Source organism: Lactuca saligna, chromosome 8, assembly GCF_052625555.1.
Source record: "Lactuca saligna cultivar CGN05327 chromosome 8, ASM5262555v1, whole genome shotgun sequence".
NCBI lineage: Eukaryota > Viridiplantae > Streptophyta > Magnoliopsida > Asterales > Asteraceae > Lactuca > Lactuca saligna.
In genome coordinates, this window is record NC_136424.1 from 105,651,996 (window position 1) to 105,724,084 (window position 72,089).

The 72,089-nt window shown below is 39.1% G+C and overlaps 1 protein-coding gene and 1 non-coding gene across 2 annotated transcripts; one reads left to right on the plus strand and one right to left on the minus strand.

Annotated features, from left to right (window-relative positions):
* The first annotated feature begins 38,938 nt into the window (after window positions 1-38,938).
* Window positions 38,939-40,938, plus strand: LOC145012701 (Acyl-CoA N-acyltransferases (NAT) superfamily protein). The gene is made up of 5 exons (XM_078971494.1): window positions 38,939-39,254; window positions 39,759-39,911; window positions 39,986-40,081; window positions 40,174-40,294; window positions 40,651-40,938. Exons 1-5 carry the CDS (start codon window positions 38,988-38,990, stop codon window positions 40,818-40,820), a joined length of 807 nt encoding a protein of 268 aa, XP_078827620.1. The 5' UTR covers window positions 38,939-38,987; the 3' UTR covers window positions 40,821-40,938.
* Window positions 40,939-45,495: 4,557 nt separating this feature from the next.
* LOC145013399 (U6 spliceosomal RNA) lies at window positions 45,496-45,598 on the minus strand. The gene has a single exon (XR_013664963.1). It is a non-coding gene; the product is annotated as a U6 spliceosomal RNA (small nuclear RNA).
* Between the last annotated feature and the right edge of the window lie 26,491 nt (window positions 45,599-72,089).

Here is a 72,089-nt window from a genome sequence, read left to right on the forward strand (position 1 = left end):
ACTAAGTCTTCACAGTACATGAGAATGGAAGGATTCCCAATCCTTCTCACTTTCAAATATCCCACTGATGACAACCTGTGCCTGCGAATGCTAGCGTTTAATCACCGATTAAACCTTGAGATCTCCTATCCTCATAAATCTTGATGAGTACTCTTGAAATCTGATCCATTCTGACACCCCAATCCATCTCACATGCTGTCAATTGAAGGCCTCAATCTTCATTCTGACTGATGAGTCCTCGTTCCCACTTACAATCTCGCAGCACAACCGAACTAACCGAACACAGCCCATGCGAAAATACAATTTTGTTGAACATCTAATGATCAACCACTTATACACCTAACACCCACAACTGAAAATTCCCTCTTCATGTTACCAGTCTTGTCCTAGCAACAATAGTTCCTTGAACTCCAAAGTTCATCCATAGACAACTGCCGACCATTCCTAAACCAAGATAGAAGCACTGAACAATGACTTTACTGAAGAACCATCACTCTAACCCTGACTGAGTATCCTCTAAATAATACTCCCGCACAGATCCTGAAAAATATTCAGAATGATAACAATACATGCGGAACCCACTCCGTCAGATGCGTCCCTCTGTAGGTTCAGTAAGGACCTTTCAGGATGCAGGATGGCATATATGTTCCTTGAAAACCCAAACACTAGCAGAAAAACCGACCCAAGGTCAGACTTATCCAAACTCACTCATAATTCCAAAGCGATACATATTCCAAACATCCACCTAATAGCAATAGAAGATGACATACCTGCAACATCTAGAGGAATACTGATCCCCTTCTACTGACATGACCAACCTCGCTACCCTATCGTAGCCTAAACCCTTGGAGCCACATACTCCCTTGTGCACTGTCCTGTTCATGCTGCACTGACTCAGGCCCTGCTGGCCTTTCACTTGATGATCAAAAGTCATGGGTCTCTTCCCAGGACCCTCTACTATATGCACCTAGCACAAACCTCTCTTTTCAAAGTGATCCAAATCGATCTCGTATCTACAAACTCTTAGAAGTTATATTCTTCAGGGTTTGACACCCTGTCACGCTCACTAGCTCACTTGTCAATGGCTAAGTTGCAATAACTTGAACATCCTCTGTCCCCAAACCGGGTCATAAACCTCTTCCCGAAGCTACTCAGATTCTCCAAAACTCTCACCGTTTAGAGTATGGATCATGTGCTTTCAGTAGTACAGGCCTAATACGGCCTTCCATACCTATCCATACTTTCCTCAGCAATCCTCTCGGATCCTCCAAGTCACTTCCTCAACTGGTACACCCAAGTCTCACTGAACCTCACTACTAACCCATTGAAACATATACTAGGCTTTCCTAGGTTCCCGAACTCACCTAGTCCTCAGCTGCTGAAAGATTCCCAGTAATGTCAACTAGCTACCTCATGAATAGAGCTAGCTCACATTACTAAGAGTACCATAAAGCACAAAGCAAGCAACATTCAGACAATGGAGAATCTAATCGTTCTATCCTCTACTCAGGGATCTGTACATGCAATTCAAAGGCTCATACAATCAGGCATAACGTAAATAGGCTATCCTATTACTGAATGATCAGTACTAGCATACAAGTCTACGAGCACATACGATAGGCATATAAGGCATCCTATTAGATCATCATCCATAATCTAGCATGCAGTTCTCATAATCATCTCATAACAAAACATATCATAACATGTATGGGCATCTTGGGGAAAACTTACTTGAGCTCGACTGATTGCACACATCACACACCTCGTTCTTTTCAAAGTTCTTTCCTCTTTCCAAGTTCTTTTCAAACTTATTTTATAAAATGATTTACTTTTGAAAATTTTCATACCAAGTCCTTAGTTTGAGTCCAGACACACCCGGGAGTGTGCCCGAATCCCTCAAACCAAGACTCTAATACCAACTTGTAACATCCCAAAATTCAAGACCAAAAATTTCATTTTTAGATAAGTTATTATAGGCCAATAGTATAACAAAACATCCATAATATCATGTCGTGTCAAAAGCCAAAGTAGAAATAATCAAAATATGTTATCATAAAACAATATCAGAGTGTAATCCCCAATGATCTCATGTGCGAAAAACCATAGTGTGATGCGTTGCGATCAAGCCGACTCCTTTCCTTTGAAAATGAGTACCTGAAACCAAAACTGTAAACCGTAAGCACGAAGCTTAGTGAGTTCCCCCATCATACCACATACCACATAATGCCTATCCCTCGGTATCTTTCAACCGGTATCTGTCTGGCATAACTGGGAGTTGGGCTCCCCTTCGGTATCTTTCAACCGGTACTCAGGAACTAACCTCCCCTTCGGTATCTTTCAACCGGTAACCGAGAGCTAACCTCCCCCTCGGTATCTTTCAATCGGTATATATTGGGACTATTTCACCCCTATCAGTATCACATAATAACATGTCATAAACATATTGGTTCCATGATAACATAACATAAACATACTGAATCACATAATGGCATATCATAATCATACTGGTCACACAATAACATATCATAAACATACTGTTAGGCACTAGTCATGTTGCTAAGGGATGATGTAACACATCTTAAGAAAGAGAATCTCTTTCTCCATGATAAATTATCTCATAAGGAAAGAGAGATGAAAAAGGGGAGAAAATCTACGGGTCCCATGCCTTGTTAGACGACCTGTGCCTTCATCCAAACAGGTGCCTCCTAGGCGGAGAGGAGGGCTTAGGATCGCCTTTACCAGGGGGATGAGGATGAGACAAAGTTGAATCCCGCGGCCTCCCGGTAGAAGAGGGAGAAAGCCCGGTCTTCTATCTCAGTCTCAACAGAAGGAAAGAGGAATGCATGGGTTCTATCCACCCCTTCAGTATCTTTCAACCGGTAACCATCTTCGGTATCTTTCAACCGGTAACTGGGGACTATTGCACCCCTACTACTACTAACACATATCTCATGGCATCCCAGCAAAATAAGCATATCAAATAATGGCAACTAGATTATTATCACAAAGACAATCATCTCAAACATAATCACCTACTGGTGGGCCGACATTGGTGCCTTAGACCCACCCCTATTGGAGGGTAACTCACCTCACATTGCTAAAGTCCCGTAGACGCAAGCCCACACTGCTGAAATCCCATAAACACAACCCCAGCTATTGGATGACAGATTCCCGAACTGTCAACACCAAAATAATAGCCAAGTAATAATTGGCTTCCAATACATAACCATAAGTCCATGCTTGGGGGTAAAAGGCTACTCTACCCCTAACCTGGCTTGATTCAATCCCAAGGCCCAATCCAAAGGCCCAAAAGTCCAACTATGGCTCAAAGCCCAACATACGGCCCAATTTTCCAAATTGGGCCCAAACCTTTACCTGGTCTCACTCTAAGCCGCAACCATTTATTTCAGTCCAACATTTGACTTTCTTATGGCCCAATATCATATAATCATTAAGGCCTAAACCGTGGCCCCTCTATGGCCCAATTTCAAAATTGGGCCCAAACCCCTTACATGGGCCTCACCCTAGGCCCATTAAATTATTCTAGTCTAATTGCTTGACTTTGGATAGCCCATTAATAACCCAATCATCAAGGCCCAATAGAGATCCCAACAATAAACCCAAGAGAAATTACGGTTTCACATAAAATGATGATTAGGGTTAAGTTTCCTACTTAACCCATTAAGGACTTAATCCTCTAAGGACTTAATCCATTAAGTCCAATATCGCTTATATTAATCTTTGCCAATGATTATTATTTAATATTTCAAGTTATTAAATAATTCCCGCATGTCCCTATTGATTTCCCAAATTAGGGTTTTATTGGCATTAGGGTTTTCCAAACCAAATATTAGCTCATTTATGAATTGTTGGGCTTTTAGGTCAATTAAGGCTTTATTGGGTCTATCAAGCCCACTAGAATATCATTAAGCTCATTAGGGTTTTATTTGGGTTAATCAGGGTCCATTAGGGATTACAAGGCCCCTTAGGGTTTCAAGCACCCTAAGCGAATTGAACTCAACGAGGCAAGCGCACTGCCACCCGACACAGCGGCAGGAGGTGGCAGCCACCACCCTAAGGTGGGGGTTTGATTTTCCTTTCATTATTCCAATTTTACAATTTACAATGAACTTAAAAAAAACACACACACTATACTAAATGAACACACACCCGCAACCACCCTTGTGGTGGTCGGTGGTGGTACACGGTGGTGGTGGTGGACTCTCCGACCATACAAACACACATACCTCATCGAAACCGGTAACAGCAATTACACACGAACGTACACCCATAAACACACCCACAACCACCTTTTACGGTGGCTAGTGGTGGCAGAAGAGTTTTTCCAGCGACAACCACCATGGTTGGCTGCCATGGTGGTCTTCTAGCGTTTTCCAACCAACCTCTCGCCCACGCACGCTTGTGGTGACAACTCAAACACGCACAACATCGGATGAGATACGAAAACACACACGAACCACACAAAGCAGCCCCTTCGGGGTGGTAACTGGCGGAACAATAGTGGTTCACGATGATAGTGGAACAGCTGTGGGAGTGGTGGTAGGGATAAAACGGTCGAGAGCGACATCGGAAAGGAGTAGTCGCGATGTCCGTTGACTGCGACGTCTTCAACAGGAGTGGTAACGACCTACGATCCCATCCCCGGTCTTCAACGATCTCCTTCGACTGCCCATAACGTCACCGGCAGCGGCTGTGGCTTTTGGATAGCGAAGCAGCGACGACAGTCGGTTGGAACTCGCCGGTATCGCCTTATCGGAATAACGAAGGATGGTGACGGCTGGAGGGCTCCGGCGATGGCGGCTACCAGAATGAAGAAGGAGATGGCGGCTGCAATTGTTTGTGTTAGGGTTAGGGTTACGAGACCTTAAATACCCGACTCTTTTAAAAGTTTTCCAAAATGGCAACAATAGTCCCTCCCTCCCGCTTTTCTCTCAAATCAAGTCAATAATTTTCGCTTTCTACCCTAACCTCAAAAATGGTTTTCAAATCCGACCCATGAATTACTAAACAACCCCTACTATCGTAATAATGACATATTCAGCCCCTCCACCTCTTTTCCTTTTTAAATTAAATGCAATTAATTACCACGGGTCCCTGTCTTCATATATCTTTACAAACTGAGTTCAGAACTTACACTTTTAATCCCCGACTTCTAAAATATTTACAATTAGCTCCTCGAAATCACACCTTGCTAAATAATTATTGATTTTAGGGCTATAATACAATCATTAATCAATTTATTATTTATTAAATAAACGGGTGTTACAACTCTCTCCCACTTAAATTATATTTAATTCTCAAAATCATTCCTTACACGCCCAATCACTCTAGTAACATGGTCATCCTTCTGGGCACATTCTAGCCTTCCCAAGGTAGCCGTGACCAATCTTCGCAACGACCTAAAATCCGCAGGTAAACGAACTCCTCGCAACAAGATCACATCTACTCCATCTGAAATCTGTTGTCTTGAGATGGTCTGCTTCCCTGACATGTAACGCCCCGATTCTCATGTATCGTTTAAATAAGATTTATTGGGTTAATCCCTACTCGACGAGTTGGTTGCCCTACTCGTTGAGTAGCAGTGGAGTGGGATCCCGTGTTAAGTGACCTACTCGACGAGTCCATATTGGGACTCGGCGAGTAGGAGTTGGCAGATAAAACCCTAAATTATGGGGTTTGCACCCCTATTTAAAGGAGCCTCAGCCTCCTTTGGCCTCTTTGTAGTCTTTGAGAGCTCCTTAAAACCCTAATTCATTTGGTATTCCATTTTTGTGTGTCTTAAGCTTGGAAAGAAGGTTGGCTAGAAGAGAAAAGCTAGAAGTGCAAAGGAATTGAAGCAAGGAAGGTGTGGGAAGCATAATTTACCTCAGCTAACATCCCTTATAGGTATCAAGTTGCCATCCTTACTTCCCTTTTTCCTTTTGTTGAGTTTTTGGGGAGTTTTTATGGATTTTGAGGTTGATAAGGTGGGCTATGGATAGATCCGAAGTTGTAACTTTAGATCTGGACCCTCCTTAAGTTTTAGAATCATAAAGTTTCTATATTGGTCGTGAATGAGGCCCTCCTTGGGCATGAGACCCCATTAAGAGCTTAGATTTGGCATTTAGAACCTTTGTAGCTATGCATGCACGTAAAGTTTGCAACTTTACGTGAAAAGCATGCCCTAGAAGCTTGGATTTGTGATTTGGAGCCGCTGCATGGCTCAAAATAGGTCTGTATGGAAAAGGACTAAATGAACTCGTTGAGTCACAAGGTTGACTCGAAGAGTCACATGAAGATGTCCGTGAACTCGACGAGTTTGAGGAACAACTCGACGACTCCGATGATGATTGCCATAGACTCGACGAGTTGAAGAACAACTCGGCGAGTCGGATGAGTTTTCTCTAGGATATGTATGTGTGTGTATCTGTCGAGTTGCAATGAGGAAACTCAACGGGTGGCCTTAAAGTTTGATCAAGAATCGAAGGAACTCGACGAGTCACCCCGATGACTCGGCAAGTAGCCAAGGGTACTCCGCGAGTTGAGGTCAACATGGATTGTTGACATTGACTGAGGACTATGACTTTGATCAGGGGTTGACTAGTGGGTTATGGAGTACCTTATAATGTTAAGGACTTACGAGTATATTGTACTATGATAATAGGTGGTGGAGCCTGTGTCAAGTAATCCGAGGGTTGGAGTTTACGTTCAGAGTCGACATCTGCGAGGTGATTTGTGCTCACTATATCGATAGGGTCTACGGCACCAAGTTCGGCCCTTTTAGTTGTTATTGTTATGGTATGCTACATGTGGTTATGATATGTTAGATCGGAATTAGGGAGACAGTATGTTATGTTCTTATGATCCGTAGGGATTGGTATGTTAGTGACCTGCTAGGTCGGTACTCTAGTTACAGGAGAATTCTATGATTGATGATCAGTGAGATAGATATGTTTGATGTTTGTATATGCCAGTATATGATAGTTATGCGCACATGGTTATTTGCTTGTTGGTTGGGTTGACGCGGTCCTGTTTTGTGCTGAAGGCCAACATACCCTATGAGCGGTTCGAGGAGACTATAGGCCCACATGGCGGACCAGTCATACCGAATGCTTGGGATAGATCCAGACAGACTGTAGGCCCGGTAGGGCGGGCCAGTTAGGCCGATGGACCAGTATGCATGTTGATTGATTAATTATTACCGATATGGTATTGCCATTGTGGTATTGGTATTTTTGGGGTAGCTCACTAAGCCCTCAGGCTTACAGTTTTCAGTTTATTGTTTCAGGTACTTCAGGAGATCATGGCAAGGCGAAGGCGTGACCGTACCGCTCTTCATCCTTATGTTATGATTTTGGGACACTCTAATGGATATTGATTTGAAAACATTTTTGTAAACAAACGTTGTTTAATTTATTTATGATTGAAAAAGTTTTAATTTGGCGTAAAACTTATGGATGTTGCATGAAAGACCACTCATACTTAATCATTGTTGTTGAAACCAGTCTGTTATCCCTTAGCTGACTACTCAACTTTTACTAGCTTGAGGTTCCCACTATAAAAAAGGTTCACAGACCTAATTATCCCTGCAAATCACTTACACTTGGCCAAGGCTCGGCTAATCCTACCGTGAGTGACTTGTCACTCCCCAATAAACCAGCTATCCGTGTGTACTTGCAACCTAAAACACGAATACTAACACTGCCCAAACGTAAAAACTGTCCAAAGCATTGCACTGCCTGAAGCGGTATGCTGCTACATATCTGCTTCCTAAAATCTATCGAGACCTTCTTGGTCTCACTTCATCCGTTAGTCATCTAAATTACTGGGTTCCTACCCGGCTGCGGAGCCAATGGACTCCCACTAAGTCGCCTCACACGAATTCTGAACGAAATCCTTCTCTGGAACTAGTTGCCACTAGTTATCATGTCACCGTGGCTGTAACAACCTCTTGACCTAACCGATCGGGTCCATGCATTGAACCCTATCGTCATCCAATCCAAGACTAAAAGTGTTTGCTACCTAGCCAATGGTAGCCTTACATCACAAATGACCTTAAGAAATCCATTGCTTCCCTGATCTCATAACTGTAGTGACGTCCCTACAGTCTCATTAATGGCATAACCAGATCTAAACCATCTGGGTAACACTGAAATCCAATATGTGGATTTCCATATCCTCACTGCTACACCCGAACTAGTGGGTACTACTATTCCTTCCGTGTTCTAACAACACGCTCATGCCATCTACCAACCTAGTGAATGCTACGGCTACACCTGCCTCTAACCATATACCATCCTAACTATAAGGATGAAAATCTAACAGATCACTAAGCATATCAAACAAAACCAATATACAATCCGAGAAAGGGCCGACCTTGGTGCCTTAGAACCTGTTGATATAGTGAGAATAACTCACCTTGAAATGCCGATCTGAACTGAAGAAACCGACTCCTGAACCACCGTATCACCGACAATCCCGAACTATCCAAATTAGCAAATAATGAGTCAACACATGGAGTATAAATCTTGACCAAGAATCACTCATACAATAATAGCCAATTTGTTTTCCACTAATTTGAGCCCAAATCCCAAAACCAAACCCATGATCCAAGTCCAGTTAACAAGGCCCAACATTGGCCAAAATTTTCAAACTGGGCCCAACTACCTAATTGGGCCTACATTGAAGATCCAAAACCAAGACTTGGCCCAAAACACCTTACCCATAATATCCAGCAAAGGTCCAAGTCCAACTAGTCCATATACAGCCCAAACTCGAATCCCAATATCAAAACCCCCCAACAGAGGACGTAAGCTGCGCGTACCCCTCTGGTACGCAGGGCATACTTCGACTCCTGTTGACTGGAAAACGGGCCATTGACCCGGTACGTGGGGCGTACTTCTACCTACGTGGGGGGTATGCAAGCTGAACAAAAACTCTTATAAGTGCTTAATGACTTAAGCACTGAAGCCCAAACTTAAGATGCATCGACCAAATATGTCTAGGACTCATAAAGTCTCGAACTTTATCACTTTGGACATCCAGAAAGCTCTTAATCTAAGGTCGTAATTCATTAAGACCTTCCTAATGCATTCATGGGGCACGTAAGTCATTGGGACCTCATTTTTAACACTCATAACCCCTTCAAGAGCCTGAAAGGACAACTCGTCTCGTCCAAATCATGAAATGCACCATTTTGGGACTTTTTGGGACAAAAATGCTTTCATGAAACTAAAATAACTATATCTAACTCATACAAGAATAAATTTCCAAGTTTTTTTTACCTCCTGGAGCTTCTAGAACACACACCAACTTCATATCTTCAATCCAATCTTCTTCTCCAACTTCTTGGTGCAATGCCTTTACCTCCAAGTGCTCGAAATACCCACCAACTCACACTCTCACACAAAACCTAGGGTTTGGGGATGTTTCTAGAATATGGAGGCTGAGAAGGAAGAGATAAATGAGTCTTAAGGATGTGTATATAGCCCCCAAGCCAAGACATTAGGGTTTCCTTCATTTATAAGTACGTGCAGCGTACACAAGTGTACGCCCAACATACCAGGGGGTGCCCTAGTACGCTCAGTGTACCCTTATGTACGCACAATGTACTCTTCCTGATCCCAAACTTACAATTTAGACCTAAGGCTCTTCATGACTTTACCCTTCCATTCCCATGGACAAAACTTGGGATGTTACTGTTGGATTAGTGTCTAAGTCCATAACTATTTTGGTATGTACTTGACCCGATTATGAGCATGGTCCTTTTGGGTTGCCTTCACCATAGCAATATGTAGGATGATTTAAGGAGAGAAAGGTTTAAATATGATTTATTAATATATTATGAGAATAATATATTAAAGGAGAAATCATATTGTTTAATTAATATTAGTCAAGAATTAATTGATAATTAATTTTTGTGGCTAAAAGAGATTAATTAAATTCAGGGGACTGGACTGCAATTATTGGATAATTGAGTTATTGGGCTAAGGAATACTAAAGGAATAAGGGGTGAACGAAATTATGATGGAAGCCCATCATATTTTCGTCCATAGCCTTATCCAGAAGGTTCCATGGGCTGCTTAGAGTTTAAGCTGTCCATTAGGGTTTTGACTGAAACCCTAGCAGCCCACACAAGTATATAAAGGACCCCTTAGGCTCCAAAAACGTGGACAACTAATTCTCTAGGGTTTCTAGTCGTTTTTGGGCAGCCTCTCTTCTTCTCCTCTTCATCCAAGTTGCATATGGTGTTTGTGACTCCATTAGAGGTGCAACACTTGAGGCACTAAGCTTTTGAAGCCAATCCAAGCAAGGAATTGATTGTTATTGCTATATAACAATCAAAGGTAATTATATAAACCCTAATTCAGTTCATAATATGTTAGATCTAAGTTTATTAGTCTTGGATTCAAAGCATGTACAATAGAGAAACCTAGATCCAAGCATTAGGATTTGTATGAGCACATAGGATTGTTCTTATGCATAAAAACCCATCAGTGGTATCAGAGTCTTGATTGGTTTCTGTTGTATGTGATGCTATGTTGAATTATTTACTGAAAATCGAGTTTCTTGCCTCTGCTCGACTCAACTCGGCGAGTCAGTATCTGGACTCGGCGAGTTGGCCCTACTCGGCGAGTCCAGGTCTGACTCGGCGAGTCAGTGCATCAGGTAGAGGGTATTTCGGGATTTAGCTGCTGTTTTGACTTGGATTTGATGCTTCAATTGTTTTATGAAGTTAAAATCCGAATTTTATCTTAATTATATGTTTATCCTTGCCAAAACAATAGATAATTTCAAATATTTTAAATATTGGTTGTTTATGTGATAAATATGGATTATTTAAAGTTATTTGGTAATTATCTAATGACTAAAATAAGATTAGGTCAAATATAGATAATTATGAAATTAATTGTTTAATTTGAATTATTTGTTGTTTGATCCCTAATGTTTTGAAATGTTTCAAAACTTGCCCTCAAGTTTAGGAATTTAAAATTTTGATAAAAAGTTTAATTTTGAAATGTTAAATTCTAAAACCCTAGTAATTTGAAAAGTTCAAATCACACCCTTATGGTTTTATTAATTAATTAAAGTGTATAATTAAAAATGATTTAATAAACCCATAAAGTTTTGGTTCACATTTAATTAAATTAAAAGCATAATTTACTAAGTTAAACCACCTAGTATTTTAAAAGTGTTAAATACACCCTATACTATATATAACATTAAAAGTCTAATATTATATATATGTATGAGTAAACAGTCAGTCTTACCGTTAGTAGGCCTCATTCACGAAGCTGGTCTATAAGGGGTGTTTAAGGAAATTGCCTATAAAATGGCGATTGAATGGGTATCCACTCTTACCCATCGCACTCTTGACTAGTGGAGGGTCGTTAGCCGAACAGGTAATGAAGTACAAAGTAACTAAATGCTTTTACAAATTCCCAAATCATAGTTACTTTAGGAAAAATGTGAAATTGTATGCTAACCCATGGAATTACACTTCGTACCCTTGTCAAACGTTAGTGGAGCGTGTGTGGTTAACCGGCACACTAATTTGGGGATGACATTGGTGGCGAAGGGTGGCTCGATGCTTATCATAGATCAATGGAGCGTGTGTGGCTAACCGGCATTGATTAGGTGATAGTAGCATTGGGCGCACCACGTGATTCGTATGGTTATTCACACCTTGTTTGTGATCCTCGGCATCCCATTCACAAATAGTAGGGCATAATCGAGATTAAACATGCCATTGAAAAGTTCAATGAATCTCAAAAGATCTAGGAGTTTCATTCATTTAAAACTTAAACTTCTTTTTCGTTTTTCATGGTGGAAATTGGTAAATCGTCATTTACCTACCTTCAGATATTCTGCAACTAGATTACGGCATCCCTCTTCTAGGTTGTAGAGTATTGTAGATGTCTGAATTTTCTCCCGTTTTGTAGATGTCTGAATCTTACAATGGTCTTCCCAAATCAAGAATTCTAATCAACATAACTTGAATTTTCTAATCAACATAACTTGAATTTTCTCCCGTTTTGTAGATGTCTGAATCTTACAATGGTCTTCCCAAATCCTTTGGAATAAGCTTTCCAAATGAAGATGATGTTCCGAGATAAGATCAAGGAAATGAGAGTCACGCTTTACTTCCTCCACCTCCTCCAATTATTCTCCCTGACCCACAAGTTCAAAGGCTTGAAAAGTTCAAGCTCACTCAATACCTTTTGGCGAGTAAACACAAAGATGGGAAACCTGTGTGTGCACACGTCTTAGAGATGAAGTCACACATTGATAGGTTAAGCATGTTGGGTGTCGAGATTTCAAGCGAGTTGGTTGTTGACTGGGTTCTTCAGTCACTTCCTAAATCATATAGTGAGTTCGTTAGAGAGTACTATATGATGGACCACGACGTGACCCTAATTGATCTCACCTATTTGCTTATAGTTGCTGAATCAGCAATGATTTGGCGTGCTGGTCAAGCAAATTTGTCTAGTGAATCAAACTCCCAAACTTTAATGGACACTGGCAACATTGGAAGTCCAGAAAGAACTAAGTCTGTGATTGTCCGATGTGCTGTGCCAAAGGAGTCCATTTGCTTTTATTGCCAAGAGAAGGGGCATTGGAGACGGAGCTGCCCTAACTACCTGAAAGATCTAAGAGATGGGAGAGTCAAGACGTATGGCTCTACTACAGGTAAGATCCATTATCTAAATCTTTTGAGTTCCTATTCTAGATTCTTAATACATGATGTGATAAGATTACATTTTGATGTTTTGTAGGATCGAAGAAAAGAGAGGAAGCTTGAGAAAAGAAGTGAGTTGAATCTAATCATGAAGAAATGGATTTCGATCGCATTACTTGAAGAATGGATTCTTGAGCTACTACTTGGAGTTAGAATAGATTGTTAAGAAATATGTAATAACATAGTTTTTTCAATTGAATTGCATTGTAAGGACAAATTTTTTTCCGCAATAAAATGAATTTTGATTTTATCTTATTTATTTATCCTTGCAATGGCATGTATGAAAAATTGATGTTTGAAGGTTTCTATTATTAGCAATAATGGATTTGATTCTTAATTATATTATTTGTGGAAATATCAAAAGTTTACCATATAGGGAGAGTTTCTCATCACCCAAGTTTCAATTGGCAGAAACTTGGAATCATGCAATGTGTATTGTATGATGAATGAAAAACTTTCACGTTTGGGACACTTAGATTAATTTTTCGACAAAGTGTCAATTGAAGGACTAGGAGATCAAGTACACTAGGTTGTGTGTTGATCAAGTCCACCACAAAAGTGACAAAGATATTCGTCATGATTTACTAAAGCTTAGTAAATATGATTATACTTATAAGATTAAGTATAATTCTGAGTTGATTGAAAAAGTTTCAATGAATAGTAGAACGAATAAAGAAGAATCAAGTAGGCAGAAAGATAAAAGTCTCTATTCTAAGAAGAAGGGAGAGTACCTTTTATTTTATGATAAGTCTTAAAGATTAAGAACCGTGTCTCAATAGATCCTCTAAGTGAGTCTTAGTGCAATTGCATGTCTAAAAAGAGGTATCAAGTATTGTAGAAATGGTTAAATCAATAAGTCAATCATACTTCGTTCCAATATCAAGGCTTAGAGTCAAGACTGTGACTTGAGTGAAAAAATCTTTAGTAGGTTTATAACACTTAACAAATGTGGAATTTGAAAAAGTTTTCTTATTCTTGCACATTAGAAATTGGTAAGTTGTGATGTCTTGGATAAGACAAAGACCAACTAGGACCAATTTGTTAAGTGTTTTGTCTTGATAAATGCTTCACTAACTCTTGAATATTTGTTTTTCAAGAAATGTTTCTTGACAAGAGAATCTTATATGTCAAGAAGTCAGTGGGAGTCTTAATGGTCTTGAAAAGTTTCAAGAACAAATCAAGAACAAACCTTATCGATCATCACTAGCACACGACTTGAGGTTTACAACCTATCGTGCTGACATTATTTTGTTTCTGTGCCATTCCAATTGAGTTAATTGTGTATATGAGTTCTATGAGTTCTCATTTGAATACACACTAAAGCCTTAGTCGATGGAAAGTACATTGATATGTAAGGACAAGTTACTAAACTACTTGGAAGACATGGTGGGCACTCGTGTTACCATGGGGCAAGAAATCAAGATTAAGAAAGTTCAGTCCATATGAGTTTGGATTTGTCGCAGACCTTGGTTTTGGCAAATCCACATGGATAGGAACTCATACACCATAAAATCTAAGTATCATAAGATTCCCACCTTCATGAAAATGACTGTGAGGAAATGCTTTCACTAAGAGAGATTTTAAGAAGATAGCGATTGTGAAAATTGTATTCTCAAAATTCGATTATGGTTACGGCATCCCTTTCCATAGTTCGAATTATGAGATTTGGCAATTTAGTTTGAACATTTGGAACTTAGTAACATAAGTTCTAAATTGTTTAAACACACATATGAGCTATCTAAGGCAAAGGTGTATAAGTTTAAGAAGCTTAGATAAAGGCTTATCGAAGCATTTGGTGTTAGAAATATGAATTTCAGAAATTCAATAGGCATTGTTTTTTGGAAGTTCATTTGTTTTCTGAATACATGTCAAAGCTAGTGGGAGCATAAGTGTTATGCTTATATGATAATAATCATCATGATAGTGGGAGCATAAGTGTTATGATTGTATGATTATTATGGCGAGTATTGCAAGTTAGCAATATTAATTATAGAAAAACAAAGATTCAATTTGCAAAGTTGCATGGGTTGAAAAGTTGTTTTAATATAATTAAGGGAGAGAATATTATACTTCGTTTCAAAATCTAAAGCTTAGATTGAGAAATTTTAATATTTTTTCAGTCAAAGGATACATTGTGTGTTCTTAAAATTCGATTATGATTACGGCATCCCTCTTCATAGTTCGAATTGTGAGAACATGACACATAAAATATTATGGTTAAAGATTTGTAAAGTATCATATCTTTATGTAAGACATTATGCATCGTGTCCCATACGCTTCGGGTATAGGATCGATTGTAAATGCTATAGTATTTTACCATTCTAAAATTTTCCAAATGTCTAGCGCATTAAGAGGGAAAAAGGACTAGAATTGGTTTTGACTAAAATAATTAAACAACTATCAAAGTTCACTGAGGAATGGTCGCTTGTTAGTAGTTGGAAGTATGGTATTGGATGGACCATATCGACATTATTATGAATAGATAAGATTCTATTAAGAATGAGTTGCCATATGGCAAATGTGGAAATGTTTCCATATTGGGAGTTGGATATTAAGAATCTATGTCTAGATTAGAAACTTTTATGCAAGAAGGATGTTCAAAGGAATGTACTTTGAATGTGAGACTTCACGTCTATAGAATTGTCTTGTAACAATTTCTAAGTAAGTACTTTGTAATCTCCTTAGCCAAGTCTTGGTGACTTTTGTGCTATGACTTTACGAAAGGATCGTTGCGTAAAATATTAGAATCTAGAATATTCTAGTAGTGGAAGAACCTTGTGTTCTTACACTAATAATGGGGATTGAGGAATTGTGAAATGAGAATCATTGGAAAAGTTTTCAATTGTTCTATTTCACAAAGCATGGACCATAGGAAACAAAGTGTGCATGCTTAGAGCAGGGGACAGTTGTCGTTGTAATCCAAGTAATAAGTTGATTATCCGAAACATTAAATGATAAATAATAAGTAATCAATATGGTGGATAAATAGAAGTGTTTTATTTACTCTCACAAGTTTGGAGCCATATAGGATTAAGTATTATTGTTATGTTTCAGTTTGCATGTTTTGACTTCCAGAATAACTAGGTTATTCAAACATCCACAGTCGGTCATACGTTGGGAGTAGGTATGAATAAAGACTGTCATGAATCTGTCTGTAGATTGTCTGAAGTGTTTAGACATGGCACAAGTTTGCTGCAGAGTTCATGAGTGCTTTGATAAGATTAGAGTATTGGATTAAACCCACACTCACTTGGATCACTTCATGGTTTTATCACGAGTGATTAGTGAGACGATAATATTGTATATTCTTGAAACCGAGACATGTGAGTTGTTATTTGTTGGTCGGTTGCACATTGATAATAAGTAAATGCACCAGTAACCTGGTGTTATAAAACTTATTGTTGTGTGTGATTCGATCAGTAAATGCAAGCGAGCATTTGAGTCAAAGTTTATCCATTCCTTTTACCCAAAGTGGGATAAAAGCGATATATGTGGGCCTCTCGATGATTTAGTGATGACACCTAAGCGCTTGGCCAAGCCGGGACTAAGTTGATGTGTTCAATTGTAGTCTGTTGTCAGTCGTCATAAATCGGAAGTCGGGAAACAGTATAGAGAGAATGATTGAAATTCATGTCTTATGTCTATACGATATCTTGAGAATGGAGGAATATATAATCCCTTATCTAGAGGACACACTATCTGATAAGATCAGAGTTGGCAGAGGCTTTTGAAAGCTACGATTGCTGATCAGGTTATGAAGTCATACGGAAAATAGTTATTAGACTTATCCAAGTGGGAGACTGTTGGATTAGTGTCTAAGTCCATAACTATTTTGGTATGTACTTGACCCGATTATGAGCATGGTCCTTTTGGGTTGCCTTCACCACAGCAATATGTAGGATGATTTAAGGAGAGAAAGGTTTAAATATGATTTATTAATATATTATGAGAATAATATATTAAAGGAGAAATCATATTGTTTAATTAATATTAGTCAAGAATTAATTGATAATTAATTTTTGTGGCTAAAAGAGATTAATTAAATTCAGGGGACTGGACTGCAATTATTGGATAATTGAGTTATTGGGCTAAGGAATACTAAAGGAATAAGGGGTGAACGAAATTATGATGGAAGCCCATCATATTTTCGTCCATAGCCTTATCCAGAAGGTTCCATGGGCTGCTTAGAGTTTAAGCTGTCCATTAGGGTTTTGACTGAAACCCTAGCAGCCCACACAAGTATATAAAGGACCCCTTAGGCTCCAAAAACGTGGACAACTAATTCTCTAGGGTTTCTAGTCGTTTTTGGGCAGCCTCTCTTCTTCTCCTCTTCATCCAAGTTGCATATGGTGTTTGTGACTCCATTAGAGGTGCAACACTTGAGGCACTAAGCTTTTGAAGCCAATCCAAGCAAGGAATTGATTGTTATTTCTATATAACAATGAAAGGTAATTATATAAACCCTAATTCAGTTCATAATATGTTAGATCTAAGTTTATTAGTCTTGGATTCAAAGCATGTACAATAGAGAAACCTAGATCCAAGCATTAGGGTTTGTATGAGCACATAGGATTGTTCTTATGCATAAAAACCCATCAGTTACAACTCTCCCCCACTTAAATTCGATTTCGTCCTCGAAATCATTCCTTACCGTCCTTGACAACCCGACATACTGAGGGGCACCTCCACCACTCAAATGCATAATGGTTCCCAAGGCGAGCAACCCGACATAATTCACTACTTTGCAGATTCTCAATTCACAACTTCACGTACAACTAATCCCACCTCTCTTGATCCCTAAAACCTGAAATCCCGAAACCGGTCTGTCTTCTAGACAGGCCTTATCTACTGATTCATTGATACTTTCATTCCACTGATCCCTTAGACCGATTAACCAACTCCTGATAATTAAAGGTTTCCCATCAAAATTAGACCCACAGATTACTCGCTGCTATGACAATTAATGTTTCCATAGACTACCAAACTAGGGTACACCGAGCCTTCGGCATGACTTTATCGCCTTGTAGGGCCTACAGCCTTCCCGGACCGCTCGTCAGACGCTGAAATGACTGGACCACCTTACCAGGCCTTCAATCTAATCGGACCATCGTGGTCCACCGACCCTCTATCCCAAATCTAGTTTTCTCTTGAACCTTTCGTGCCTATGACTCAATGTCAGTCTGCACTGGGTATCTTGGCCTACTGCATAGATCAGGACCGCCTTAACCCTACCCACAAATGATGCGCACCATAGACGATCATAGGAAAGATCTACCCTGAACACGCCCCTTCACATAACAAAATTACAAAATCTTAGTGCCTAAGACCTTATGGCTGGAAAGCTTCTGACAACTTATTGACATTGTCGTCGTCACTCCAAATTCCCAACTCTCCATCTTGGAGGTACTCACCTCCTTCATTTCCTAAAAATCCCAATCAAAGTCCTTCACAACACCAACAAGCGTCATAGTACTGAAACCTCACTCCACAATATCCACTTGCAGGGCATGTTTAAATCTCGATATGCCCCTCTCGTTTGTGACTGGGATGCCTAGGTTCTAAGTGTTTTTGAGAATTCCTAGGTTCGGATGAGATTCATTGAACTATTCAATGGCATGTTTAAATCTCGATATGCCCCTCTCGTTTGTGACTGGGATGCCGAGGATCACAAAGCGGGTGTGAATTACCATGCAAATTCACATGGTGCCTTCATTGTAATGATCACCTATTCGATGTGCCGGTAAACCACACACGCTCCATCGAACTATGATAAACAATGAATCACCCTTTGCCACCTTCGCTTAGAACCAATTAGTGTGCCGGTAAACCACACACGCTCCACTAACTTCTTAGCAAGGTGCAAAGTGTAATTTCATGGGATTGCATCAATTCACTTTTCCTAAAGTAACTAAGATTGGGAAATTTTTTAAAACGTGTAGTTACTTTGTATTTCTTATTATACTTTTAATGAGAGGATGAGATTGCCCTATCCTACCCGTTCGGCTAACGACCCTCCACCAATCAAGCAAGCGGTGGGTGTGAGTGTACACCCATTAAGCGCCATTTTATAGGCCGCAACCTTAAACCCACCTTATAGATCGGCTTCGTGAATGAGGCCTACTAACGGTAAGACTAGCATTTAGTTATACATATATATTATTCTAGTAATATCATATTAGTATAGGGTTGTATTTTAAAACCTTTTAAAATCTAGGGTTTGAAATTTAAGTTGTCTAAATTAAAACGTTTTAATCACAAATATAAATTTCAAAACTTTAGGGTAGGTTTTAAACATTTAAAACATGAAGGATCAAATAACAAATAATTCCAATTAACAATTAATATCCTAATTATCTTTATTTGATTTATTCATGATTTCTTTTAAGATAATTATCAACATAATTAATCATTTATCACATAAGGAAATTAAATATTTTATTAGATGATAAATATCTTTAATTTGATCAAGATAATAGTCATATATATCAAAAATCGGATTAGGGTTGATCTAATATGATTAAGGTAAGTTTCCATAAGATAAACATGGAAAAATCCCGGTTTTGCCTAATCCAGACGCTCGGACTCGCCGAGTACAGGCCTACTCGCCGAGTCCACTTTGGAACTCGCCGAGTACATGACTCATAAACCCAAAATCGAATTTTGCAGGTTTGTTTCAGTTAATCAAGCAACAATTTAAAGAAAACCAAGCTAGGCTCTGATACCACTGATGGGTTTTAGCCATAAGAACTTTCCTATGTGCGCATGCAAAACCCTAATGCTTGGATCTAGGCTTTCTAATTAAACATGCTTTGAATCCAAGACTTCAAATGACTAATTAGGTTTAAATAACAACATTGAAATAGATCTAGAATCATACCTTTGGATTCCTTGTTGATCTTATTGTCTTGGAGCTTCTAGAGTCACAAATGTCACTCCTCTAATGGCTTACAAACACCAATAGCAAGCAAGATGATTTAGGAGAGAGGAGAAGGGAGGAATTCGGCCAGAGTATCTCTACTTTAGATGGTGTGTCGAATTCCCTCACCCCTAGGGTCTATTTATACTTGTAGACTCCTTAAGGGTTACAACCTAAACCCTAATTGGATAACTTAGACTTTAAGTTGATCCATATCCTTTCCTTGATAACCCTATGGACGATTTTGGCTTATCCAAGCCCTAGAAATCGTCCATCCTATCTAGGATAAGGATTTATAGTCTAAAGTGTAACTATCAAACAATTGACAGTTTATACCCTCTTATTTAATTAATCTCTTTAAGTCACCAAATTAATTCCAATTAATCTATGACTTATATTAATCAAATAACCATATATTATTCCTTATAATATTTACTCTCTCTTAACAAATCATCCATCAAGTTGCTATGGTGAAGGCAACCCAAAAGGACCATGCACAACCGGATCAAATACTTGCCTAATATAGTTGCAGCCTTAGACACTATTCCAACAGTCTCCCACTTGGATAAGTCTAGTAACTATACAAGTACAATTCGGTTTACAATCGTAGCTCTCAAAGACGCTGTCAACTCTGATCTAATCAATCTTGTCCTTTAGATAAGGGATCGTACAGTCCTCTGTTAGATATCATGCCGACAATCCTATGGAATGGTTAGTCAAGCACTTAATTTCTCGATCTCCGATTTATTTGACATAGAACTTAATCAAACACATCAATTCAGTTCTGACCGGGCCCGACACATAAGTCAAATCAAATCATCGAGCGGCCAAGATATCTCTTCTACCCTCTCAGGATAAAATTTACAGATAAACTTCGACTTATATGCATTTACTTATTCATTAACTAACTATACACAACAATGCGTTTTATAACACCAAGTTACTGATGCGTTTTCGCATTATCAATGTACAATCAATTAACAAATAATAAACCATATATCTAGGTTTTAAGACTATATGATATTATCGTCTTGCGATCACCTTTTATATCGTATTCCATAAAGTGATTCCAGCAAGCGCGGGTTTATTCCAATGCTCAAAACCAGTTCATAAGCACTCATGAACGTTGCAGCAACCCTTGCTATGTCTAACACCATTTAGACATTCTACATACCAATTCATGACAATCTTCATTCATATCTACTCCCAACATATGAACGATTGTGGATCATTTGAATAATTCGATTATTCCTAATAAACTCAATTATTCTGGAAGTCAAAACATGCAAAGTGAAACAATAGTTAAACAATTAACATGTGACAGTAACTTTACTCATAAATAAAACTCCTTTATTTAATCATCAAATGTTAATTACATTTATCTATTATACGTTTCTAATACTATCTAATCTATACTAATATCATCCTTCAGCCCAATACTCCTAGAATGCTGCAAGTGCTTAACCCTACTCAGTCCCTTCGTAAGCGGATCTGCTGGGTTATCTTCTGATGATATCCTCTTCACTACGAGTTGTCCTTCTTCTACACGATGTCTAATGAAGTGATATTTTCTGTCGATATGTCGAGATCTACCATGATCCCTCGGTTCCTTGGTCAAGGCAACCGCACCTTCGTTATCACAGAAAATCTCCATGGGCTCCTTTATGGCCGGCACAACTCCAAGATCACCAATGAAGTTCTTTAGCCATATTGCCTCCTTCGACGCTTCGCTCGCTGCGATGTACTCTGATTCGCACGTTGATTCAGCTACGGTTTCCTGCTTGGAACTTTTCCATGTCACTGCTCCTCCATTTAGGGTAAAGACCCAGCCCGAATGTGAACGGTAGTTGTCCCTGTCGGTCTGAAAGCTGGCGTCACTATACCCTCGCACCTTCAAGTCATCACTCCCTCCAAGGACTAAGAACCATTCTTTCGTCCTCCGAAGGTACTTAAGGATGTTCTTCACCGCAATCCAATGTGCTTTGCCAGGGTTCCCTTGATATCTGCTAACCATGCTCAAAGCGAAGGCTACATCAGGGCGAGTACAAGTCATAGCGTACATGATTGAGCCAACTGCGGAAGCGTATGGTACTCGGCTCATTTCTGCTATCTCAGCTTCGGTACTCGGACTTTGAGTCTTACTCAGCTTGGCATTTCCTTGTATCGGTAATTCTCCCTTCATTGAGTTTTCCATACTAAAACGTTTTAGTACCTTCTCTAAGTAAGTATTCTGACTAAGTCCAGTTAGTCTCTTACTTCTTTCTCTTACTATCCTTATTCCCAAAATGTAAGAAGCCTCTCCGAGGTCCTTCATAGCGAAACACTTCCCGAGCCAGGACTTGACTTCCTGCAAAGTCGGGATGTTGTTTCCTATGAGTAATATGTCATCGACATATAGAACGAGAAAGCTTACTATACTCCCACTGGCTTTGACATATACACAAGATTCATCTTCGCTTCGTACAAATCCAAACTCTTTGACTTTCTCATCGAAGCAAAGATTCCATCTACGAGACGCTTGCTTAAGTCCATAAATGGACTTCTCAAGCTTACACACTCTATTCGGATGCTTCGGATCCACAAACCCCTCTGGCTGAGCCATGTAAACATCCTCAGCCAACTTTCCGTTAAGGAAAGCGGTCTTGACATCCATTTGCCAAATCTCATAATCATGAAATGCGGCAATTGCTAGCATCACTCTAATAGATTTAATCTTCGCAACTGGTGAGAAGGTCTCATCATAGTCAACTCCGGGAGTTTGAGTAAAGCCCTTCGCGACCAATCGCGCCTTATATGTGTGTACGTTCCCATCCACGTCGGTCTTCTTTTTGAAGATCCATTTGCACCCAATGGTCTTACGTTCGGGCACATAATCAACCAAATTCCAAACATGGTTATCGTACATGGATTGGATCTCGCTATCCATTGCCTCTTTCCATTTCGCAGACTCCGGGCCTGCCATGGCTTCCTTATAGCTATTAGGTTCATCAAGATTTACTAGTGTACCATCACTAATATACGTGTCCCCTTCGGTAGTAATATGAAAACCATAAAACTGGGGATGAACTCTAACTCTATCGGAACGTCTGAGAGGTAAGGATTCGTCAATCGGTTCAACCGGAGTTTCCTCCTCGGGTTGAATGCCAGCGGTAGAGGTTCCTTCATCTATCGACTCTTGAATCTCTTCAAGTTCGATTTGCCTCCCACTGTCTCCTTGGCTTATGAGTTCTCGCTCTCGGAAAACTCCTCTCCTCGCAACAAAGACAACATTGTCTTTCGGTCTATAGAAGAGATATCCAAAGGATGTTTGCGGGTAGCCGACGAAAATACATCGCTCACTTCGAGGTTCAAGCTTGTCGTGAGTATCTCGTCTTACGAAAGCCACGCAACCCCAAACCTTGATATGTGCCAACGAGGGAGCTTTCCCTGTCCACATCTCGTGAGGTGTTTTGGCAACCTTCTTAGTAGGGACTCGGTTAAGGATATGGGCGGCAGTCTCTAAGGAATACCCCTAAAAGAAGATAGGTAGTGAAGCACGACTTATCATAGAGCGAACCATATCCAATAAGGTCCGATTACGCCTTTCTGCCACACCATTCAACTGCGGTGTCCTAGGAGGCGTCAATTGCGAAACTATTCCACACTCCTTGAGATAATCGTGGAATTCAAGACTTAGGTACTCTCCTCCTCGATTAGATCGAAGCATCTTGATTTTCCTGCCCAATTGATTCTCCACTTCATTCTTGAACTCTTTGAACTTTTCAAAGGTGTCTGACTTTTGCTTGATTAAGTAGATATACCCATATCTACTATAGTCATCGGTAAAAGTCACATAGAAGCGGTTCCCATCCTTCGTGGTTGATCTAAAGGGTCCACATACATCGGTATGTATTAGGTCCAATAGCCCCTCACCCCTTTCACAAGTACTCGTGAAGGGTGACTTAGTCATCTTTCCAAGTAAACAAGACTCGCATGTGTCATCTTCCCTAAGGTCGAATGACTCCAACACTCCATCCTTTTGGAGTTGGGCTATGCGTTTCTTGTTGACATGTCCAAGACGGCAATGCCACAAGGATGATTTATCCATACTAGTGGAAGAATCAATATTCAAAACATCATTTCCTAAGTTATCAACAATCATAACAGTTTCATATATTCCATTACATGGTATAGCTTCAAAGTAAAAGACACCATTTAGATAAGTCAAAATAGAACCATTCTCATTATTAAAAGAAAATCTAAATCCTTGTCTATATAAACCATGAAATGAAATGATGTTTCTAGCCATTTCTGGCGAATAGCAACAATTGTTCAAATCTAAAACCAAACTATTCCTAAGCACTAAAGAATACACTCCAATCTTGGTCACAGGCGACGATCTTCTGTTCCCCATGATTAGATTGATCCTTCCTTGCTCTACATCCCTACTTCTTCTTAGTCCATGCACATTAGAACAAATGTGATAACCATAACCGGTATCAAGAACCCAAGAAATAGCATGATTAGAATCGTTAGATTTGATTGTGTATATACCTGCGAAAGATGGCTTGATCTTTCCTTCCTTGATCGCTTGCAGGTAATCCGGGAAGCTTCTCTTCCAATGTCCTATCTTGTGGCAGTGGTGGCACTCTGCCTCCTTTGGGTTGGAGCAGGGCTTAGCGGGATCAACTTTGGTCCCACTAGAAGAGGCACCATCTCGGGCTTTCACCTTGCGATAGTTATTCGATGAAGCTTTCCTCTTCTTTCCCTTCCCTTGACCAATAGCCAAGACAGGAGCAGCGGACGGATTGGGAGTTGGTGCAACAGACTTGTCCTTGAAGTTGCTCTCAGCGACCCTCAAGAGACCTTGGAGTTTGCTTAGGGTGACCTCTTCTTTATTCATGTGGTAGGTCATCCTAAATTGGTTGTACATTGGAGGCAAAGAGTGAAGCACCATGTCGATCGCCAAGTCTTCACCGAAGTCAACATTTAACTTGCGAAGGCGGTCGACATACCTTTGCATCTTTTGCAGGTGCACGGTAAGAGATTCTCCATGACCCATCTTAGCGGAGATCATGTTAGTGAAAATCTCATAACGCTCTTGTCTCGCGTTTTGGTGGTATCTCTACAACAAGTCTTGATGCATCTCGTATGGATACATGTCCTCGTAGGACTTTTGGAATTCGGAGTTCATGGTGGCGATCATGATGCAATGTACCTTCGTTGCATCTCGCTCATGAGTTTCAAAGGCGGTGATTTCTTCGGGAGTAGCAACTTCGGGGTTGATTTTCTCGAGCTTTTCATCGAGGACATACTCTTTATCCTCATAGCGAGCAATGGTGCGAATGTATCTTATCCATTCGCTAAAGTTCGTTCCATCGAAGGTGACCTTTTGGCAAAGGCTCATCAACGTGAAAGAACTAGCAGCAACGTTGTTTGCGTTCGACATCTTCAATTAGAAAAGGACAAATATAGATTAGAATAAGAATCCCTAATTATCACCCAATAAGAAAAATTAGGGCTAGGATCCAACAATAACATTTACATACTAGAAAAGAGATGTCGTAATCTAACATGCAAATAAATTGAAGGTAAGTGAATGACGATTCACTAATTCTCCATTACAAAACTTAAACTATTAGTCCTAAGTGTTTTTGAGAATTCCTAGGTTCGGATGAGATTCATTGAACTATTCAATGGCATGTTTAAATCTCGATATGCCCCTCTCGTTTGTGACTGGGATGCCGAGGATCACAAAGCGGGTGTGAATTACCATGCAAATTCACATGGTGCCTTCATTGTAATGATCACCTATTCGATGTGCCGGTAAACCACACACGCTCCATCGAACTATGATAAACAATGAATCACCCTTTGCCACCTTCGCTTAGAACCAATTAGTGTGCCGGTAAACCACACACGCTCCACTAACTTCTTAGCAAGGTGCAAAGTGTAATTTCATGGGATTGCATCAATTCACTTTTCCTAAAGTAACTAAGATTGGGAAATTTTTTAAAACGTGTAGTTACTTTGTATTTCTTATTATACTTTTAATGAGAGGATGAGATTGCCCTATCCTACCCGTTCGGCTAACGACCCTCCACCAATCAAGCAAGCGGTGGGTGTGAGTGTACACCCATTAAGCGCCATTTTATAGGCCGCAACCTTATACCCACCTTATAGATCGGCTTCGTGAATGAGGCCTACTAACGGTAAGACTAGCATTTAGTTATACATATATATTATTCTAGTAATATCATATTAGTATAGGGTTGTATTTTAAAACCTTTTAAAATCTAGGGTTTGAAATTTAAGTTGTCTAAATTAAAACGTTTTAATCACAAATATAAATTTCAAAACTTTAGGGTAGGTTTTAAACATTTAAAACATGAAGGATCAAATAACAAATAATTCCAATTAACAATTAATATCCTAATTATCTTTATTTGATTTATTCATGATTTCTTTTAAGATAATTATCAACATAATTAATCATTTATCACATAAGGAAATTAAATATTTTATTAGATGATAAATATCTTTAATTTGATCAAGATAATAGTCATATATATCAAAAATCGGATTAGGGTTGATCTAATATGATTAAGGTAAGTTTCCATAAGATAAACATGGAAAAATCCCGGTTTTGCCTAATCCAGACGCTCGGACTCGCCGAGTACAGGCCTACTCGCCGAGTCCACTTTGGAACTCGCCGAGTACATGACTCATAAACCCAAAATCGAATTTTGCAGGTTTGTTTCAGTTAATCAAGCAACAATTTAAAGAAAACCAAGCTAGGCTCTGATACCACTGATGGGTTTTAGCCATAAGAACTTTCCTATGTGCGCATGCAAAACCCTAATGCTTGGATCTAGGCTTTCTAATTAAACATGCTTTGAATCCAAGACTTCAAATGACTAATTAGGTTTAAATAACAACATTGAAATAGATCTAGAATCATACCTTTGGATTCCTTGTTGATCTTGTTGTCTTGGAGCTTCTAGAGTCACAAATGTCACTCCTCTAATGGCTTACAAACACCAATAGCAAGCAAGATGATTTAGGAGAGAGGAGAAGGGAGGAATTCGGCCAGAGTATCTCTACTTTAGATGGTGTGTCGAATTCCCTCACCCCTAGGGTCTATTTATACTTGTAGACTCCTTAAGGGTTACAACCTAAACCCTAATTGGATAACTTAGACTTTAAGTTGATCCATATCCTTTCCTTGATAACCCTATGGACGATTTTGGCTTATCCAAGCCCTAGAAATCGTCCATCCTATCTAGGATAAGGATTTATAGTCTAAAGTGTAACTATCAAACAATTGACAGTTTATACCCTCTTATTTAATTAATCTCTTTAAGTCACCAAATTAATTCCAATTAATCTATGACTTATATTAATCAAATAACCATATATTATTCCTTATAATATTTACTCTCTCTTAACAAATCATCCATCAAGTTGCTATGGTGAAGGCAACCCAAAAGGACCATGCACAACCGGATCAAATACTTGCCTAATATAGTTGCAGCCTTAGACACTATTCCAACAGTCTCCCACTTGGATAAGTCTAGTAACTATACAAGTACAATTCGGTTTGCAATCGTAGCTCTCAAAGACGCTGTCAACTCTGATCTAATCAATCTTGTCCTTTAGATAAGGGATCGTACAGTCCTCTGTTAGATATCATGCCGACAATCCTATGGAATGGTTAGTCAAGCACTTAATTTCTCGATCTCCGATTTATTTGACATAGAACTTAATCAAACACATCAATTCAGTTCTGACCGGGCCCGACACATAAGTCAAATCAAATCATCGAGCGGCCAAGATATCTCTTCTACCCTCTCAGGATAAAATTTACAGATAAACTTCGACTTATATGCATTTACTTATTCATTAACTAACTATACACAACAATGCGTTTTATAACACCAAGTTACTGATGCGTTTTCGCATTATCAATGTACAATCAATTAACAAATAATAAACCATATATCTAGGTTTTAAGACTATATGATATTATCATCTTGCGATCACCTTTTATATCGTATTCCATAAAGTGATTCCAGCAAGCGCGGGTTTATTCCAATGCTCAAAACCAGTTCATAAGCACTCATGAACGTTGCAGCAACCCTTGCTATGTCTAACACCATTTAGACATTCTACATACCAATTCATGACAATCTTCATTCATATCTACTCCCAACATATGAACGATTGTGGATCATTTGAATAATTCGATTATTCCTAATAAACTCAATTATTCTGGAAGTCAAAACATGCAAAGTGAAACAATAGTTAAACAATTAACATGTGACAGTAACTTTACTCATAAATAAAACTCCTTTATTTAATCATCAAATGTTAATTACATTTATCTATTATACGTTTCTAATACTATCTAATCTATACTAATATCATCCTTCAGCCCAATACTCCTAGCATGCTGCAAGTGCTTAACCCTACTCAGTCCCTTCGTAAGCGGATCTGCTGGGTTATCTTCTGATGATATCCTCTTCACTACGAGTTGTCCTTCTTCTACACGATGTCTAATGAAGTGATATTTTCTGTCGATATGTCGAGATCTACCATGATCCCTCGGTTCCTTGGTCAAGGCAACCGCACCTTCGTTATCACAGAAAATCTCCATGGGCTCCTTTATGGCCGGCACAACTCCAAGATCACCAATGAAGTTCTTTAGCCATATTGCCTCCTTCGACGCTTCGCTCGCTGCGATGTACTCTGATTCGCACGTTGAATCAGCTACGGTTTCCTGCTTGGAACTTTTCCATGTCACTGCTCCTCCATTTAGGGTAAAGACCCAGCCCGAATGTGAACGGTAGTTGTCCCTGTCGGTCTGAAAGCTGGCGTCACTATACCCTCGCACCTTCAAGTCATCACTCCCTCCAAGGACTAAGAACCATTCTTTCGTCCTCCGAAGGTACTTAAGGATGTTCTTCACCGCAATCCAATGTGCTTTGCCAGGGTTCCCTTGATATCTGCTAACCATGCTCAAAGCGAAGGCTACATCAGGGCGAGTACAAGTCATAGCGTACATGATTGAGCCAACTGCGGAAGCGTATGGTACTCGGCTCATTTCTGCTATCTCAGCTTCGGTACTCGGACTTTGAGTCTTACTCAGCTTGGCATTTCCTTGTATCGGTAATTCTCCCTTCATTGAGTTTTCCATACTAAAACGTTTTAGTACCTTCTCTAAGTAAGTATTCTGACTAAGTCCAGTTAGTCTCTTACTTCTTTCTCTTACTATCCTTATTCCCAAAATGTAAGAAGCCTCTCCGAGGTCCTTCATAGCGAAACACTTCCCGAGCCAGGACTTGACTTCCTGCAAAGTCGGGATGTTGTTTCCTATGAGTAATATGTCATCGACATATAGAACGAGAAAGCTTACTATACTCCCACTGGCTTTGACATATACACAAGATTCGTCTTCGCTTCGTACAAATCCAAACTCTTTGACTTTCTCATCGAAGCAAAGATTCCATCTACGAGACGCTTGCTTAAGTCCATAAATGGACTTCTCAAGCTTACACACTCTATTCGGATGCTTCGGATCCACAAACCCCTCTGGCTGAGCCATGTAAACATCCTCAGCCAACTTTCCGTTAAGGAAAGCGGTCTTGACATCCATTTGCCAAATCTCATAATCATGAAATACGGCAATTGCTAGCATCACTCTAATAGATTTAATCTTCGCAACTGGTGAGAAGGTCTCATCATAGTCAACTCCGGGAGTTTGAGTAAAGCCCTTCGCGACCAATCGCGCCTTATATGTGTGTACGTTCCCATCCACGTCGGTCTTCTTTTTGAAGATCCATTTGCACCCAATGGTCTTACGTTCGGGCACATAATCAACCAAATTCCAAACATGGTTATCGTACATGGATTGGATCTCGCTATCCATTGCCTCTTTCCATTTCGCAGACTCCGGGCCTGCCATGGCTTCCTTATAGCTATTAGGTTCATCAAGATTTACTAGTGTACCATCACTAATATACGTGTCCCCTTCGGTAGTAATATGAAAACCATAAAACTGGGGATGAACTCTAACTCTATCGGAACGTCTGAGAGGTAAGGATTCGTCAATCGGTTCAACCGGAGTTTCCTCCTCGGGTTGAATGCCAGCGGTAGAGGTTCCTTCATCTATCGACTCTTGAATCTCTTCAAGTTCGATTTGCCTCCCACTGTCTCCTTGGCTTATGAGTTCTCGCTCTCGGAAAACTCCTCTCCTCGCAACAAAGACAACATTGTCTTTCGGTCTATAGAAGAGATATCCAAAGGATGTTTGCGGGTAGCCGACGAAAATACATCGCTCACTTCGAGGTTCAAGCTTGTCGTGAGTATCTCGTCTTACGAAAGCCACGCAACCCCAAACCTTGATATGTGCCAACGAGGGAGCTTTCCCTGTCCACATCTCGTGAGGTGTTTTGGCAACCTTCTTAGTAGGGACTCGGTTAAGGATATGGGCGGCAGTCTCTAAGGAATACCCCTAAAAGAAGATAGGTAGTGAAGCACGACTTATCATAGAGCGAACCATATCCAATAAGGTCCGATTACGCCTTTCTGCCACACCATTCAACTGCGGTGTCCTAGGAGGCGTCAATTGCGAAACTATTCCACACTCCTTGAGATAATCGTGGAATTCAAGACTTAGGTACTCTCCTCCTCGATTAGATCGAAGCATCTTGATTTTCCTGCCCAATTGATTCTCCACTTCATTCTTGAACTCTTTGAACTTTTCAAAGGTGTCTGACTTTTGCTTGATTAAGTAGATATACCCATATCTACTATAGTCATCGGTAAAAGTCACATAGAAGCGGTTCCCATCCTTCGTGGTTGATCTAAAGGGTCCACATACATCGGTATGTATTAGGTCCAATAGCCCCTCACCCCTTTCACAAGTACTCGTGAAGGGTGACTTAGTCATCTTTCCAAGTAAACAAGACTCGCATGTGTCATCTTCCCTAAGGTCGAATGACTCCAACACTCCATCCTTTTGGAGTTGGGCTATGCGTTTCTTGTTGACATGTCCAAGACGGCAATGCCACAAGGATGATTTATCCATACTAGTGGAAGAATCAATATTCAAAACATCATTTCCTAAGTTATCAACAATCATAACAGTTTCATATATTCCATTACATGGTATAGCTTCAAAGTAAAAGACACCATTTAGATAAGTCAAAATAGAACCATTCTCATTATTAAAAGAAAATCTAAATCCTTGTCTATATAAACCATGAAATGAAATGATGTTTCTAGCCATTTCTGGCGAATAGCAACAATTGTTCAAATCTAAAACCAAACTATTCCTAAGCACTAAAGAATACACTCCAATCTTGGTCACAGGCGACGATCTTCTGTTCCCCATGATTAGATTGATCCTTCCTTGCTCTACATCCCTACTTCTTCTTAGTCCATGCACATTAGAACAAATGTGATAACCATAACCGGTATCAAGAACCCAAGAAATAGCATGATTAGAATCGTTAGATTTGATTGTGTATATACCTGCGAAAGATGGCTTGATCTTTCCTTCCTTGATCGCTTGCAGGTAATCCGGGAAGCTTCTCTTCCAATGTCCTATCTTGTGGCAGTGGTGGCACTCTGCCTCCTTTGGGTTGGAGCAGGGCTTAGCGGGATCAACTTTGGTCCCACTAGAAGAGGCACCATCTCGGGCTTTCACCTTGCGATAGTTATTCGATGAAGCTTTCCTCTTCTTTCCCTTCCCTTGACCAATAGCCAAGACAGGAGCAGCGGACGGATTGGGAGTTGGTGCAACAGACTTGTCCTTGAAGTTGCTCTCAGCGACCCTCAAGAGACCTTGGAGTTTGCTTAGGGTGACCTCTTCTTTATTCATGTGGTAGGTCATCCTAAATTGGTTGTACATTGGAGGCAAAGAGTGAAGCACCATGTCGATCGCCAAGTCTTCACCGAAGTCAACATTTAACTTGCGAAGGCGGTCGACATACCTTTGCATCTTTTGCAGGTGCACGGTAAGAGATTCTCCATGACCCATCTTAGCGGAGATCATGTTAGTGAAAATCTCATAACGCTCTTGTCTCGCGTTTTGGTGGTATCTCTACAACAAGTCTTGATGCATCTCGTATGGATACATGTCCTCGTAGGACTTTTGGAATTCGGAGTTCATGGTGGCGATCATGATGCAATGTACCTTCGTTGCATCTCGCTCATGAGTTTCAAAGGCGGTGATTTCTTCGGGAGTAGCAACTTCGGGGTTGATTTTCTCGAGCTTTTCATCGAGGACATACTCTTTATCCTCATAGCGAGCAATGGTGCGAATGTATCTTATCCATTCGCTAAAGTTCGTTCCATCGAAGGTGACCTTTTGGCAAAGGCTCATCAACGTGAAAGAACTAGCAGCAACGTTGTTTGCGTTCGACATCTTCAATTAGAAAAGGACAAATATAGATTAGAATAAGAATCCCTAATTATCACCCAATAAGAAAAATTAGGGCTAGGATCCAACAATAACATTTACATACTAGAAAAGAGATGTCGTAATCTAACATGCAAATAAATTGAAGGTAAGTGAATGACGATTCACTAATTCTCCATTACAAAACTTAAACTATTAGTCCTAAGTGTTTTTGAGAATTCCTAGGTTCGGATGAGATTCATTGAACTATTCAATGGCATGTTTAAATCTCGATATGCCCCTCTCGTTTGTGACTGGGATGCCGAGGATCACAAAGCGGGTGTGAATTACCATGCAAATTCACATGGTGCCTTCATTGTAATGATCACCTATTCGATGTGCCGGTAAACCACACACGCTCCATCGAACTATGATAAACAATGAATCACCCTTTGCCACCTTCGCTTAGAACCAATTAGTGTGCCGGTAAACCACACACGCTCCACTAACTTCTTAGCAAGGTGCAAAGTGTAATTTCATGGGATTGCATCAATTCACTTTTCCTAAAGTAACTAAGATTGGGAAATTTTTTAAAACGTGTAGTTACTTTGTATTTCTTATTATACTTTTAATGAGAGGATGAGATTGCCCTATCCTACCCGTTCGGCTAACGACCCTCCACCAATCAAGCAAGCGGTGGGTGTGAGTGTACACCCATTAAGCGCCATTTTATAGGCCGCAACCTTATACCCACCTTATAGATCGGCTTCGTGAATGAGGCCTACTAACGGTAAGACTAGCATTTAGTTATACATATATATTATTCTAGTAATATCATATTAGTATAGGGTTGTATTTTAAAACCTTTTAAAATCTAGGGTTTGAAATTTAAGTTGTCTAAATTAAAACGTTTTAATCACAAATATAAATTTCAAAACTTTAGGGTAGGTTTTAAACATTTAAAACATGAAGGATCAAATAACAAATAATTCCAATTAACAATTAATATCCTAATTATCTTTATTTGATTTATTCATGATTTCTTTTAAGATAATTATCAACATAACTAATCATTTATCACATAAGGAAATTAAATATTTTATTAGATGATAAATATCTTTAATTTGATCAAGATAATAGTCATATATATCAAAAATCGGATTAGGGTTGATCTAATATGATTAAGGTAAGTTTCCATAAGATAAACATGGAAAAATCCCGGTTTTGCCTAATCCAGACGCTCGGACTCGCCGAGTACAGGCCTACTCGCCGAGTCCACTTTGGAACTCGCCGAGTACATGACTCATAAACCCAAAATCGAATTTTGCAGGTTTGTTTCAGTTAATCAAGCAACAATTTAAAGAAAACCAAGCTAGGCTCTGATACCACTGATGGGTTTTAGCCATAAGAACTTTCCTATGTGCGCATGCAAAACCCTAATGCTTGGATCTAGGCTTTCTAATTAAACATGCTTTGAATCCAAGACTTCAAATGACTAATTAGGTTTAAATAACAACATTGAAATAGATCTAGAATCATACCTTTGGATTCCTTGTTGATCTTGTTGTCTTGGAGCTTCTAGAGTCACAAATGTCACTCCTCTAATGGCTTACAAACACCAATAGCAAGCAAGATGATTTAGGAGAGAGGAGAAGGGAGGAATTCGGCCAGAGTATCTCTACTTTAGATGGTGTGTCGAATTCCCTCACCCCTAGGGTCTATTTATACTTGTAGACTCCTTAAGGGTTACAACCTAAACCCTAATTGGATAACTTAGACTTTAAGTTGATCCATATCCTTTCCTTGATAACCCTATGGACGATTTTGGCTTATCCAAGCCCTAGAAATCGTCCATCCTATCTAGGATAAGGATTTATAGTCTAAAGTGTAACTATCAAACAATTGACAGTTTATACCCTCTTATTTAATTAATCTCTTTAAGTCACCAAATTAATTCCAATTAATCTATGACTTATATTAATCAAATAACCATATATTATTCCTTATAATATTTACTCTCTCTTAACAAATCATCCATCAAGTTGCTATGGTGAAGGCAACCCAAAAGGACCATGCACAACCGGATCAAATACTTGCCTAATATAGTTGCAGCCTTAGACACTATTCTAACAACTGGTTCTTATCATTCTTATCTATGGATCGCTTAACCCTGGAGTGAACAACCTCCACAAAACAACCTTTCCATCATGGTGCAACCAAGCTTCAAAAGAAACCCAAATTTCATCTAAACACTTCTGTATCTCCGGTTTACAACAACTAGCCCTGGAACAGAGATCCTAACTTTTGATCACCAACACCCTTGGATACTAACTATCTACAACCCCTCGATACTAATTTCCTCAAAGTATCCTATGTTGCTATGACAAATTCATAAAGGGATGGAATAGAATTCACAATATCATCATAATTAATAAGATACAAGATAGAAAGATACCAGCAGCCGCATTTGGTGCTGTCCTGGTCTCCACTGCTGTAAGCTGGAAGGCACGTCCCTGAGCCCTCGAAGGCTCTGCTCCACCCTGACCCCCGCCAGTAATCCTCAATGAGAAGATTAAAGAAGATTAGAGTATTAGATGTGACAGTTAGGTCTAGATGAGAAAAGAATGTTGAGGCATTAGAGTTGAGAATAGAGAGAGATGAATAATAAGCATAGCATATGAAGGCATGCTAATAGTTAGAGCATATAGAAGAGGTGAGAAGAGATAAATATAGAAGGGACAATGTTAGAGATGAAGATAGATTATGACTAGAATATGAGAAGATCCTAAGAAAAGGCTAAGAGAAGAGTATGAGAAACAAAGTAGGTGACAGAGAAAGATATAGATGAGATAAGAAAGAGTAGAAAAAGAAAGATAGAAGAGATAGATGGATGATAAGAATAACAATATAGTTATATGTCAGAGTATAAGATAGAGAAGGAAGATAAAAGATAAAAAAAGACAGAAGAATAACTCACCAGACACATTGTGTTTGATATTACATAGATATTATGTTTTGCAGATTCATATTTGTATGCATTGATCAAGCTAATTATATTTACACAAACATTGCACCTCAAGGTGATAATACTGAAAATACTTACTACATTAGCGTAACACCCATAGATTTGATCTAAACATTCAAGATATAGTAAATAACCATAGCTAAAGATGTAGTAGTCATAAAGACCGTCTTATGGATATAAGGAGCTCTTAAATCCAACTTCTTATCAAGAAGTTATGCTTCTTCGAAGCTTCGTGATCAACCCGACACAACTATGCACGTCATAAAAAGTAAATCAAAGATAGGTTGCTTATTAGCCTTAGTAACCGAATCAAAAGTCGTAATAATCGTAAAAGCGATACCATACATATAAAATGCCTAAATCTAACTTCATATGAGGAAGTTATAATTTTTCAAAGTTTTCGCATAGTAGTATGGACATAAAAATTGAAATTAAAATCGGTTGAGTTATAGGCAAAACAATGTACAAAGAATTGAAGATCTTGTAAATATTAACTCGTCGATATAAAGACAATCGAGAACGAAGTTCGTATGAAAGAGTTATGACTTTCGGACGGACTTTAACAATCTAATCTCTATAAAAATATGAATTTTTAATGGAGAAAGAATTAGCTATTAGGATCTAAATGAAAGTTGTAGAGCTCGTTGAGAGAATTTCGAAGTTATAAAGAACATCGAAAATGGAGCTCGTATGCTAAAGTTATGACCATCCGAAGATCTACGAGAATTTACCTGGCCTGATGATGCGGCAACATTAGGAGGTGCCACGTGGTGATGTCAGGCGGTTGGTTCTTCCTTGATACAAGGTGATGTTGCACCATGATATTTGGACACGTAGCACCATAAAATGATGATACATGGTAGCTTTTAGAAGAGGCGGATGTAGACGAACCAACATCTAACATGTAGCGAAAAGCGGATGGAACTGCGTCACCTATAGGTGCGACATGCCTTAGAAGTATGTGTGGCGCGCACCATGTACGCCTATACATAGAATTCATTTTTCAACCATTACTCATACCTTTCACATCTTTTCTCTTTGAATCATTTTTCTTCTTTAGAATCTGATTTTTCTTAGCTTTTGGAGTACTTTAGTGACTCTCTGAGATATCTAGGAGCCCAAAGAAAAGAAGCTTTCGGGTCGGAGTACTGCCCGCGTAATTTCCCGGTTTTCGCTAAAATTTATGTAAGTTAAGTTGAACTTACTATGCTTCAAGTGTAATTTATATTTATATTCATAGTCATTATTATGAATCTATAAATCAAATTTATTAGTGATTCCAAGTCATAATGCTGACTGATCTACTTAGGGAATGATGTCTATGCTAGATTAAGTGAGGTTTTTAAAATGTGATTTCCAAATAGTATACTTTGTATACTAAATGGACCCTATCTCCAGTATGATCTTACCTAATTATTCCTTAGTAGATAGATCTTGATGTAGACACTGTAATTATTGAGGAATCTAGACTATCATTAGTCACCATAAATATAAAACTAAGACTTAGTGATGTATATATCTAGGTTATATCAAAGGAAAAACTAAGATGCTAGGCGAAGCGTTGCCCAAATCACAAGGCATCCACTTTAACAAATGAGTGCATAGTTACTTTCATCTTACGCATAAATATGAAGTATTTAGATAATTAAATGCTATATGTTCTTATTATTTGCGTTTAAGATATTTTCTATTAGATGAATCAATATGGTATGATTTTTTTTATTTAGCCTTATACGCATTTTCATACTTATAATATATTGGGTAGTGAAGGCTGATGAGGGATGAAAATAACAACGAGAGTCCATGACTTTTATAATACTGTCATCTAGTAGGGTATTGAGGACGACCACAAACTATTCTAGACAAGTATGGTGAAACATGGACATGATTGCAACCAATAAGTGTTTATAAGTCATACACAGACATGTTTACTACCTGTAGGTGTTAATAAGCCAAACATGGGCAGGTCTACAACTTGTAAATGTTAGACGGACCACCACAAGCAGGTCTTCGATCTGTAGGTGATAAATGAACCATACATGGGCAAGTCTATAACCTGTAGATGTTAATGAACTATACATTCATGCGGGTATGGAATCCCCTAAGTGGTATGGTCTACTCAGTGATCCTTAAGATAGGTCCCACGAGATCACCACTTTTGGATCATAGAGTGAGAATAACGAGAATAAGTAATCAGATTATTTGTTTGATGCGAAATATATAATTAATAAAAATTAATTATAATATTGTGGTTTGAAAACCCTATGTTCTCACCAGGGTCCCAAGCCTGATCCACTCAGTTTCTTTGTATCATAGGTAACAATATGAATGTTCATAGATATATTGATGTTTGGATATGCGGAGGGATTTAAGGAGATTTAGGTCATCAAATAATCTGATGTAAGGTCTGTAAAGACTAGTTTATGCTTATGTTTTTGTATTGGTTATGACATCTCAAACTTTTGAATACTAGTGAAAAACGTTTATTCAGAAATGCTTTTTATATTGATATCGTTTCACATTAATAATGTTTTAAAGAAAAAGTTTTTAATTAGCGGTAAAGTTGAGAATGTCACAATCAGTGACACATCAGAACTTGAAACTAACATGGTGTAAAGTTTTAGATTTATTAGTATGGTTAATTAATAAGTTTACTATATGATAATATATATATATATATATATATATATATATATATATATATATATAGGACATAGAAAATGCATAAAGGTTTGAAAATCCTAAAACCTAAAAAATCAATAGAAATATGTAGGAAACAAATACTTTAAGATATCTAATCTTTTGTTTTTTTACAGGGCTAAAAATCGAAAGTTTGGAACATAATTGCTAAAAAAGTAACCAAAAAAAAAATTTTTTTTTAGTGATTTTATATAAAAAAATAGCTGACTTTTAACTTGATAAAGTCGAAAAAAGATTAGATATATCAATCTATTTTTTAATATATTCTTAGGGTTTTTATTTTAGTTTTATGTATTTTCTATTGTTATTATATATATATATATATTGTTAACAGTTAATAGATTGGATGCAAAATACGTGACACAAACTTAGTTATGTTATTGTAATAAAAAGATCAATTGCTAAGTTAAATATTTTTTTTAGTGCGATCGTGGTGGTACATATAAAAATAAAAAAAAATATATCCAAAAAAAATTACTGGCATCAAAAAATAAGTTGTTGATTTGAACTGAAAGACAATTATTTTTCAAGAGATAATTGTTGGTCATTAAAAACCATTTGTAAAATACATAATCACAAGCACACTGTATATTTAAAAGATAATCAATATCAAAAATGTCTTTCTGAAAATGAAACCTGATTAGTGAACGATTTGATAAGAAAAATAAAATATGAAACCATGATATATATGATCTATATTTAAGAAGAAAAATATAAAAAATTTATCTATTCTCTCAACTATATATAAATATATAATGCATGCGAAAAATTTAGGAGGAAGAAAAATAACATGAAAAATCAAATGTAAGTTTGTTAAAATTTTGTTGGATAAAAATAATTATATCTACTACAGTGGTCCAGATATAGATATATCAACGAACGAAACTTCAAAATTTGTTTTTTCTCACAAGATTATTGGAGATGTGGCATACATATATTTCTACATACTATTTTGATAGATGCCACATACAAAGCTAATTGGTACAAAATTCTCCTCCTTGAAATAGGTTGTGCAAGACCGGTCCAGCCTGGGCCTATATGGAGCTCGAACCGGTTTCTATGATTAAGCTTAATTCCAATGTTACATTTCTCGGTCCATCCATCAATATAACGGGCCTTGGCCCATATGAAGGCCCATCTCTCTAGGCGCTCCTCTGAAGATAACTTCAACGTTCCAACTACCAATGGCGCGCTCTGTCAGTGAAGAGAGAGATAGGATAGAAAAATGGCGGTTCTAACATTGCCAACCTGTTTTCCATTACAATCGGTCAACGGTCGACGTAATGGACATCGGAAACGGTGTAATAGCGGTAGTCTACGGTGGTGCACGGTTGCCTCACAGCAGCAAGAGCTGTGCTCGGAAGTCGAGAGAATAAGGATCGATAAATCTGCTTTGAAGATAGAGGAAGCATGTTCAGATGACGAGCTTTGGGCCACGTCGCTTCTTCGAGTGAGATCCTTCTACGATTTCAAGTCATCTTTTGGCATCGAAGTGAGTTGAAGTTGACCTCAGTTTTTTCCGTAGTAATTCTCCTTTTTTCCCCTTTAGGTTTATCTAGTTCTTACACTGCACATGATACTTGATGATATTATGAGTAAAGTAGTATATAGTTATCGAATTCTATGCGAAATTGATCATTCTCTTCGTTAACCATTTGTGTGGTGTTTGATTTCAAGAAGAAAGAAGCTTGAGCATATAGTCAATCATCTGAAATCGTAAAATTTAAATTCAATATTGATAGATTTGAGATTCGAGTCATTTGACTTTATAGAACAAATCCTTTTGTTAGTTGTCTTCTAACTTTCAAATCGTTAGGTTCGAATCAAGTGTATGAGCATCAGAATTATGGATCTACCCCTATAAAACATCTGTAATTCTTGTTATTTTCTTGCGTTTCTGGAATCCATTTCCAATTTCAATGTGGATAATCCCCCCCTTTTTTCGCATTTGATGTAACAATCCTGATGCTTTTTTCTCCATTTTAAGTTCTATTAGGATCATAAAAAGTACTTAGCAGAACGTGAGTTTGAAGCTTTAAAAGAACGTCTTTCTGGCACTAAAGAAGGTGAAAAGGTCTGCTGCATCAATGCCACACTGCCCTTATCACAAACAAGCAGTTTCCCAGAAGAACTACGCTCTTCATGTAAGGTAAAAGATCATTCTATTTAATCATTCTTATCCCAAATCTGTTTATATAACTTTTGGAAACATATTTTGTGTAGTTTTCAGCCAATGGAGAGGGTCGAATAGTTGTTGGTAGTCTGGATGTTAATCAGTGTATGAGCCTTCCTAATGAGATAACAGGAATGAAGCCAAAAGTACCTTTTTTTCACCCAATTAGTAGCTCTAATTTTTATATGTTCTAAAATTATTATGGTAAATTTTTGCTCCAAACTCTTGATCTAAACAGGGAATCGGAGGCGATTTTGCTAGAGCCTATTTAAGTACCGTATGTGTCGCCAAAGAATGCCAAAGGAATGGGATTGCTTTCATCCTCATTGAGAAATCAAAATTAGTCGCTAAAGATTTGGGTAAAAAATCTCTTAAAACATTTTGCTTTCGCACTTTCCTTATTTGGTCTGTCCAGTACACGACATAACATCAAAATTAATTGGTAATTAGTTGGTAGTACTGGTTTGGGATGCGGTACATGACATATTGATTTAATATGTGTTAAAGGACATAACATAATAGTTCGTTGGTAGTACTGGTTTGCAGTACATGACATGACATACCAGTTGGTTGGTGGTTTGGTATGCGGTACATGACATGACATACCAGTACAGTAAATGATATAATAGTTGGTTGGTAGTACTGGTTTGGTGTGGTAGTACATAACATGACAAGTTGTAGTTGTACTTATACTGGTATTTTGGGAAAATTATAGGGATTAGTGATTTGTATGTGCATGTTGCTGTTGACAATGAGGCGGCCAAGAATCTGTATATGAAATGTGGTTTTGTTTATGAGAGTGAAGAACCTGCGTGGCAAGCAAGATTTCTTGATCGACCACGGAGGCTTCTTCTATGGAGTGGTCTCCCCCACACTTATGATTGAGAATAATATTTGTATTGTTAATAATAATAGTAATAAATAAATTAATAATAACAATTTCAAACCAAAACACCATTGTTGTAACCATAATATTCAAGCAAAAATGTTTTTATTTGTTTTATTCGGTAATTATCTACTAAATTTGGTTGTAGTTTGTGTGTAAAGTTGGGCTTATTGTATATGTTTGTTTTCTATGATTATATCGGGTATTGTATTTTGAAAATTTTATCAAATATAAAGATGATAATTGGGTTTTATTTGGATGATATTGCTATAGTTGGATAGATTGTTTTATTTGGATGATATTGCTATAGTTGGATAGATTTACAAAATATAATGTTGTAATAAGAAGATATAGATATCATATTAGGATGGAAGTATTTTGTGATTTTTTGCATTTAACAATATTAATATATAAAAGTTCGTTGTTTTTGTATTTTAGTTAAACCACAATGTCATCAAATGATAATCGACTTTTACAATTATTATGTTTGTTATGAAGTTCTATTTCATTTTTGTGAAACTTAATGGCATTATCTTCTATATTTACATATAAATTCTTCACTTTTCTTTGTTTTCTCGTTTTTGAATCGTTACCCCTACCATTTATATGAATGAATACAATTTTATCATTTATATGAATGAATACAATTTTATCATGAATAAATGTTAGAGAAATCTCTAGAAAAGTTATAATATTTTATCATAATTTAAGAAAAAATCACAAATTAATTTTTTTTTTACGAAAAAGTATGAATTATGGGTAAAAATGATGATTTGATCATATTTTTGGTTTATTGGTTTCATTAGTTACTTGGTTTATTAAAATCTTATTATTTTATCTTAATTTATGAGTAAGTCACAAACTAAAATTTAGTGATGATTTAACCATTTTTTTCTATGTAATATGTATTTTATAGGTTGATTTGGACACTGGTCATTAAATAAGATGGATAGGATGAGTTGTATAATGCTATATTTACTGTAAATAATGATATCAATCTCATCGGCTCATTTATGATTATATATCTAAATCAGTAATGAAACCGATAAAATATGTGTTTCCAGGAAGAAAGAATAGGAAATGAGTTGATGTCCGATGAGATGAATATATTGAGTTACATAAGATTAGATAGATAATTTGAGATTTTTTATAAATGTAAAAAATAACGAAGTTGTTTATACTTTTGTAGTCTTCGTAGAATTCATTTTATATTCCAAAAATATACAACACATTTAGATATCAAGTTTAATGGTAAACATAAAATTATATAATCTAAAACATCTTATCAGCTCATTTATTGACTAGATGTTCAGGTTAGCAATCAAACAAGTAAAACGTATGTTATAGGGAAAAAAGTCAAATCATCACTAAATCATAGTTTGAGATTTATTCGTAAATTAGTATAAAATAATAAAATTTTAATGAAACCATGTAAGTAATGAAAATGGTAAACTGGAAAAAATGGGTTAAATCATTATTTTCGTAAATAAATTTTAATTTGATAATTTTTTCGTAAATTATGATAAAATATTAGGATTTTTTTAAAGATTTCCTAAATGTTATACTCAAATTCGTTTGGTAAACAACTACTACAAATTGGCGAAGGTTTTAAAAACGGGATAAAAAAATTTCTATCACATTAGCCAAGATAATGTTAAGACTTATTTTTAAAATAAAATATATGTTTAGATTATCAAATATTAGAGAGATATCACATATTTGGCTTTCCTTTTTTTTACGGATTAATTTCACATCATTCTCTTATAAATATTGTATTTTTTTTGAGGTTTAATATATGAAATTGTACACTTTTATGTTGTCACTAATATTATATTTAATTATATAGATCAGCATTTAGTTTGTGAAAATGAATATGTAGTCAAACATTATTTTATATGTTTTTACAATTCAACATATGAATACGAATATGCAAAAAGGTGGAAAACAAAATTTTTAAAATTTTAATTATTATTATTCTTATTATTATAATTATTATTATTATTATTATTATTATTATTATTATTATTATTATTATTATTGTAAAAACATGCATAAAAATTGTTTTAGTAAAGAAACTAAGGTTTAAAATAACAAAAGATAAATAAATTAAAGCAATAGTTCTATAAAAAAACGAATAAAAATATTAAAAACATGTAGTAAAACAACAGCTATAAAAAATAAGTTTATAAAAACAAACCCATGAAAAACAAAGTTTTAATAAATTAAAAAGTTTTCTTGTTTTAAGAAAGTATGTTTTTTTTTAAGAAAATGAAATTAATGTTACAAAACATATAAAAAAGAGTTGAGTAAAATTTCTAAATAGATTTTAGACTAAGTTTGTATAAAATCATTATAAGTTGTGGAAAAACTATAGCAAAATAGAATTTGTGGGACTAAATTTGTAAAAGTAAAATAAAATATTTATAGAATTTTATAACACATAAAATTGTGGGACTCTCATTTGAATCTGGACACGAAATTCGTAAAACAAAAACGTTTAAGGTTGTACGAAAACCATTTAAAAAAAAAAAAAAACTAATATGCAACCCTTCCACACCAAGGGATAATAGAGTGTATGTAGATTTAGATTTAGATTGGCTTAATGGCCTAGAGGAGTAATAAGATCTTAAATTTGTTCATATTAGTTTTTTTTTTTTTTTTTTTTTTTTTTTTTTTTTTTTTTCATATTACACAAATATGGTTGTTATAACTGTTTAAATACGGCGTAATAAAATTTTAAGTTTGTTCACATTTAGTGGCGAATCTAGAACAAAAAATCATGTGGTTTCTAAATTAAGTGAATCTAATAAAAAAAATCAACAACCTTTTTGGAGGTCGGGTTGGTTTGGGTCATGTACCTTAAAATAACTGAAGCGGTTCAATCAGTTAAAAATGATCAAGCACCACCGATTAAAAATTTTAAAAACCGATTGAAATATAACTGAAAAACTCGTACGGTTTAACGAAAGTAGTTGATTATTAGTCTATTGATAAAACGGCGAACGGAGAGTGAGAGTCTTTGGCATGTGAACTTCTTTTTATTAGAGCAACTTATTTATTTATTAATATTTTGAGAGTGCCGATTAAAAGTGATTAACTTTTTGTTATCAATCCCATAATTTAAAATAACAAATTGTCCCTAATAACTTACATTTTTCTCTTTTTAAAATGACTTTTTAAGAATTAAAAAACAAACAAACTCAAGGTAGATCTTTTATTTTTTCTAAGATAGTTCATAGTTTTTCTATTATATACATTGTAAATGGAATTGAGAACTTAGGTAGGTCCTAGGACCTACCTAAGCCCTTGGCGGATACGCCACGGTCCACAGTAGGTCCTTATTTTTAATATTTTTTATCATTTCATCTAACTTATTAATATCTAGTTAGATGGCTTCATCATTTCATCTAACTCTTTTACAATTTATATTAGTATCTAGTTTATTTTTCGATCTTTTTTTTAAGTTGTCATGCTTTGCATTAAAAAAAGTAGCATATAAGCAAACGTTTTAAAAAACGATTTAGATTAGTTGTTAAAAGTAGCTTATAAGCTAGCTTTTAATGTCTTTTTATGTTATTATATAAAATTCAGATAACTTATAAGCTAGTGGAAGAGCCAGGGTCAAAGTAAAAGAATATCTCCAAAAAGTAATGGAGTATCCCCGATAAGTAATAGCTTTGCCAATGGGGTATCTCGAATACACCATTACTTGTCGGGGATATCCCATTATTTGTCAGAGATACCCTTTTACTTTGACCCTGGTTCCGTTATTAGCTTATAAGCTATCTGAAATTTATATAATAACATAAAAGGACATTTAAAAAAATATGTTTTCTTAATTAATTAAGGGATATATTTGGAAATTAAAAAAAACTTTTAAAAAACTGGTCTAAGTAACTTTTTAAAACGCTAGCTTATAAGCTACTTTTTAATTTGCCAAATATGACAACTTAAAAAAGATCGAAAAATAAGCTAGCTTATCAGCTAGTTGTGGTGCGCCAAACATAGCTTTAATCGTTAAGACTTTGATTATTACTAGGTTCTTTTTTTTTCGTAAAAATGAAAAAAAATTGTTATGTAACCTTTCAATTGAAACCGTGGTTGTGGTGAATGACGACTAAAATGTAAAGATGAAATGATGAAACCATCTAACTAGAAACTAATATAAATTGTAAAAGAGTTAGATGAAATGATAAAAATATAAACATAAGGACCTAATATGGACAAAATTAAAACCTTATTACTCCATCTTTAATTGGTTATAACAACCATGTTGATGTAATATGTACAAAAAAACCTTATGAACCTAATGTGGATAAAATTAAAACCTTATTACATTTTTAAATGATTATAACAACCATGTTGGTGTAATATATATACAAAAAAAAACCCTTAAGGACCTAATATGGACAAAGTTAAAACTTTATTGCTCTCCTAAGTCATTAACCCGATTTTGATTTGATATGTATCTTGTGCAATATTAAGTATTAGTAAAAAAGGATTATAATCATGTTTATATTATTATAAAACTTTAAATGTATATCCTTATAAAACAAATAAAAACATATATATACCAAAAAAATTAATTTAATCATAATTAATCTATTTAAAATTAAAAACATATATTTAAATTAATTTTTATTATTAAAAAACTAATTAGCTTATAACATTACAATATTTCTCTTTTAACTCTTATTTTGTGCGTGTCATACTTGCATAGAGGCCATGCTAATCTTCTTTGTATCGTTCCAATTTTATCAGATGTCCCCGAAGAGATATTCGATAAAAATGGTGGATGATGGGGCTGCATCGGTTGAGATTATGGCAGAAAGACAATATAACATCCATAAAATTTCATAAAAATTTAAAACTTTTTCAAACATCCAAAAGCCATTAGTTATTAAAAAATGTTTTCAAAATAATTTCATATAAGAGAATCCCACAAATCAAAATCATAAAATGTGAGGAGGTGCACGATCAAGCCTTCGCCTTTTCGTGATCATCCGAAGTACCTGAAACAAAATCCAAAATTGTAAGCCCGAAGCTTAGTGAGTTCCCCCAAAATACAATGTCATATAAACATAACAATATCATAACAAACAACATGCAAATAGAGTCATCAATATGATTGGACCGCCCTTGTCGGTCCTTCAGTCTATATGGCCCACTCATAAAACCTTCATCATGTGTGGTCCACCCTACTGGGCCTTCATCCTATCTGGACCATTCTCCGGGCCTTCGACCTAACTAGTATACCCCGATAGGCCTTCAGTCTATCCGGACCGCCCTGGGTTTGTTGGCCTACAGCACAAAGCAGGACCGTCTCAACCCACCCGCAATCACACAATCAACACATGAATATCATACACTAGCTACCATGCACAAACAATCATACAAATCTACATATCACTATACCAGGATACCGATCTAACAGATCACTAAACATGGAATCATCCTATATACCAGGATACTGATCTACCAGTTCACTAAACATAGCATCATCCTATATACCAGGATACCAATCTAACAGATAACTAAACATAACATCATCCTATAACCAGGAAACAATCCAAAAAGGGCCAACATTGGTGCCTTCGACACTGTTAGTATAGTGAGGAAAACTCACCTGTGACATCCCCATTTTCACGGCCAGAAAAGACCGATTTTGTTTATGCTTTATAAAAATCAGAGTACTTCATTTTATAAAAATGTTGCGGAATTTGTTCCCAGAAAAACATGGTAAATACGTTATTAAAACATTTTCGAAGAAACGTATTTATTTCATTTTAAAACGTTTGGGATGTCATCGTTAATACAGAAACATAAGCATAAACAGAACTTACAATTATTTACACTAGTGATCTACATCTCTTTAAATCTCTCAGTGTAATGTCACTTCATTTCGTCACCTGTGGTATACATAAACTGAGTGGGTCAGGTTGGGAAACCTGGTGAGTACATAGGGTTTTCAACCCACAATAATATAATTATTATGTTTAATCAAACAATCAACCCAATTACCCATCCCCATTATCTTCTTTACTCTTTAAGGATTTAACCTAAGAGTCATCTATCCTTCATTCGTTTATTCCGAAGTCCCTTACTTCCAGGGTTCTAGGACTGACACTAAATCCATAGCTGCCAATTTTCGTTCATAAAGCACTAATTCCATAGCTGCTATGGTCTATTCATCAGGTACTAAATCCATAGCTACCAGTCTTTATCTAATAGGTACTAAGTCCATAGCTACCAATGTTCAACAGGTACTAAGTCCATAGCTACCAATTCCCAATAGGTACTAAATCCATAGCTACCAACGTTTAACAGGTACTAAGTCCATAGCTACCGGTGTTTGTCCCATAGGCACTAAGTCTATAGCTGCCAATGTATCATCTTCTATCTCTCATCATTCATCTACCCATCTCATACCCAACATATTCGTATATATAAAATACGTATACAGCTTAAATTCTTTAAAACATGTATAAAACGTTCATCCAGCATAGACAACAAGTATTTAGATAATATGCACACATAGCACGTAGTTTATATAAAATACTTCATATCTATGTGTAAGATGAAAGGGACCATGCACTCACCTGATTAGGTGGTGATTCCAAACTCAGACAGCACTTCGTTATCTCAAAACAATTTTCCTCGACAAAACCTAGTATCAATACCACTAGGGTTTAGTTTTTAACGTTAACCACGACTAATTAATAGTTTAGCTATTACTACTATTATATAAGCGTTAAATAACACTCAATATAACTCATAATAATAGCCCAAATAATTATTTTAAGGTCCTAATAATGTTACTATAATTAAATAAAATCTATATTAAATATAGTATAGGCGTAGCTCACTTACAACGAGTTTTTATTAAAAAAACCGGGCTTCGCTGGAGCAGCGTTTCCAAGCCGAAAGCTTTTCTTCTCGGAGCCGTCGGACGCTCCGGGGCTTTCTACTCGTGCTAGGGAGGTTCCGTAGACTTGGGAGGGGTTTAGGGAGGCTAGAGAGAAGTTAGAGAGAGAAAGAGAGGCTTATGGTGTGAAGAAAATATGAGGAGTTCACCCTTGTATTTATAGGAGTTTTATAGTAAAGTAGTCTCTAAGCTTCATCCGTAACTTTTGCATACGAGCTCCGTTTTTGTCTGTCTTTTTACCGTTGAGATCCTATTAATGAGATCTTCAACTTTCATTTAGACCTCGTTAGCTAATTCTCATTCTATCTCGGATTTACAAAAATGTATCGAATTCGCCGCGCTCGAAAAGTAGGGACTAAGCTTCATCCATAACTTTCGCATACGAGTTCCGTTTTTGTCTGTCTTTTTACCGTTGAGTTCCTATTAATTAGATCTTCAACTCTCATTTAGACCTCGTTGGCTAATTCTCATTCTATCTTGGATTTACAAAACTGTATCGAATTCGCCGCGCTCGAAAAGTAGAGACTAAGCTTCGTCCATATCTTTCGCATACGAGCTCTATTATCGACGTTCTTTATATCTATGCGTTGGTATTTATGAGTACTACAACATTCATTTAAATCCCGTCGGCTAAAAATCGACCGATCTAAAATTCAGATTTCGGGCTATGCACTGCTATGCTAAATCTTAGAAAAATCATAACTTCCTCATACAAAGTCAGATTTGGGCGTTCTTTTTATCGACGTTCTTAGTTTAACATATTATACGACTTTCGTTTAGAGCGCTAAGGCTAAATCTTGCTCTATCATAAATTCACTTTTTACGCTTCCCGGTGCCGTGCCGGTTTTGCCGTAAAACTTCGACGGGCCATAACTTCTTCGTTATAACTCAGATTTCAGCGTTCTTTATATGTACGGAAACCTTGTGACATATACTATAACTTGGTTAAAATTATTTATTCTAAATAATCTTTTGCCGAAAATTCGTTTTCGACCCATATTGCCTCTAAATTGATTAGCCCGGATCTACGGGCGTTACATCACCTCATAAGTAGTGCTGAACCGATAAAGTCGAATCCTAACTCACAAATCCAAACTCAACTGCCTGTAACCACCATATAACTAATTACATTAAAATCCCAAATTACCAAAATACCCTCAGAAGTCAACATGGTCAACCATGGTCAATGCCAAAGTCAACATTCCATATTGACCCAACTCGTTGTAACGCTTGGTTTATATGTTATTCAGTTTTCAACATTTTTATACTTTTGGACTGGAACTCGACGAGTTGGGGAGTTCCAACTCGTCGAGTAGAGATCATTTTGGACGTGCAATGAAGGGTCTACTCAACGAGTAGATACTGGAAAGGAAAACCCAAATTTTCAGGGTTTATACCCTATTTAAAGGCTTTAAGCCTCACTTGTAGCCTCCCTTATCATCCGCTTTGTCTAGAGAAACCCTAAATCATGTATCATCTCCCATTTTTGTGTGTTAGGGCTTAAGGGGGTGCCTTTTTGGAGTTTATGTGAAGAAGCTTGAAGTGGTTGGTGCATAGCTGAAGGCAGAGGCTGTAGATCCGGTGTTTTCTTTGATGTGACAACCACATTAAGGTATAAAGTCGAAACCTTGACCTTCCATTTCTTAGATCTTCTTCTATGAAGGTTTATGGACATTATTAGCCTAGTTTGGTATCATTCTTGGTTTTGAGCATGATATGAAGATATGGCTTTAGATCTGGGCATCTCAGGGCCTTTGGGGACTTAAAGTTGCCAAATTTATCAAGTTTTGGCCCTCCTTCATGCTCTAAGTCCCTTGACAAGCTTTGATTATGTGTTTTTAGCCTTTGATGCCTTGCATGGATGTAAAGTTGTCAACTTTACGTGGCATCTTAACCCTAGGGGGCTGGATCCATAGTTTGGGGCTTTGGATTTGACTGGAAAAGGGTTGAATATGTTGCGACAGGGGAAACTCGACGAGTTGCCCGGGCAACTCGATGAGTTGGGTCGGGTTTTTCCAGCTTTATAGATACTAAGCAAACTCGGCGAGTTGGCCAGGGTTTTTCCCGACTTTTTGAACACTGAAGGAACTCGACGAGTTGGGTCAACATGGACTGTTGACCTTGACTGTTGACTTTGACTTTAGGAAAATTAGTCCCAAGGGGTGCTTGGAGTAAACCAAATTATAATGAAGGAGATTATGGGATTAGAGTAATAGCTGTAGGGAGTTGGGGCCCAATTTGGAAAATTAGGCCATTGATGGATTTATGGACATTATAGTGTTGGGCTTTTGTTTTGGGCTTGGTCCTCAGTTTTTAATCATACTGGGCTAGGGGTAGAATGGTCATTTTACCCCATGTATGTATTAAGGATTATAATATGGGGCTCAATTGCTAATTGGGTATACTGGTTGGTATTGACAACTCGGGAAGTCGACTGGGCAGCAGCTAAGGATGTCATTCGGGAAGCTTCTTCATTTAAGGTGAGTCTCTTCACCATACCAATTGGTCAAAGGCACCAAGGCCGACCCATTTTATGATATGTGGTATACTAACTAAAGTTGTATTATGTGGCATGGTAGTTGGTTATGTGCTAGGAAGTATGCTAGTTGTATATGTGGTATGCTTGTATGGAAGACCATAGGAGAGCCCATGACACCTGGATGTAAGACTATGTGGAGAGCCCATGGCACCTAGATGTAAGACCATGTGGAGAGTCTATGGATTTTAATAACCATGGGAGAGCCCATGGAACCCAAATGTAAGACCATGTGGAGAGCCCATGGATTTCCTATTAAAGACCATGGGAGAGCCCATGGCACTTAGGTGTAAGACCATGTGGGGAGCCCATGGTATCTCGGAGTAAGACCCTGGGGACGAGTCCACGGTATCCCTGTATGTTGTATGCATGGCTTATGTGGTTTTTGTAGCTTTTATAGCTAATATGATTATGTGATTATGTGGATTGTGTGGGGTATACTATGGGGAACTCACTAAACTTCGTGCTTATAGTTTTTTTTTATGGTTTCAGGTATTATCGGTTTGGAAAGGAAGGGCTGACTTGATCGCAGCACACACACCTTTGTTTCTACAATATATGATTTTGGGACGAGCTCTGATGAATGTTTTTTAATTAATCATGTTTTTGAATGTCTGGATTTAAAGGATATATATGTTTTAACTGTATTGAAAAATGAAATTTTTACCCTTGATTTTTGGGTCGTTGTAAGTTGGTATCAGAACCTTGGTTTGAGGGATTCGAACATACTTTTGGGTTTGTCTGAACTTAAACTGAGGATCCGTAAAGTTTTCAGAAGAAAAATGTTTTTAAGTAAAGAATTCCTAAGACAAGAAAGGGTGTGGTGCATGGAATCGGCCGAGCTCAAGTAAGTTTCTCAAGAATACCCATATATGTTATCTATTATGGCTCGTAGTTAGGGCTAGGGGAGATGCCTTTATATGTTGTATGAGCTGGTAAACTTGCATGCTAGTGCTGAGTAGTCAGTAATAGATTGGCCTGATACATGATGCTTGTAGCCTTGGGGATACTGGATGCCATGCTAGAATGAGAATGATTATTGGTATTAGTAACTACTAATTGTATGTTTTGAAAATTGTATACGGTTAGGATCTTATAGCCTTAGAATAATTGATTTGGCCTTATATCTTTTTCTATGTAGAATTTGCATGCCTAAGGTAGCTGACACTGAGGGTGGATGTGGACAACATGAGTTGTGGTATGTGGGCCGAATGTTCTATGATAGTTCATGGGTTGGAGATTTCCCTAGGGTAAGCCTAAGATGATATTAGTGACATGAGTTACCTGATTGTGAATTGTATGTGTGGATAGAATTGCTTGATTTGAGTATGTTGGTTAGTTTTCCGTTGTCCGAATGCTACTTGCTTTGTGCTTTGTAGGATGTTTAGCGATGTGAGTTAGCTACTAAGTGAATATGCTAAGTCACATGTAGCATGGGATGACTAATCTCAGAGTGATGGACTTGACCCTATTGCGCAACTCTTGTATGAGTCGAACCATTCTAGGGATGAGTCTTTTACTTCAAGGATTATCTGATCTCTACTACATGTGGCTATATTCATGAGGTTTCTAGTTGACATTACTGGGAATCTTTTAGCAGATGAGGATTGGGTGGGTTCGGGAACCTAGGAGAGCCTAGGAGTTGCTTCAGTGTGTATTGTGCTACTGTTTAGCAAATATTTGGTGCATCAGTAGAGTAAGTGGCCTAGAGGATTTGGGAGGATTGCTGAGGAAAGTATGGATAGGTGTGGAAGGTAGTAGTGGGCTCGTACTACTGAAAGCACAAGATCCATACTCAAACCAGTGAGAGTCTTGGAGAATCTACAAAGCCTAAGGGAAGGAAATTCTTGGTTATGTATGTGTATTTTGGCTCGACAATCGGGTAGGTGTCCGGTTTTCCAGACAGTTGGCAGACAAGTTGGGACTAGGGGGTCCTGGTTGCTTTCAAGGAAAGCATCTATGTGGCAGCAAGATGAGTTGGAGTGGTTTTAATGACTTGGGGTCCGTGTGTGGAGATGCTTTTCATTTGGGGTATATGCTAAGTGTTTGAAGTTGGATTTAATAATCTCAGAGTGGCTGACCAGACCCTGTTGTGTAGCTCTTGTCTGGGACTAACCGTTTCAGGGGTGAACCTTTTGCTCGAAGGATTATCCGTGCCTTCTGCCGAGTATGAGTGTTCTGTAGCTGTATATGGCTAGTAACTTTATTTCCTTTGGGATGTTGGTTGGTTCGAATCTCTACGAGTTTGGCATGGTGTCGGTTTGGCGTCGGAGATCTGACAGGGAGTCAGACCATTAAGACAGTAGGATTTAGGAATCTAGGTGCGATGTAAGACTATAGAGGTTCTGGTAGCAGTCACTTTTCATATTAGATTCTATGGTGACACGTTGTCAGGCTAGTATGATTGGATGTGTAGGAAAGATTGATGGACCCATGAGTGGCAGTATAGATAGGATAGTTATTGCTATACGAGGTCTCTTTCGGAGGTCGCGTGGGGCGAGTGTGAGGTTGATAGTCGACTCAACAACCGGACGGGAAACCGATATTCCTAATGTAGGTGTTCAACATCCAGTTATGGTAGGTGAATTCATTTAGTTGGTAACATCTTGATAAAAAGGATTAGAGAGAGTCTGGTGTGGTTGGGTCCTATTGCCTTTGGAAAGGCCATTGAATGATCGGGGTGACAGTTGTGTCTCTCGGGATGTCGGGTGTTAGTATTCATTGGGTTCATAACAGTTTGTCGATTATTGGTAAGAGTTGGATACCAAAGTTTTATCGGGGTTATGGTACTCTCAGGGATTCAACATGAAGGGTGACACTTGGTTCGGGAAGCGGGGCTGAAGGCCAGGTATTGTGATTCGGTTAGAATTTGACCCGGTTGGGTAAGGCAATGCATTGTGTAGGATTGTTCTGGAAGCTTGGACGGATTCCTGGTGCATACTATGTATCAGCCACGAAAGTGTTTGGACGACGACTCTACTGTACTTCCTTATAGTCATTATTCAGGAAAAGGAGTGTCTGAATCATGGGAGGAAGTTAGTGCTAGTTATTGAACAGAAAATGTAGGCAATGATGAAGTAAGGTAACAAGATTAGAGAAGGTGTAATAAGAATCATCAGTTGGGTCATAGTAGGTAATGGAAGTCGTGTACATGGCTCATGAGCAGTGGCCGGAGGAGGAGATGAGGAAGCATTAGCCAGACCATGTGCATCAGCAGACTTCAAGGATGAAGTCTAGTTTAAGTAGGGGAGATTTGTAATGCTTGGTTTATGTGTTATTCAGTTTTCAGCATTTTTAGACTTCTGGACTAGAACTCGACGAGTTGGGGAGTTCCAACTCTTCGAGTAGAGATCATTTTGGATGCGGAATGAAGGGTCTACTCGACGAGTTGGAAGGCCCCAACTCGACGAGTAGACACTAGAAAGGAAAACCCTAATTTTCAGGGTTTGTATCCTATTTAAAGGCCTTAAGCCTCACTTGTAGCCCCCCTTATCATCCCCTTTGTCCAGAGAAATCCTAAATCATGTCTCATCTCCCATTTTTGTGTGTGAGGGCTTAAGGAGTGCCTTTTTGGTGTTTATGTGAAGAAGCTTGAAGTGGTTGGTGCATAGCTGAAGGCAGAGGCTGTAGATCCGGTGTTTTCTTTGATGTGACAACCACATTAAGGTATAAAGTCGAAACCTTGACCTTCCATTGCTTAGATCTTCTTCTATGAAAGTTTATGGCCATTAGTAGCCTAGTTTGGTAGCATTCTTGGTTTTGAGCATGACATGAAGATATGGCTTTAGATCTGGATATCTCAGGGCCTTTGGGGACTTAAAGTTACCAACTTTATCAAGTATTGGGCCTCCTTCATGCTCCAAGTCCCTGGACAAGCTTTGATTAAGTGTTTTTAGCCTTTGATGCCTTGCATGGATGTAAAGTTAGCAACTTTACGAGTATCTTAACCTTAGGGGGATGGATCCATAGTCTGGGGCTTTAGATTCGACTAGAAAGGGGCTGAATACGTTGAGACAAGGGAAACTCGATGCGTTGCCCTGGAAAATCGACGAGTTGGGTCGGGTTTTTCCCGCTTTTTGGATACTGAGAAAACTCGGCGAGCTGATGAGATTATTCGGTGAGTTGGCTAGGATTTTTCCTGGTTTTCTGAACACTGAAGGAACTCGATGAGTTGCTTGATGCACTCGACAAGTTGGGGCAACATCGACTGTTTACCTTGATTGTTGACTTTGACTTTAACCTTTGGCTTTTGGGAACATTGGTCCCACGGGGTGCTTGGAGTAAACCAAATTATAATGAAGGAGATTATAGGAATAGAGTAAGACCCGTAAGGAGTTGGGGCCCAATTTGAATAATTTGGCCATTGATGGATTGATGGACATTATAGTGTTGGGCTTTTGTTTTGGGCTTGGGCCTCAGTTTTGGATCATACTGGTTAGAATGTTCATTTTACCCCATGTATGGATTAACGATTATAGTATGGGACTCAATTGCTAATTGGCTATATTGGTTGGTATTGACAACTCGGGAAGTTGGTAGGGCAGCAGCTAAGGATGTCATTCAGGATGCTTCTACATTCAGGGTGAGTCTCTTCACCATACCAATGGGTATAAGGCACCAAGGCCATCCCATTTTATGATATGTGGTACACTAGCTGAAGATGTATTATGTGGCATGATAGTTGGTTATGTGCTAGGAAGTATGCTAGTTGTATATGTGGTATGCTTGTATGGAAGACCATGTTAGAGCCCATGGCACCTGGATGTATGACCACGTGGAGAGCTTATGGATTTCCTATTAAATACCACGGGAGAGCCCATGACACCTGGATGTAAGACCATGTGGAGAGCCCAAGGATTTACTATTAAAGATCATGGGAGAGCCCATGGCACCCGGATGTAAGAGCATTTTGAGAGCCCATGGCAATAAGGTGTTAGACCATGTGGGGAGCCCATGACATCCTGGAGTAAGACCCTGGGGATGAGCCCATAACATCCTTATATGTTGTATGCACGACTTATGTGGTTTATTTACCTTTTATAGCTAATATGATTATGTGGACTGTGTGGGGGTATGCTTTGGGAAATTCATTAAGCTTCGTGCTTACAGTTTTGTTTATGGTTTCAGGTATCATCGTTTGGAAAGGAAGGGACGACTTGATCGAAGCGCACACACCCGTGTTTCCGCAATATATGATTTTGGGACGGGCTCTGATGAATGTTTTTTTTAATTAATCATGTTTTTGAATGCCTAGATTTAAAGGATATATGTGTTTTGACTGTATTGAAAAATATATTTTTTACCCTTGATTTTTGAGTCGTTACACTCTTCGAGTGCGTCTACTGGATCGTTGAGTCCCTTCATATCTCATTAGATCGTAAAAACTTCAGGACAACTCACCGAGTTACCAGAGTAACTCGTCGAGTTCTTTAGTGTTCAGATGCTGGGAAAAACTCGACCTACTTGTCGAGTTATTGTAACATCCGTAAAGTTCATGAAAATTTAAACTTTTTAAACATTCCAAAGCCATCCCGCGATCCTCTGAAATACCTGAAAACATAAACCAAGTTGTAAGCCCGAAGCTTAGTGATTTCACCCAAAGTACCAACACCCAAACACATAACATAATAACATGTATACTGAGTCATCAGCCTGACTGGATTGCCTCGCAGGGCCTACAACCTATTTGGACTGCTTACAACCTATTGGGACCGTGCGTCGGGCCTTCGGCCTGACTGGACTGTCTCACAGGGCCTTCAGTCTATCTGGGTCGCACTGGGTCTGTTGGCCTTCAGCACAAAGTAGGACTGCCTCAATCCGCCATACACATACATATGTCGACATACTCATAACACATAAACAATCAACAAAGAAACACATATTAAACCAATCACTAAGCATAGCATTATCCTATCTACCAGGATACTGATCTAATAGATCATAACAACATAACAACATCCTATCTACTAGGATACCGATCTAACAGATCATAACAGCATAACAACATCCTATCTACCAGGATACCGATCTAACAAATCAAAACTGCATTGAAGCATACTATAACCAGGATAACAATCCAAAGGGCCGACCTTGGTGCCTTCGACCCTTTAGTAAAATGATGAAAACTCACTAAGCTTTGTGCTTACAATTTTGTTTATGGTTTCAGGTTGTTCAGATGATCAAAGTGACAAGGCGAAGGCGTGGCCGTACACATCCTTGGTTTTACAATAGACTGGATCTTGAGAAACTCTGGTTTTCAAATAATGTTTGAGAACACTATTTTTGTAAACATTTTATTAGTAAAGGGATCGTTTTGAAAACTTTAAATTTTTTGAAATTTTCAGGATGTTACAAGTTGGTATTAAAGCCTTGGTTTGAGTGAATTAGAGGAACAATCGTGTGAATCCAGTCTCAAACTAAGGGAAAATAATTTTAAAACAATTTTTGAAGGGTTTTTAAAATAATCAAGGATGATGAGATGTGTATGATCAGCCATAAAGTAGACCCCAAACTACCACACTGTTATTTGAGATTATATTATGTAATGTTAGAACAACATGATAATGATATGATAGGGATCGTCAGGAATCGTATGATAGAATTGCCTAATATTTGTTGCCTTATCTCTTGTAGAAGACCTTATTGAATGTAGTATGACTCTTTCATGTGTGAACTAACTATTGAATGGATGCGCTAAGTTACATACTACCTGGGTTATATGGTCTTAGGGTGGGGGATTTGGTCCTGCTGTGCAACTATCGTTTAAGTCCAACCATTATAGGATTGAATCCTTTAACCTAAGATTGTTTAAGTTGTATGGTATGTGATAGTGTTCATGCAATAGTTATCTGGAACCAATGGAGGATCGTCTAGCAATTGATGATAGAATGAGTTATGTAAGGTTAGCCGTGCAGTCGTGATATGGGTAGCTTTCCTCTAGGAAGTGAGGATAGAGTGCATGAGTATGATTGAGTTCAATGTATTGTTAGTGTTGTTGTTATGATCCTATAAGACAAATACGGCTAGGTGTGGAAGGTAGTATGGGCCCGTACTACTGAAAGCACAGGACCCGTATGCATATCAATGAAGTCACAAACCCTAGAGTTTTGTTGGGAATTGGTTACCCTGGTGTTATATATGTTTTGTCTGATATCCCCCCGGTTTGTTTTCATTATGGTGAGTACGAGACGATTTAAGCATGGATCCGGATCAGGATCAGAGGCAGTAGGATGGGCTAGCATTGACTGAGGTCTATGTCAGGGAGATCATTCGTGAGGAGGTTGTTTCTTTTGTCCGGGGGCAGATATTGGAGCTGGTTGGATTTGTCAAGGTTGCGATGATGGAGTACCTTGATAACCGATATGCTACACTTTTTGAGGTTGTTGTTGCTGCAGCCACCGTGGTTGTCACTGCCATTTGGGCTTAGGGAGAGAGAGATTTCCAGTATCAGGACTTCGATCGTACGAAGCCCCAAGAGTTTGATGGGGTCTCAGACCAGATGATGGAGATGAGATGGTTCCACGATGTGGAGGGTTGTTTCTTCACGTGTTGTTGTCTAGATAACCAGAAGGTCAAGTGCGCCCTAAACCTTTTCAGGTTGGGGGCAAGGGATTGGTGGCAACTAGTGACTAGTTCTTGTACTCATGAGCAGAGGGCCGCAATGACTTGGGAATAGTTCTCGGAGATGTTCTGTGCAAGGTATAGTCCCCTAGTAAAGATGGAGAGACTGTCCAGGAATACTTGGATTTAAGACCAACGACCAAGACGGTGACAGAGATCACCAAAATGTTCACTGAGAGGGATTTGTTCTGTCTTGAGTTCGCTGATTCAAAGTAGGCTTAGATGACTCGGTATTTGGGCATGCGCATGCCCAAGATGGATATTCGACAATTCGTGTCCATTCGGTGCTATGGTTCTCTCGTTGAGGTTCAGGATGCTGTGAGGAGATGAGAGATCGAGATAGAGACCTAGGTGAGGGAGCAGTGTCAGGATCCAGAGTAGTCCTAGGCTGCAGCAAAGCAATTCAAGTCTGCCAGCTAGAGTTCGGGACCAATTGGGGGGAGGCGCAGATCTATTGCATATCGCCGGTTTGGCAAGGAGGGTTATTTTAGAAGAGACTGTGGGTAGAGTGTGCGGGTTTGTTTTCATTGCAGTCAGGAAAGGCCACATTAAGCTCATTGTCCCTTTCTCAGCGATGTGATGGATCTTACACCCTTAGCTTGGCAGTTACCCGATGGTTGTCAGGAGACCGTCGGGGGTCCCGAGGACCGAGTTTTGAGTTGGTAATTCTTCTAGTTTGCTGTTGTGGTAGTATTGATATTTATCTACAGTTTTGTTGTGCTTCAAGGTTCAGCTGTAATTTTGGATGATCAGATAAATGGAGTTATCATATTTAGATTTGCTTCAATTGATCTCTTTTTCTATATGGATTAATTATATTTGGCCTTGACTCTATGCGAGTTGGAATGTATGAATACGGTGTGAAATCAGATTCTCCTATGTGTATGGATATCGATGGTTGAGATCAAGTAATAGAGTTCAAGTTAGTTGGAGACCAAAGTGTTTGTTGTTGCTATTGTTCTCGGCTAGAGGTCGTGCGTACCAATCTATTCATCGTCTCTTCTCCGTAGTCGTCCTTCTCCCTTCGTTTTCGCTCGATCCCGTTGCTAGCCGCCGCCTGCCGCCACAGAGTAGTTGAGATGGGTGCATGGTTCAGTTTAGATTGATGAGTGGGTTCATGTTTCAATAGTGAGGTGTGTGTGGGTGTGTTTTGTTGGCCAGAAATCATGACGAACCACCATGGCAGCCAACAATGGTGCATGTTGCCCGTGTTGCTCTTTCTGCCGCCACCAGCCACCGTGTGTCGTGGTTGTGTGTGTCTGAAACGGTGTTTAAGTGTGTGCTATTTTAGTTGAATGTAGTTTTTGGGTGTTACAACATCCCATTTCCAAGTTATAAATATTATATTGGGTCCTAACCTTAATATTTCATATTGGGTGTTATATTAAGGACTTAAATCAACTAACTTGAATTTCTCCCATTGTAGATGTCTAGATTAGACAACTATGATCTTCCCAAATCCCTTGGAACAAGCTTTCCTAATGAAGATGATGTCCCATGGTTGGATCATGGAAATCATACTTCTCTTCCTCAACCTCCTCCAATTATTCTCCCTGAACCACAAGCTCGAAGACTTGAAACATTCAAGGTCATTCAAGCCCTACTTTCAATGAAACATGAAAATGGAAGGCCAGTGTGTGCACATGTCTTAAAGATGAAGGCACACATTGATAGGCAGAGAGTGTTGGGTATCGTTTTCCAATGGAAGTTGGCTATTGACTAGGTTCTTTAGTCACTTCCTGAGTCATATAGTGAGTTCATTAAAGACTACTATGTGACAGATCAAGACATGACCCTAATAGATCTTACTTATTTGCTAATTGCTGCTGAATCAGTAATGATTTGGCGTAATCGTCAAGCAAATTTGATTGGAAGTTCTGCCTCTCAAGCTTACATGGACATCCCACAAATGATTCCTTATCCTAAAGGAAAGGAATTGGCCATGATCAAAGGTGTTGATCATAAGATAAAGGCCAGTACTGAGATTGTACCGAATGAGCCTGTGTGTTTCTATTGCCAAAGAAAGGGACATTAGAATCAAAGTTGCCCTGACTACCTGAGAACTTTAGTCAAAATGTATGGTTCTGCTTTAGGTAAGTCCACTATCTAACTCTGTTAAGTTTCTAATTGTTGATTCTTAATACATGATGGGACTACGTTGCATTTTGATGTTTAGCAGGATCAAGCAAAGGGAATGAAGCTTAAAAGAAGAGTACGTTGAATCTGATTGCGAAGGTAGACTTCAATTGTAACGTCCTAAATATCACGACTAAAATTTTATTTTTAAAACATTACTAAAACCATATTCATAAAAACCGTATCATAAATCATAACATAATTTCGTAGCGTTAATTCGAAATACAAACTTATTATCAGAGTAAAACATCCCAGGCTAGCTGACTATGGTGTGTGCACTGCAATCTTTCTGAGCTCCTCTTTTGAAAACTGAGTACCTGAAACCAAAAACTGAAACTGTAAGCACGAAGCTTAGTGAGCTCCCCCAAACTACCACATACCATACAATAACATATAAAGCAGATATTGGGCCTTGCCCACTGCATCGGACCGAGGTCCGGACTAACTGGGGCCTTGCCCCCTGCATCGGACCGAAGTCCGGAAACTGACTGGGACCTTGTCCGGACTAACTGGGGCCTTGCCCCCTGCATCAGACCGAAGTTCGGAAACCGACTGGGACCTTGTCCCCTGCATCGGACCTTGTCCGGACTAACTGGGGACTTGCCCCCTGCATCGGACCGAAGTCCGGAAACTGACTGAACATAGCATAGCATAACATATCAACTAGCATGAACACATATACTGCATACTGCATTGGGCCGTAGCCCGGAACACATAACACATAACACATAACACATAAATCCTGTTTGAGCCACGAAGGCATCAAACATACTAACTACTGCATCGGACCGAAGTCTGGAAACTACTGCTAACTGAACGGGCCGGTATTGTGGCCTTAGATCCGTTCCTACTGGAAGGAAACTCACCTGAACCGCTGAATTCTGTCAGTAACCCTCGGACTGCTAACCAACCACCGTCTGAAACTCTGCTCCTCTAACTCTTCGAGCTACAAATAACAAAGCGACACTTAGCCTGAAAGTCCTCTAAAAGTCAACTAACTCAACTCCGATCAAAGTCAAAGTCCTGGCCAAAGTCAACCTTCCATGTTGACCCTACTCGCCGAGTTAGTCTACTGACTCGTCGAGTTCACTGATTTCCGAGTTCTGTCCTGTCCAACTCACTGAGTCCCCACTCAACTCTCTAATCTGAGCCTTGACTCGAAGGGTTTGGGTTTCGCGACTTGACTCGCCGAGTCCAAGAACAGACTCGCCGAGTCCAAGGAAATCTTCAACAGACTCGCCGAGTTGTTCATCCAACTCGTTGAGTTTGCCTCCATCTTCATACTACTCGCCGAGTCCACTCAAAGGACTCGCCGAGTCTATTCAGTCCTTAATCCATGCAGTGGCTTTTCGAGCCAAATAGGGCTTCCAACTCATAGATCCATACTTCACCAAGGGTAGATCTTGCTCCAAAACGATTATGGCGGCTAGGGTTTAGTGTTGTGTGTTAGAGAGGAAGTAAAGGAACCCTATGGGAGAGAATGAGACGTTTAAATAGGCTCTAAATCCCGGATTTAAGGTTTTCCTCGTTCAGACCAGACTCGCCGAGTCACCTTGGCCGACTCGCCGAGTCGATCACTTACTCCTCGACCCGGATCCCGCTCGGACTCGCCGAGTCTCCCCTAAAAATTGGGGTTTTCTTTCTTTTCTTGGCTTTCCAAACTTTGGGTGTTACAACTCTCCCCCAATTAAACTAAACTTCATCCTCGAAGTTTGCTACGATCCACCGACTGCGATCTGCTTCCAATACCCTTCCGCTCATTCTAACATAAACTGCCTACCTTCGCTGGCCTTCCGCTCAGTCATTCAGACCAATGCCAATCCTTACAGATAATAATATCGGGTCCATCTTGACCCTGAACATTCTGGAAACGCAACTCACTCAATCGACAATCTTCCTGATAATCTCCAAATACTGCACTGACCCCGCAAGGGGGGGGGGGGGGTTCACCCCTTCTTGCCTTGCCTTCCCAAGGCGATGCTCCATAACCACCTATCTCCTCCGCCTCTGTGAAGACCCTGTCTCCACCAAATCTATTACTCTCACTACTCCCAGTACGGTTCATCGTCGCCAGTATCCACTGGGCATTCCTTCTACTACCATTCGGTGTCGCGCACCCCACGAACAACTGACTGAATCCTACCATACGCTGCATTCTCGCACTGCTACTGACTGAAAATTCTGCTATTCCATACCTGGCTTCCGAATGAACTGAGACCACCCAAGTCTCACTAATATGGCTGAACTTGCAGTCCGACACAAAATTAATACTGCCCAAAATACTGCAACTATCTGAAACACTGAACTGCCTGAAACATTGAACTGCCTGAAACATTGAACTGCCTGAAACACTGAACTGACGGAAACACTAGACTGCCTACAACACTGAACTGCCTGAACGAAACCTTTCTTTGGAACTAGTTTCCACTAGTTATCCTGTTACTGTGTCCCTAACGACCTCCCGATCCAAACGACTGGGTCCAAACGTAGAATCCAATCATCAACAAATCCAAGACTATAACGATGGCTCCCAGGCTAATGGTATCCCTTAACATACATGAACCCCAATGGTTCACTGCTTCCCTGATCTCATAACTGTGTTGATGATCCATCTGTCGCATTGTTGGCTCAACCATGACTAAACTCTGGAAAATTCGAAATCCAACCCGTGGATTTCCATATGCTCGCTGCTGCACACGAACTGGTGGGTACTACTGCTCCCCCCTGCGTCCAAACAACGCGTTCATGCTGTCTACTAACCTGGCGAATGCTACGGCTACACCCGTAGACCTACAACTCCCTAATACTGTCTGGCTGCTAGTGAACGCTACGTCTACCCCCGCAGGCTTACATCACTCTACTACTATCTGGTTGCTAGTGAATGCTACGGCTACCCCCGCAGGCTTACAACACTACTACTACTATCTCGCTGCTAGTGAATTCTACGGCTACCCCCGCAGGCTTACATCACTCTACTACTATCTGGCTGCTAGTGAATGCTACGGCTACCCCCACAGACTTACAACACTACTATTTTACTGCTTACCAATCACTATTCCGAGGACTTCCTGACTATCCCTAGTTCTGCTAGCAATTCCTCATCCTGAGTTTTCAAAATCAGTCCTCAGTCATTGGATGCTGTATCAACCTTGACATCTTATATCCTTGATGAAATTAACGTTCCGTCAAGGAATTCTTCGACTTGGTTCCCAAATCAACCGTCCACTAATCCAGAAACATGCAACTACCATTAAGAAGTTTCCAAACTTCCAACTCCTGAATCTACACAACCCTACATGCTGTCTCTACCACTGACTACTAACACAAAAACTACTCTTGCTAACCGTTCTCAAGATCCTCCTTCCGACTCAATAGAGTCCTATCGGCGATGCTCCAACCTGGATTCCCAATCAGCTACTAACCATATCGATTACATGGACTAACTGCTGGGAACTTCCCCAAACTCCCAATTCTGAACTCCTTGATCCACCCATTGCTATGATACTATCCTTTCTTTTCAAGGATTGCGTACTTATTCCGGGTCAGCGTGCTCTTGCCCTCGTATACTCGGAGGGTTCTCCCCCACTTGGATCCGGCTAAATCCCTACTGCTCACTGGTCCAAAGGATTCCCCAACCTTCCTTCCACCAAGGGCGATCTGCTGCTCGCCCACATTTATCTCTGTCGACACTCCATCCGACCTTTACCAGATCCGAACCACTCTTGCCATCTAACCGAGCACCCTTCAGCCCTTTATTGTACTTGCTTTAGTGACTGCACCCTGAGAACCTGCGTTTAGGGTGAATATCTCCAACTCACTTCCTTACTGACCGCTAGCTGCTCCACTAGAAGCTCTAGATTGTCACTACCGAGGATATAACCGATCATTACTCTAATGACACCTTCCGAAAGGAGCGAGAAGCTTTTGAATATTACACATACATGCCGCAGTTACTATATTCGGAGTAGCCTGTTCTAGAGGGGGCAACCCCCAACTATCATTCTAACATCCAAGGTATGCAAATGGCATATAGCTCGGACACAAACATGTAATATGATACCCCAATGCATACGCTTATAAATATCTCTGCAGCAACATAACAATAATATCATGAATAATAATTGACCGGAAGGCAAAAGATACATACCCTTAACACCCGACGCTGCTCGAACCCTAGCTGCAATCAACCGGTACAATCTGCTTCGAGCCGTGGGCACCTTTGCCCGGCCCCGGCAACCGCTGGTGGTACTCGAAGACCTAGACGCAGGAGCTATCTCCTTCTTTGCTGCATACAAACCTGGACAGTGGGCCTTCTTGTGGCCTCTCTGAACGCAATGGAAGCATATCGGGTCAAGTCCCTGGGCGATGGTAGTAGTACAATCCCTGCTGAAATGACCCATTCGGCCGCATCTGAAGCAGCCCAAATCACCACCACTACCACTCCTGCACGCACCGAAGTGCGACCTACCACACTTCCCGCATCGACTGCGGCTCTGATAGTACCTTGATCTCTAATCCGACCCTTTGGGCCTTTTGACCGAACCTGTGGCTACCTGTGTCCCATCTGTTTTCCTCTTCCTTTCTGACTCCCTGCCCGACTCTCGCTCCTGAGCTACCCTATCGACCCCATCCATCATCTGAACAACTGTTGTCTGATCATGGAGCTTCGTAGTCAACCTATCAATAATCCTCACGACCATGCCGGGAAACCCCTCGCGAATGGCTCGCGAAACCTCCTTAACTATCCAATCATGCAATGGTCTCTCTTGAAGACAGGGTGCCTTACTCACTCTTGTCCCTTAATGGCAAAAGCTGGAAATGGGATCTCCCTAAACCTCATAAGAATCGGGCTCTAGACGAGCCCCAATCTGCCCTGAAACCACCCCGGCCCTAAAGGCCTCAAGATGACTGTCCATAAGTTCCATAATGGCCTCTTTAACTGAACTGAAAATCACTGGAGTATGATCGATAATGTTGTGCATAATCTCTGCGAAAATGAAATACTTCATCTGATCATCAAGCTGCCCGGCTCCAGAGCCCGAGCCAGATCCCTCCCTGGTACTTGAACTGCTAACTGGTATCTTGCGCAAACTCACCATGCTGAAAAATATAACACACTACTGATCAGTATACACACCGCTGCTGAGGGATCTCTCACACACTCTACTAGTTCCCTGGTTTTGTCTCGGCCCCTCTTGAATCGAGTACGGATCCTCTGCTTTCAATAGTACGGGCCCATACTATCTTCTACATCTATCCGTACTTTCCTCAAGAGTTACCTCAACTCCACCAAGTCACTCTAATGCTACTGATCTCTGCTACACTCATCCTAGGCTTGCCCTAGGGAACCTCTAACTTCACCCAAACAATCCTCAACTGCTGAAGGTCTCCTTGTAATGCCAATTAGTTGTTACCTGAATACCATCACATGTAACGAGGCTCGGATAAGCCTTCGAGTAAGGGACTCATCCCTACAACGGTTAAGACTCAAACGAGAGCTGCATAATAGGGTCAAATCTACCAGTCTGAGATTATCCAATCCTGATTACATGTGACTTAATGTATTCACCTAACAGCTAACTCCCATTACTTGGAATCCCACAAAGCACAGAGCAAGCAACATTCAAAGAAGGAAAATACTCCAACAAATCTATTCTCATAACCAAGAATCTATACTAGCATACAATGCTAAGCTCATACTATCAGGCATAACCTAAACAGGCTATCCTACTACTTTCTACTCAATACTAGCATGCAATTCTCATAAGGCTAAAACACATGAAGCAGGCACATAAGACATCCTCCTAGATCCTTAGTCCTATACTAGCATGCTGTCCTACTGAAACTGGAACTGAAACTGAAATTGAAACTGATAATCACCACATAAACTTGCATGGGTAATTTGGGAGTACTTGCTTGAGCTCGGCTGATTGCATGCACCACACCCTTTTCTCTTTTAAAGTTCTTTTCTTTCTAAAATTTCTTTTTGCTTTTTCAAAAACTCTTTCTTTTCTCAAAAATTTCTTTTGAAAATATCTTTCTTTTGAAAACCTTTTACCATTTCCTTAGTTTAAGTTCAGACGCAATCGAAGTGTATCCGAATCCCTCAAACCAAGGCTCTGATACCAACATGTAACGTCCCAAATATCAAGACTAAAATTTTCTTTTTAAAACATTACTAAAACCATATTCATAAAAACCTTATCATAAATCATAACATAATTTCGTAGCATTAATTCGAAATACAAACTTATTATCAGAGTAAAACATCTCAGGCTAGCTGACTATGGTGTGTGCATTGCAATGTTTCCGAGCTCCTCCTTTGAAAACTAAGTACCTGAAACCAAAAACTGAAACTATAAGCACGAAGTTTAGTAAGCTCCCCCAAACTACCACATACCATACAATAACATATAAAGCATATACTGGGCCTTGCCCACTGCATCGGACCGATGTTTGGAAACTGACTGGGACCTTGTCCCCTGCATCGGACCTTGTCTGGACTAACTGGGGCCTTGCCCCCTGCATCGGACCAAAGTCCGGAAACTGACTGGGATCTTGTCCCCTGCATCGGACCGAAGTTCGGACTAACTGGGGCCTTGCCCCCTGCATCGGACCGAAGTCCGGAAACTGACTGAACATAGCATAGCATAACATATCAACTAGCATGAACACATATACTGCATACTGCATTGGGCCGTAGCCCGGAACACATAACACATAACACATAACACATAACACATAACACATAACACATAACACATAACACATAACACATAACACATAACACATAACACATAACACATAAATCCTGTCTGAGCCACGAATGCATCAAACATACTAACTACTGCATCAGACCGAAGTCCGGAAACTACTGCTAACTGAACGGGCCGACATTGTGGCCTTAGACCGGTTCCTACTGGAAGGAAACTCACTTGAACTGCTGAATTCTGCTGGTAACCCTCGGACTACTAACCAACCACCGTCTGAAACGCTGCTCCTCTAACTCTCCGAGCTACCAATAACAAAGCGACACTTAGCCTGACAGTCCTCTAAAAGTCAACTAACTCAACTCCGATCAAAGTCAAAGTCCTGGCCAAAGTCAACATTCCATGTTGACCCTACTCGCCGAGTCAGTCTACTGACTCGCCGAGTTCACTGATTTCCGAGTTCTGTCCTGTCCAACTCACTGAGTCCCAACTCAACTCTCTAATCTGAGCCTTGACTCGAAGGGTTTGGGGTTTCACGACTTGACTCGCCGAGTCCAAGGAAATCTTCAACAGACTCGCCGAGTTGTTCATCCAACTCGTCGAGTTCGCCTCCATCTTCATACTACTCGCCGAGTCTATTCAGTCCTTAATCCATGCAGTGGCTTTTCGAGCCAAACAAGGCTTCCAACTCATAGATCCATACTTCTAAGGCCTATCCCTCACGTAAAGTGGCAAACTTTACGTGTAGATAAAGAGATCTAGGCTGAAAACAATCCAAAGTAGGGTTTAAGACAAAGAGGCTTCACTATCAACCCAAGAACAGATGCTTTATGACTTTCTAGGCCAAGATACACTCAGATGTGAAGTAGCAACTTCAGATCTGGGCTTCTAACTCGAAATAGTTCTTAAGCATGGCATAAAAGCCCCAAATCTCATAGCCAAGGTTGATCTATTAAACAAAAGAGGGAAGGTAACGATTTATTACCTTTAAATGCTCAGAAATGATCCACCAACTCTGGATCCAAGGCCCCCTTCTTGCTCCACTATGACTATCTTCTCTCTCAAGCTCCAAAAAGCTTCACCAAGGGTAGATCTTGCTCCAAAACGATTATGGCGGTTAGGGTTTAGTGTTCTGTGTTAGAGAGGCAGCAAAGGAACCCTAGGGGAGAGAATGAGACGTTTAAATAGGCTCTAAATCCCGGATTTAGGGTTTTCGTCGCTCAGACTAGACTCGCCGAGTCACCTTGGCCGACTCGCCGAGTCAGTCGCTTACTCCTCGACCCGGATGCCGCTCGGACTCGCCGAGTCTCCCCTAAAAATTGGGGTTTTCTTTCTTTTCTTGGCTTTCCAAACTTTGGGTGTTACAACTCTCCCCCACTTAAACTAAACTTCATCCTCGAAGTTTGCTACGATACACCGACTGCGATCTGCTTCCAATACCCTACCGCTCATTCTAACACCACCTGCCTACCTTCGCTGGCCTTCCGCTCAGTCATTCAGACCAATGCCAATCCTTACAGATAATAATCTCGGGTCCATCCTGACCCTGAACATTCTGGAAACGCAACTCACTCAACCGACAATCTTACTGATAATCTCCAAATACTGCACTGACCCCGCAGGGGGGGGGGGTTCACCCCTTCTTTCCTTGCCTTCCCAAGGCGATGCTCCATAACCACCTATCTCCTCCGCCTCTGTGAAGACCCTGTCTCCACCAAATCTATTACTCCCACTACTCCCAGTACGGGTTATCGTCGCCAATATCCACTGGGCATTCTTTTTACTACCATTCGGTGTCGCGCACCCCACGAACAACTGACTGAATCCTACCATACGCTGCATTCTCGCACTGCTACTGACTGAAAATTCTGCTATTCCATACCTGGCTTCCGGATGAACTGAGACCACCCAGGTCCAACTAATATGGCTGAACTTGCAGTCCGACACAAAATTAATACTGCCCAAAATACTGCAACTATCTGAAACACTGAACTGCCTGAAACATTGAACTGCCTGAAACACTAAACTGACGGAAACACTAGACTGCCTGCAACACTAACTGCCTGAACGAAACCTTTCTTTGGAACTAGTTTCCACTAGTCATCCTGTTACTGTGGCCCTAACGACCTCCCGATCCAAACTACCGGGTCCAAACATCGAATCCAATCATCAACAAATCCAAGACTATAACGATGGCTCCCAGGCTAATGGTAGCCCTTAACATACATGAACCCCAATGGTTCACTGCTTTCCTGATCTCACAACTGTCTTTACGATCCATATGTCGCATTGTTGGCTCAACCATGACTAAACTCTGGAAAATTCGAAATCCAACCCGTGGATTTCCATATGCTCGCTGCTGCACACGAACTGGTGGGTACTACTGCTCCCCCTGCGTCCAAACAACGCGTTCATGCTGTCTACTAACCTGGCGAATGCTACGGCTACACTCGTAGACCTACAACTCCCTAATACTGTATGGCTGTTAGTGAACGCTACGTCTACCCCCGCAGGCTTACATCGCTCTACTACTATCTGGCTGCTAGTGAATGCTACGGCTACCCCCGCAGGCTTACAACACTACTACTACTACTTGGCTGCTAGTGAATGCTACGGCTACCCCCGCAGGCTTACATCACTTTACTACTATCTGGCTGCTAGTGAATGCTACGGCTACCCCCACAGACTTACAACACTACTATTTTACTGCTTACCAATCACTATTCCGAGGACTTCCTGACTATCCCTAGTTCTGCTAGCAATTCCTCATCCTGACTTTTCAAAATCAGTCCTCAATCATTGGATGCTGCATCAACCTTGACATCTTATATCCTTTATGAAATTAGCGTTCTGTAGAGGAATTCTTCAACTTGGTTCCCAAATCAACCGTCCACTAATCCAGAGACATGAAAATAACATTAAGAAGTTTCCAAACTTCCAACTCCTGAATCTACACAACCCTACATGCTGTCTCTACCACTGACTACTAACACAAAAACTTCTCTTGCTAACCGTTCTCAAGATCCTCCTTCCGACTCAATAGAGTCCTATCGGCGTTGCTCCAACCTGGATTCCCAATCAGCTACTAACCATATCGATTACATGGACTAACTGCTGGGAACTTCCCCAAACTCCCAATTCTGAACTCCTTGATCCACCCATTGCTATGCTACTATCCTTTCTTTTCAAGGATTGCGTACTCATTCCGGGTCAGCGTGCTCTTGCCCTCGTATACTCGGAGGGTTCTCCCCCACTTGGATCCGGCTAAATCCCTACTGCTTACTGGTCAAAAGGATCCCCCAACCTTCCTTCCACTAAGGGTGATCTGCTGCTCGCCCACATTTATCTCTGTCGACACTCCATCCGACCTTTACCAGATCCGAACCACTCTTGCCATCTAACCGAGCACCCTTCAGCCCTTTATTGTACTTGCTTTAGTGACTGCACCCTAAGAACTTGCGTTTAGGGTGAATATCTCCAACTCACTTCCTTACTGACCGCTAGCTGCTCCACTAGAAGCTCTAGATTGTCACTACCGAGGATATAACCGATCAATACTCTAATGACACCTTCCGAAAGTAGCGAGAAGCTTTTGAATATTACACATACATGCTGCAGTTACTATATCCAGAGTAGCCTGTTCTAGAGGGGGCAACCCCCAACTATCATTCTAACATCCAAGGTATGCAAATGGCATATAGCTCGGACACAAACATGTAATATGATACCCCAATGCATACGCTTATAAGTATGGTGTAAAATGTTGGAGAGGGACCATATTGACATATTATGAAAAAAAGACCAACTCTTGTTCAAAAGTAAGAGTCAAAATGGGAATATATGAATGATTCCATAGGAGGAAGTTATTCTTCAAATCTGTGTAAGATTAGAAAATTTTAATGCAAGAAGGATGTTCAAAGGAATGTACTTTGAATGAGAGACTTCGTTTCCATTGAATTGATCTCCATTGGAATACTTTGTAATGTCTGTTGCCAAGTCTTGTGACTTTTGTGCATAGCCATTACAAGAGGATCAATTCAAATGAGTTTAAAATCTAACAGATTATAGTAAATGACAAGAATTTGATATTCTTACGTTTACGGTAAGCATTTGGATTGTGAAATGATCATCATTGGAATCATGTTCAATTGATCTATTTCACAAAGTAAGGATCATAGACAAACATAGTGTGCATACCTGGAGTATGGCATAACTATTGTTTAGAAAACTTAGTGTGCATGCTTGAAACCTGGGACAACTATTGTTTTAATTCAAGTATTAAGTTGATTATTTGAAACATTATGTATTGAATAATGTGTAATCAACATGGTGATTAAATGAAAGGTGTTTTATTTATATTCATAAGTTTTGAGACCATATTGGATTCGATTATTCTTGTGTTTCACTTTGCATGTTTTGACTGCCCGAATAACTAAGTTATTCAAACCATCCACGCTCAATCATACTTTGGAAGTACGTATTGAGGCAAGACCGTCATGAATGGGTCTATAGTTTGTCTGGGACAAAGTAACTGCAATGTTCATGAGTGCTCCTGGAATGAGATTCGAGTATTGGATTCAACCCATGCTCATTTGAATCACTTCATGAATTTAATCACGAGTGATCATGAGACGATAATATCTTATATTCTTCAAATGGAGACGTGTGAGTTATAGTTGTGAGTTGGTTGCACATTGACATATGTAAACACAACTAGTAACTTGGTTGTTATAAAACATATCATTATGTGTAATTTGATGAGTAAGTACAAGTGAGGATTCGGGTCGAAGTTTATCGATTCCTTTTACCATTGGAGGGATAAAAGCAATATCTGTGGGGACCTCGATGATTTAGTGATGACACCCCTAAGTGCTTGGTCAAGCCTGGACTGATTTGATTTGTTCAATTAGTCAGTATTCATAAATCAGAAATCGGGAAACAGCAAATGGACAGAGAGAATGATTATAATCTATGTCTTAGTCCATATGATATCTAGAATGGAGGAATATATGATCCCTTATCTAATGGACACGTCATTTGACTAGGCCAGAGTTTGACAGCGGCTTTAAGAGCTACAATTGCTAGTCGGGATCTTGGAGTCATACTTGAATAATAGTTTTAAACTTATCCAAGTGGGAGACTATTGGATTAGATGTATAAGCCCACAATTATTATTGGTATGTACTCAACCCGAGAGTAGCATGGTCCATTTGGTTTGCATGGCAGCGGAACAATTGGATAGACAAGTGAGAAAAGGTTACTTATGATTTATATTAATATATTATAAGTTCTAATATATTAATATGAAATCATATTATTAATTAGTATTGATCAATAATTA

What these genes read in the sequence shown, in the direction of transcription:
- LOC145012701 (XM_078971494.1), top strand. Translation starts at nt 38,988, where the DNA reads ATGGCGGTTCTAACATTGCCAACCTGTTTTCCATTACAATCGGTCAAC. An exon ending in AGTCATCTTTTGGCATCGAA is followed by an intron (nt 39,255 to 39,758) that starts GTGAGTTGAAGT and finishes AAGTTCTATTAG; the next exon opens with GATCATAAAAAGTACTTAGC. An exon ending in ATTAGTCGCTAAAGATTTGG is followed by an intron (nt 40,295 to 40,650) that starts GTAAAAAATCTC and finishes GGAAAATTATAG; the next exon opens with GGATTAGTGATTTGTATGTG.